Raw genomic sequence first — 72,089 nt, forward strand, 5'->3', positions numbered from 1 at the left:
GGCACTGGCAGGGGAGCACAGGTTGTGTTGTCAGGGAAAGGGAAGGAGCTTCATCATCTGCACAACAATTTCAGCATAATCGTGCCAAGAGTATTCCTGCTGCGAAACAGAAAATGTAAAGCTGTCACCTGACAGACTCGCCTTCAAATCCATATTGACGTATCAGTCATTGAGGATAGCTGTTTGCTAAAGGGATTACTGACAGGAATAAAATAATGATTGCTGATCGCTATGAATGTGCTATAGGTCTTGGATATTTTCCTGGCAGACTTTAATCTTTCACTGAATTAGACAGCAGCAGCCCTGAATTCGGAGGACTTGTGCTCAGAAAATCAGTAGGACGTTTTTGAGGTGGCATGGGGGAGGAAGGGGGACATTTTTACATAAGTAAATAGTAGTTTTCCTTGTCTGACCAGACAGCATCCTTCCACAAACCGGGAACTCCACAGCAGTTTGTTATTTTGTGGTGTTCTGCGTAAGAAAGGGGAAGATGAGACAATTTCCTGGAGAAAACCCAGAATGTTAATTAATGAAATGGCATTTTGATATTCATTCTTGGCTGGATGGAGTTCACAGCCATCCTGATAATTCATGTCTTGTCCCCATGTTAAGAGCTTTCCAAGATGATTTTCTCCGCTAACACTTATTTCTGCCACTAGTGGTCCTGCAAATAACAGGGATAGGCACAACACACCCCAAGTGTTTGACACTGGAGTGTTCTCACAAAGTGGCTGTAGGGCAGCACTGGGCAGACGGAGGAGCAGCACCTGGCTTGTGGGGCATAGGATCAACGTAGCTTCCAGTGGGTGGTTTTCATGCCTTCCTGCCACATCCCAGAGGAGGGGAGGAGGGCTCTTCTCACCTCTCAGCAGGGCACTGACAATTTGTCACACTTCTCATGTGCATGACATAACACCCCGTGCAGGGAGGGCTGAGCTTGGAGGCAGGCTTTGAGGCTGCCCAAATCTTCCTGAGGCTGAAACAGCTCTGGGGACTTGGTTCTGGGTCCTTACTCCTCAGCCTCCTGCTATGTCCTTTCCCCTCCAGAACTTGCTGTTGCAGACTGAGACAATGAGAATCACTCCAGGTGCCAGGGAGAACAAAGAAAAGAACAAATAGCCTGAACACATGAAAACGTAGAGAAAAGCTTTCCCTGCCAGGTGCTGCAGCAGGAGCCAGCATTTGCAACATAAACCTAAGGTTGCTCTTATTGTTGAGGCCGTGTTGGGCGCTTTTACCATCCTCTGGTGTTGTAAAATCAATGGATGGATGTACTTGGAAGCTGAAATTGAATTCAGCTTTTCTCATTTTCAACTTCCCTCAGTTATTTCTCCCTCTTATAAAATGAATATTGATTTTCCTCTTTCTGCTGAGCCTGCAGTCTTTGCTGGCACGTAATTGTTACTAACAATTTCACTCGAGCTGGCTAAGAAAACTCAAGCAAACCAAGTTTTATCAAGATTTGCCTGCTTGTTGAAAGTAAAACATCCCAAAGACAAATGCTCTTCCTTGTGGTGGACCAAGGAGGAGACAGAGCCTGGCAGCAGGCCGTAAGCAGTGCGACCATCTCTCATTGCACCTCCAGTGAGAATCCCAGTTCTGCTCCAGGTTGCAAAGGAACTGGTTCTTATTCCATACTTAAACCTTGGAATCAGTGCAAAAGGAACTACCATTCTGTGCCAAGCCACACCACCATGTTACAGTGTCTAATGTTGAATGAAGATGTTGAAAATGTTTTTCAGAAAAGATGCTATTTTCTCATAATTAACAAGTTATGCTCTCGTTGTACACGTTTTGCTTATCAAGTTATTTTTCAGGTTCAAGACCTATTGTCTTTCACCCTTCCCTCTCATCACCAATTTAAGAGTTGTTCTTGGCACTGGGAACCTTGAGAGTACAGTTCTGGCCGCACACACAAGGCAGTTCCAAGAGCAGGACCTGGCGCTCCAACAGCCCACTGTCTACAGAAAACTCAGAAGTTATTTCTGTAGCATCAGCACCAGCCTCTGTTCTTGGGGCTGCGTGTGTGCCTATCTACGTAGGCATTACTGGCTGATCAAGGCTCGTTCCACTAAGAAACCAGCATTTCCTTTGCTTCTGCAGGGAAGGGCATCAGTGGGAAACTGCCCCGAAGAAGGAACTTTTGCCACAGTGTGTGTGCTTGCTGTGGCAGCCTGTGATGAGCGGAGCTCTGTCGGCTCCATAAGCACAAGCTGTCATTGCTCAGTCAGATAAGTGATCTTTCAGATTCTGTTGACTGATTTGTAAATCAAAGGAGCTCTTGGCTCCCCAGATGAGAAGTTTTCCATGGGTATGACACACATGCAAATGAGAGAAGGAGACAAAAAGCCTATGTAAGAGATGGGCAACTTAGTCGATGAGGATTTTTCTGTAAGCCTTATTTTTAATCGACATGATGCATCTGCCCACTTGAAATACTCTGATTATGAAACTGGCTCTTTGTTTGCTGCTAGACTTTTGATTTCTAAGCATTTCCATGCAGTGTAGGCTAATAAAAAGGACAGAAAAAAGAGGAAGGCGTTAACACAGTGTATTGTGTTAAACATTTTGATTTATCTACAGCTTTTGGTTTGTTCAGTAATCCCAAACCATGTGTACAAAGGGTGATTGACAAGACAGATTGTGCTTGAAGCAGCTTCCCAGTGGTTTGTACTCAGGTTTTTATATCTGATGTTCACAATCATTAGAAATAAACTGATGCATCAAAATACTGTTTGATTTTCTTTCATATCTGCATTTACATTTTTCACGTCAGTGTCAAATTAAAATGATGAAAAAGAGACTGCTAAAAACGGTTTAAACTTTAATAGGATATTAAGTTAAGAAGTTGAGAAAAAAATGCTGTGAAAATCATAAAACCAAAGGGTGTAATCCATTAAAACTCATTTGTGCCTATAACAACATAAAGGACATTATTAGATTAATTCTTATCGGTCTGTAAGGCTGAGAAAGTCCTACATAAATGGCAAAGAATGGAGATTTATGCTGGCAATCTTCTGAAGAATTATACAAAACAGATTACCTTATTTTTATGCAATACATATTTTATTTTCATTGTCTGAAATTGTAACACAAGCTTACCTTGAAGTGAAGTGAAAATATACATCATGGCGGTATTCTCAAAGGTCATGGACTTCAACTAAGTTTTTAATGCAGCTCCTTAGAAACTGAGTGATGCATTCAGCCTTTAGGTTGATCTGTGCATCAATTAGGTACAAGACAAAAAAAAAAAAGAAAACTTTGCTAACAATCCCAACACCTGTATCTGTTCTCTGTCATCAGAATTCTGCTGTGGCTTGTGCATAATAATCTACAAGTGAGCTGCTGTTTTACAGAAGCCTCCATTTGTAGCTAGAAAGATAGCAAAAATACTGTGCCTCTTATCACACAGCCAGGTTGTTTCAGCAGTACTCCATTCCAAAGCACCTGGTGACAATGCAACAGAGAGCTGTGGATGATGTGCCAGGGACTGTACTTTCCAGAGATTCTACTCTCCTGTAGCTCCTGTTCTAAATCTTCCACTGAAATTGATGGAAATGATTGCAAAGGACTGTAAAATCAGCCCCCCTCTAAGATGTTGGTGAATTTCTTTAAGATCATGAAGTGGTGGTTAACTGAAAGCATTGCCACTGGGGGCTTTCAGCAGATTTATCTGCAGAGCGGCCATTCTGCTGCACTAGGAAGAAGAGGTATTTGTCAATCGTATTGTAATGAAGAGGAACAGAAATAAAACATTTCACTGTGCGCTGGTATACTTTTGTGAGGGCAGAAATAGTGCCGTTTGCATAGGTTAAAAATGTAAGCTGAGAAGTTGTCAGTATTTGCAGACACTCCTTTTTGACTTGTTTGTAAGACTCTCCAGTATGGCATAATCTGAATCAAACTGCTGGAGATAAAGTGAGATTCGAGGTGCAAGGGCAGAAACTGAGAGCTCTCACTCACTTCACTGCCCAGATGTCATGGAAAGAAATCTGGGCTGCTGCTGTTGTTGTCTTGATTGCCTCAACATAGCCCCATTCTGTCCTGGAGAAATCTAGTCACGAAGGACCTGGAGCGCATGGACTGAGAGATGCCCTGATCATTTCTGTACTAAAAGATTTGGCATAAAGGCTGCTCTGGTCATCCCCTTGTTCAAACTTGAGATTAATGTATGGATTATGTATGGATATGCTGCCGTTCCATTTCTCTTTGCTAGTGCTGATACCTCACCTACCAGAACGAACCCAGACTCCTGCAGGTACTGTCTGCATCACTGGGTCTAGGTTTTAAAGTAAGTGAAGTTAATACTTCACGCCTTTATATTCTGTTTCCAATTAGCTGGAAGAGGAGTAAACCAGGCTACTTAGTAAGCATCGTCAGACGGAAGGGAACCTGTTCTTTAATCTGACCTTTTAACTCATCTTCATGGGTGGGCTTGGCTCAAAGCATTCATTATTCCTGGGTTGTCAAATTCAAAGAAGAGGTGGGGTTAGAAAATAAGGTGTTTGTTCCTGTTACACTGGAATTCCTCTGCTCTTGCCTGAGGCTCTACTTCAGAAGTCTTCACAGTTAGCGCTTCTATGCCATTTTGCCTGAAATATTTTGTTACTGCATTTCTCTCCTGTCAGTGGGAATTAAGAGGAGCCAGAAGTGCTGTCCCTGTCGAAATACGGAGCTAAAAGTAATTCCATGTTTTGTGATGCTTGAAGCATTGCTTTCTGTTTATGTTGTATGAAAAATGTGCAGGCGTGAGGAAAATAAACTGGCACCCTGAACAGAGACCTTTCATTGAGCCCTCTGTGTAACCTACTTGAGGAGAAGGGTCTAGTTCATAGATGTGACAACAGGGGCAAAGTAAATGACCACCATGGGAAAATGGTGTTGGTACAACCAGCCAACCAATCTAAAAAGTATGCAGGAAGGAAACTAGGCAAAACAGGAGATGGATGTTTCCCCTCTGCTTTGTTTTGTTGGTTTGTGTGTGTGTGTGTCATGACAGATTATGTTAGAGGGAAGTGTACTCCTTGATACGGCCCGCAATACCCCCTCCCTTTGATGTCCCTGTACAGAGACCTCCTGGACCAATCCATTGCAGCTCCTTTCTGTCCTGTGCTCTGAAGTGCAGTCCCCTTGGAAACCAAACATACACGTGCTAAGTTACTAAATGCAACAAGTATAGTCGTAATTATTCTTCAAATTATTCTGAACAATATATTTTAATTTTATTGTTGGAAGAGATTTTATGTTACATGTTTTTCTATGGTACACATATCTACAGCAAACCTTATTTTCTAGGCTTTTATAATTCTGTTAAAAGCAGTACTAGGTGAGGATCTCCACAGCCTTTAAGTTTTATTCCAAACTTTTCCTCCCTAAACAAAAATATTTCCATTCTTCAGGATGATAAATCCCACTTGTGATCAATTATCATGTTTGTATAAACATTTTTGGAACATGAAGCGAAACGCTGAAGGAATGACATTCCCAGTGCAGAGTCCAAAATAGAATAAATAATACATACTTAAAAAATCTGTCATAATTATATAAAAAAAAAGTAATCACATTTCATTAAAACAGCATTTCACTCAACTGTTGTGTGACTTTAGATTTCTTTTCTCACCCTAGACCTGGCAGTGATCGTACATCACTTGTTCTGGAAGCGGTTACCATCCTTTCAGTTAAAAACTGAAGCGTCTTCAGGAGTGTCACAGGGAATTTTAAACAACATAGCAGCAAATGGCATTGGATTCTGATGCTATTAAAGAAAGAGTAAGCAGTAGTTAGAGTGGTTGGAGTGGTGCCTCAACAGGATGTGAAAACTGCAGCACTCAAACCAAGCAGGGACCTCAGTGGGGAAGTTTTTGGACAACATAACACAGAATGCTGTTCATGTCTTCTGTTGTAGCCAATTTCATATGCTTGAAACAAATATATTACAGTTAACCAAGAGCCTGCATCTGGAATACTCTCAGAGTATTCTATCGCTCCTTCTTTTGTCTGAAGCCCATGCAATATGCTGTACATTTTATAAAAAGGCAATTTTCTTTCTGTCTCTTGAAAAAAATATCAACATCAGATCAGGTTTCATTAACCATGTCCTACCCTCTTAATAAATGTATGTATATATGATTGTTTTATACAATAAATCAGGTGTGGAGCTGACATGGGAAAACTCCCAGATCTTTATTCTTCTGTCCTACAAGGCTCTTGGAAAGTGTCATCATTATTTGTTTTAACTCCAAAATGGCAAGTGCTCTTACAAAATATTGATAGAGGATTGCTTTGCTAGCACGTACTGAGACCATTCTTATTACCTAACATGAACTCTCAGTCACCTCTGTGAGAGACAAGAGGTCAGAGGGGATGCAGACTCTACAGAAGAAGCTTCTTTAGAAGATTACCACATGTTGTTGCCTTCTACAGATCAGCTGGGAGACCCATGACAGCAACAGTCTAAAAGATCTTCGTGGCTAAAACTCAGTGTAGAAGACTATTCAGTACAGTGGGCAGCAAGCAAGTAGAAGCAGACATCAGTATTTTCTTCCTAGACTGCTAGTGTTGAAACCTGTCAGTTCTCTTCTTTTGTTCTTTCCAACCAGCATTTTGTCATTGGAATAATGATGAGCTCACCCAAAGCTTTCTAGGAACAAATGAACGCTCAATTTCAAAATAGCAGGGGAGCTGCTAGTCTGCTCTTAAATCTGCTTCAGTTTTCTTCCATATTCCACAGAAGTTTTTCTGAGAGTTGGTCTTAGGTTTCATGAAAATTGAAACAAAAAAGCTGTTAATAATTCAGTCTCATTATCCCATCTAAATTACACTCTGGATGAAGGATATACGGAAGGGTGTGCCAAACTCTGTGGACTGTTGGTATTCCAAAACAATTAAAGCATTTAGTGCCTAATTAAGTACTAATTTATGAATTGTGCTGTCTCACGGATGATAGAAATTTGGCTCAGGCTCGAAAACAAGATTTTAGTTGTTACACATGAAAGCACCTACTACTTTTATACATATAAAACCTACTTTGTTTTATATGAGTCGAGTGTACTGTACAATTAGGTTAAACTCTCCTCCTGATTTGACTGACGTCCTCTTGCAGTTTCAAGTGTTTCCCTAACATTCATTTTCCCATATCCTCAGAAGTCACAGAACAGGCTGGAAGACGAGCTGTCTGGCAGCCAGTTTTCTGCATTTCCTGGTAAACTGGACTGTCTTCTGCAGTAGCAGAGTTGAGAACCTACTGATGCTCACAGTATCTTTAGCCCCTCCTTCACAGAATAAAGGAAATTTTAGCTAGAGCTGAAAAAACAGGAACCAGCAGCAACTGTTTGAGCCAAGCTTTTGAAGGAGAGACTTTCCTATCTGCCTTGTATACCACAGCAAACACAAACATCTTTCTTTTCCTTGTAGGAAATGTGTGTATCTTCAATCCCAAAGAGAAGTAACGCTAAATTTTGGAGACATGATCTCCCCACACACTTGCCAATCATCTCTGATGTAGCCCTTGGGAACGTTCGAATTGCCACAGCTGATGTGTGTTCTTGTTACATACAGACAAAAACAAGTCCTTCTCATCTTCACTCTTCATTGCTTCTATGCATTTGCCAGAAAGGACATGGACAATCATTCCATTCTACAATATGAGAGAAGAGGGGGAAGAAAGAACAATAAAAAAATAGAGATTTCCAGTAAAAACTAGGCCACCACATTTCTGACTTTCTGATGTATAATAGCTCATCAGTAATGACTGGTTGTTCGAGAATATGTTAGTATTGCTCTAAATATGATCACTAGGTCCAGTTCACATAGCTCCTTTGGAAGCTGACAGGATTTATGTGCAGAAAACTCTAGATGTCTTTCCCACCACTGTGTTGTTGTTTTTGTTTCTATAGGTAAATGTTGTCATCAGCATCAACTACAGTATTAGAGACCACAAAATTTGAAAAGGACCAGTGCTTCTCTTAGGAATCAAAAGAAATTACAGCAGGTATTGTACTTGAGGATTGCAGCATCCCTACAACTGCAGTAACTGCTGTTTTCTCAGCCTGTCCTAGAACATGGCATTTTTCAGTCCTGCAGAGGAGTCCTTACTCTGGCGGATGAAGCCCACTGAGCAATACTGAGCTGTTATTATAACAAGTTTGTCCTTCTCCTACAATGCAGGAGGCGTTTTAAAGATTTCCCTACTTCCATGGGGCTCTTCTTTGGAAGAACTCAGGATTCACAGTGCCTACCTCTATCCAAAAGAAGTGGTCAAGGATTTATCCTGCTCTGATTTTCACAACCTCTTACTTTTACAACCTCGCCTCTGATTGTATTCCTATAAAGTCAGTAAGTTAAAGTAAGGCTGTGTGAATGTAGGTCGGATTTCTGTAATTTGTGTTTTTAAACCAAATGTATTTGGCAGTGCAAACAGATAAACAGCCTCCTAAATTTCCTGGGTGAAAACGGTGCAGAAAGGAAAATTGCCCTTCGGCTGTATCATCCCTTCCCTGCACACGAATCTTGTCGGTTACTCAGTGATCACACATTTGCAACCAGCAGTCATCCCCTTGTGGCAGTCAGTACTGACCTCCTGGACGTCCCAGTGCTGCTCACTGTTGTCTGTCTCCTTTGTGCAGTTTTGAGGGATAACCTTCCCATGTCTGACATCAAGGCAAAACAGTGGAGCAGACCCGAGACGGATTTCCTTCATTCTGTTATATTCAAAGTGCTGAAAAGGGAGAGTTTGTTTGAACAATGAGGAAGGGCATCCCAATTCATTGTAAATGTTTATTCCAGCAATAATTTTCCCACTCCTGTTTTTCCACCCAAACTTGAATGAAGGAGAATCAACAGAGCAATCTCCCCAGCTGATTTTGGCATAGCTACTTGCCTGAGAGTATTTTTAAGAGGAAAGACTTTGTGGACTGTAATTACATATAAAGTAAACCCATTCTACAAGAATTTTTTCTCCTTTAATAAATATTTGAACAGAAGGGTGTTTCTAACGTGTCTGTACACACTGCAGTTAAAAATGTGCCTGCAGCTCACCCTGAACCAACTGTGAGCAGTGAAAGTTGCTTGGGACTTAGATTAAGTATCTGCAGTCAGTCTGTACTGGTTTGGCTTCTCTCAGTGCAAGAACTTGCAAGTCTAATGCCACCTTGCCAGTCTACACGAATTTCCCTCCTGCCTTTTAGGCAGTGTTTTGGGCAGCAGAATATGAGAAAACCCACCTCTTTTATTCCATAGTTGATATTCGGCACATTTTTTATGCCTAGACAATCTTTTCTCTCGATTCTACAGAATAAACTAGCAAATAACCACGTAATTATGTGTGTTGGAATGCAGTTTGGGGATCTGGTCTCAGGCACGGAACATTGCCATTTTTCAAATGATGCTCAGCTAGAGAAAGATGTGGAACATTGCCTTAGCACACACCTAATTTTGAACACATTATTTCCATTGATGTCAACCCAAATGTTTACGTGGATATCTTCTGAACGATTCCCTAAGTCTGATGCAGTGCTTATATATTTAAAATGTACAGTACCTGAGTGAGGCTGTTACTGCAAGGAGAGAGTTTGATAGAGCCATCTGCCATGGCCCTTCCAGGTCTGTAGTCTGCACAGAAGCCAGCACCAGTATTGTAAAGCTGTAAATAAATGTTTATACTGAAAAAAAAGCACAGATATCAAGAAAATATATACATCCCCTTATCATACATGATTTTGCATGTAATTCAGGCAGTAGTTTTTTTCTTTCAGACTAGATCTTGTATGTTAATCTTTCAAAGTGATCTGATAACAAGAAAGTGTCTCACCAAAGGTCAGTGTTACCCAATGAGCTTAAAGTTAGAGATACTTACTTCTGGTTTTAACTGTTATGATGGTTAAAAGTAATCTGTCAGAATTACTTTTTTTGCTAATGGAAAATAGCTCTTCAACGTGACATAGTTATTGGCAAAAATACAGATATCCCAGAGGGAAAAAAAACATTTCCTGTGATCCACAGTTGGTTATGCTTTTCTCAAGCAAGCCTTGATAATAAGGAACAGACAAAACCGTAAAAGGATGCAGTAAAATCTGTCTACAGATATCAGTGTGTGACTTAGTAGACCTGTTGCCTTGTCGGGGGGGAAATCCTGTCCTGTGGAGTTTCCTGGAATAAATCCATATTTTAATGATTTAAAAAAGATTAGCATCACTTCCTGTACACAATCTGCAAAGGAGCTGCTAGCGCTATCACCTCTGTCTTTGGAGGATGTGCAGGACTGGGGAAATGCTTCTTTTTCTTCATATGGTTGGACTTGATGGTCTTGAAGATCTGAGCAATTCTATGGTTCTATGATTCTTTGATCCACGTGGATCAGCGTAGAGATATCCCAGAATCTGTTACAGTTGCCATCTGAATGGAGCAACACTGTTCTTTTCCATTTTTTAATGACACCTAAAGAATCTAAGTTAGGGATCCTCTGACCTGAGACACCAAACTGTAAAATCTGAGCTCATCTCTTGGCTGGAGTTGAAGGTCTATGTGAGAATTTAGACTGACTGTTCTCTTCAGTCCTTTTGGTGCTTCTTCCATTCTTTTTATGTAGCCTCTTTGGACAAAAAGATTTTCAAAGTGGGAACAGCCTCTCACTGTACAGTTATTATAGTACTACCTAGTACATGTAAGTGATACTGGGGTCTTCAGTGGAAAAACACAGATCCTTTTTTCTGTACATTTTCTCTTACCTTGCCAGAGAATCTTGGCGTGTCTTCAGTCTGGGAGAGCTCAGGGTACACATTTGTTATAAACCACTGGAAACTTCTACAGCCCAGTCTTTTCTGTAGCTGAAGACGCTCACTGCAGTCTGGTTTCTCTGCCTTCATGGAGAAAGCACAGGGCAAAGAAGGTTGCTACTCTGTGGTAGAGATGCTAGAAATGAAAATGACTGCATAGGAGTTATTTCCACCACTTCTTCTATCCTGCTTGTTATACATGATACGTGTATCTCACAATTAGGCAAAAGAGGAGGACCAGCTGTACTCTTTCTCCAGCTTTGTGTTTCAGAAGTAGCACGTGCTGTGAAAATAGGTATTTTCTTTAAAATTGTTACTCTGCAAGGTACATTGGACTGTCATATTTTTTATTTTAAAGGTCTGGGCCAAATTTGATACTTTTTGCACAGAAATCAGTGGGATTCAGATGGTCATTCAGTACAGAATTTACAAAAATAATAAAAAAATCAATTAAAATGTTATTTTCTGGCCTTTCCCAGTCCAGATGACCTTGTAATTGTCAGGCCACTGTTATCAGAAAATTTAATAATACAATTTGGCCTAACATGAAGCTTATCAAATAATTATCTGGCAGTTACTAAGTGAAGTTGGTAAATGTGTTTTGAGGCTGTAAAGGCATAAAAACTTCCCAGATTTATGCCTTAACACACAATCCTAGTAGCGACTCGGTTCTGAAAATAGACAGCTGCTATCATTCCTTGCTGCAGCTATGGGTAGCTGACACTGTGAGGGACTAGGGGTCTGGGATCTGAGCACATGAAGATGACCAAGGATTCTGAAAACCTTCTAAGCAGATAAGTGTCTAAACCTTAGATATAAAAGCACATAAAACCCTTTTTAAAATCTCTCAGTACCCAAATACTACAGGAAGTCCCACCACCTTTAAGAGTCTCTCTCCTCTTTCTTGGCAGTAGATTTCCCCCTTCACATTTTTACATTTAACAAATGTAATTTCAAGTTTCAGGACAGTGGAATGGATTTCTATGTCAGAAACTAGAACTGGGAACATAAGGAAACTACTTGTAAATGGCTTTCCTTAGCTCAGCCATTTCTCATCATCCTTAAGGAAGTAAAATGGCCTTTGCCAGTGCTGGAAAATCAGTGACAAAGGGCTTTGGAGGTGAAGAGGGAAGTATCGGTTAAAGGTGCCAGCCCATGTGAGCTGCTCTGCCAAATCTCAACAGTTGCAATATGCTAAAGAGAACCTCATCATTTAATGTCAGCCCTAGATGCAGCAAGCGTAACAACAAAGTTCAGCAGTTCAGCACCTCACATACCTGGCCCCAAAAGGTTTCCTTGTAACAGGGAAATACAGGAGTAAAGTACTTCCCTTAAAAAGAGATGTTTCTCCAGGGGCTTCCTTGGCTGAAGAAGGTGATGGCAGTTAATCTCATTTTGTTGTACTAGCTGCAGTGTGCATTTGATGCTGAATAAGTGATGTAAATAATCTAAAGAAACTCATTAGCCATATAAACCAATCTGAAAGGGAACTTTGCTCAGAAATAAAACAAATGAAGCAAACAAACAAACACATCAACCAACAAAAAAGAGACAGTGGCTGAAACTGTGGAGAGCTGCAAAGAGCCTTTTTCATCTGTATTAATGCTCACGCCACAGGCATCCTGTGCAAGATGTAATTTCGATCATAAAATGGGAAGACTTATAAAGCAGTCTAAATGGGACTCATTTTTCATTTCCAGTGTTGGGCAATGCTATTTCGAGGCTCGTAGTGGCCCATAGGTGGCTCTGCTCAGCCTTGTCGTGCAGTCAATCCCACAGGCTTTCTGCAGCCCTGGCAGCAGAGCAGCAATAATATCGCTGCTTGCTTGTGTCTCGAACAGCATCTTGCTGTGCTGACAGGCTGTCTGTACTGGCTATGAAGGAAGGGAATGGAGAAAAAGGCCTTTTATTGCTATGGTATTCTGAACACTGAGATTGTACAATTGGTCATTTGAAGGAGCGTCACACTTAGGAGTGCTCAAAGTACCCTGGCTAGAATAAACTCTCAGGCAAAAGGTCATAGTGACACTTTTTTATATACATATATTATTATTCAAAACTGCTCACAAGTTGTCTATTGCCTTGTAGAAGAGGATACCAGAGCAAGAAAAAGGTACAGGAGCCAGAGAATTCTGGAAAATTGCAGCAACATTAAAAGCTTTACTGCCATAGCTCCTAATACAGCATCCAGCAGTTTGTAATATATGGCATATGCAGTCCCTCGATTGACTGTGATGTGCAGTGGATTACACAGTGGCTTAAAAACAAGCATGGCCTTTCTGTAGTTGTTGGGTGGTATGTAGCTGGTATATGGTTCAAGTGTGGCTGCATGCCAGCACTCAAATGTGCTGTCATTGGTGGAAAGCCAAACCACAACTTGTTGGGCAACCTGAAGGAGTCATTGGGAGAAGGAGTCATATAAGATATTTGACGACTGCAGCAAACAACTTTTAGGCACAGGTTTCTCTTTTTTCCTGATGTAACAGCTCTTCCACCAGCAGGTATTAGAAGAAGAAATAAACTCTACCTGGTACCATGCCTACTGAATGTTTGACGGTACACACGTACCTGCTGTACCATCCCACCACCTTCACCTACCGCAACACACACTCCTTCCCTCAGAAACAGACCACTGCAGATGTCTTTACCTTGCTGATTAGGAAAGCCACTGTGTCATTCTTGTAGAAGTTCTCTTTGAAAGAACCCAGCCAAGTTTCTGCTATTCGGATTTTGTTCCTCACAATGGCCTCTTCATAGGAGAAAGCGTGGGGAATGTGGTTTCGATAGACATGCCCAACACGGGAGCATGGAATGACTTCCACAGAACCACCACAGAGCCAGGTCTGAAACACAGGTGAAGGTGCAAAAAGATTATCTTCCATGTAGCTAGTAAAGCACAACTGGTTTTACAGACCAGTATACCAAGAGTGTGAAGACAGATTAGAGTCACTCATTGAGTTTAATCCTACTCTGGGCCGTGGCTGAAGGTTAATTGTCAAAATTTCAAACGCATCTGAAAAGAAGGAGCTCCTTTACTATAGGCTTCCCTCAGGACATCCTAATCTGTGTATTCCTGGAAACAGAAAGAACATCATTATGTGCTTCTTCAAATACTGCTCCCCACAGACATGGAGACACAGAGAAGACACTGTGCAAGACAGAGCTTTGATTTGTGCAGTATTACCATTTCTGTGCTTTTGTGTTTTCCTGCACACAGGCAGTGTGGTGTAGTGAAGAGACTTGGGGGCACACCTGCTTTTGCTTTGGACATTAAAGACTCTATGCTTGCTTCTTAATATCAACTACTCTTTATATTCAGCAAAAACTAATGCACACAATATAACATAAAGAATTTGAGATTGAAAGTAGATGACAAAGAAATAAAAGTAATTCTTCATTTGGTGCATGCCAGAATAGAAGAGGCAGCTTTCAGAAGGTACTCAAACCAGTGACTCTGACCTCAGGCAGTGATAGTGAAACTTCCTTCCCCTGACATAATGCTCTGAACTCACAGCATCTGCATATTCTTGTGTAGTCCTGACAGATCACAGAGCATGGGGTAGAATTCTGAAAGTACATTTTGCCATACCTCAGGAGGTTCTACACTTAATTGCTTTTGTGAATCGCTTCTTGCCTTTTCATTCAAGTCCCTTCAAAACCCAATAGTTAACCAACACTTGACATTTTCATTAAGGTTCTTACCCTTATAGATAGCTCTAGATTTTCTGCTCCCCACATGGTCATGTCAGAATCGTAAGCTCCAATGTTTTGGAAGTAATGTCGATCCATGGCAACTACTGCACCAGCTACTGCAGGACTCCTGTGTAGAAAGTAGTTTGGAAGTGAACAACTGTTTTGAACATAGAATTATATGAAGGATGAAAACCCCACCATTTCTGTGTTGGAGATAATATAAAAAATTATTGAATACTACTCCTTACGATCTCATTAACTGGTTATCAAAGAACAACTGGAATTGAATTCTGGGATTTACCTGGGGAAGAGAGCCAAGCTCTGAACTTCTGAATCAGGTTCAGAACAGTAAGAAGTGTAACATACGTGTACATTCAAAAATACAGATACACATAATGATTAAGATTTTTAACTTTACATGGTCTATCTTCTTTTATCTGCTTTCCCTACAAACCTCAATACCTTGTCTGGTCAAGCTGTAGACTAGTTGCTTCCAGTTATGCAGAAGACAATTGTCATGTTGAAAGTACAACTGCATTCTACTTAGAATGAGTGTTAAAGGCCAAGCAATCTTAATCTAAGCCAAAAAGCCATCCCCTCCAAAAAGCACGAACCAAGTGAATGCAAATAACCACGTTGCTCTTTTATTAGCTGGAAGACTGCCCAAATTGTTCTGTTGAGGTGAGTGGAGGCATATAGCCTAATGAACCATGAATACCTGATAGGGCTGGTGGGAGACAGTCGTGCCTTCTCTTCATGCTCTGGCACTGGTTCCCAGTGAAAATCTAGTTTCCAATCAAAAACACCTCGGTGTAGGCTCAAAGAGTGATAGTACTGAAAAGTCTTCCAGTCTATGACATCTATGATAGGGGAGACGACACCGTTTCTGAAAAAGACAATATAGTTTCTTTTCAAAGCCAAAGAATAATTTCACTACTGTGTTAGTGAGCAGTAGATCTCCTTTATGACACTGTAAAGCACAAACACTCCTGTAGATGCTGAGTGCCCTTGTTTTCCTTCCTAATAGAGCTCAGATGAGCATGGGAATACTGAGTGTTCAGTAATGATTCTGAAGATCAATATTTTATTGATGACATATACGTTGCACCTGCCTTTAAAACTATTCAGGATTTTGCTATGGATTTTGCTAACCATCAGAATCCTTATAAAGCTATTTCACACAGAAGCTTCAACCTTTGAGGTTATGGATGCAAAATTTACAGTGAAAGATGATTTTGCTCTCATACACTTTACAGCCCTTTCATTTTCCTCTAAGTGCTCCACACACTTCATGACTTTGTCACTTTAGACCAGTGAAGTGCACTTTCCCTTACTGTATTCTGCTTGGGTTTTTTTGTGATCAAACTTCTATCACTGGTTTTGTAAAACATTTTCTGTTTGTATAGTCTTCTACTACATCCCTAATGTGCTTTTACGAATGTACTGTCTCTGTGAGAAATTGACTTTTAAGAGCCGTTGTGCTGTGAGCAGCAATCCTTCAATTGATTTCTACCTCAGGTTAAATTTGGGTTAGTCAGAGATGAGGTATTAGACATGTCCCCACAGTAGACTTGTCATGACATTTCACAGTGTGCATTATCCTGGAATGTACTGACAGTCTGGAAAAGCCATCAGTATTCCTTGTTTCCAGGTCAGTGATGTATCCCATTAGGAAATTTTCAAGGTATAAATGGAGTGGTGTTGGGGAGTTCAGGAAAAAAATACACTGTAGAACAACAGTATCCATTTCTGCTCCTTTATACGGAAAGTATAGCCCCTGGTCTTAGTGAAAACTTTCAAAAAGAAAGATAAAGAGAAGATATTCTATAGACAAAGTAATTAACATTTACTAGGGATTAAGGTGAAAAAAAAAAACGCTGATTTTTTACATAGGAAATTATTCTAGAGTAGCTCGTTTCTTAGAAATCATATTGCTGTTAAAACATGGAGAAACAAAATTTCTGTTTTGGGGCAGAAAGTAGGTTTATCTCCTCTTTAAAGATTTATATGTTGTATTAGATTTTTATGTTAGTTGGAGATTAGTCCTGAGAGAAACATGTTTAAAACATACTGTAGTCAACGGAGGAAAGTCACCTCGCACATCTTCAGTGCAGTGAACCATTTGTTCTTTTCAGTGGCAGAGACCAGAACCAGCTGAGGAAGCTGGAAGCTCTGGGTGATGGTCATGTATCCTGATCTATCTGCTCTGCCCTTACAATTTCTACTGTAGTGTTTTTTCAGTGACAGGATTGGAGAAGCTCAGTGTTCTGTTTTATCACAGTTGCCACTTATAGGCAATTTTAGAACCCCACAGAGAAAAAGAGATTACTGATCTTCAGTGAATTGTATGAAAATATACTATACAGTCGATAACATCAAAATGATTCAGTTATTCCTTTGTTTCCTAATAAGAGCAAACTGCCCTATGATGAGCTAAAGGCAGAAAGTTCTAAAACAGAGAAGTGATTATATCTCTCCATTCAGGTATAAAACCAGCCTTTGCAATGTATTATAATATGTGCTCTTGGAAACAAGCATTGCATTTATAAATAAAGCAATTTTATGGTCACCTTTTGGCAGCATTTGCAGGCAGTGATTTGCTGCCATTCTAATGGTTAGGAGAACAGGCAATTACCCAAACTGCATACAAATTAGGACACAGAAAATTACAGTTTTTAAGACAGCTGAAAGAAAACCTCACTGGATGAGCCATACTCTAACCTGGCTAAATTAAAAATGAAACAGAACAAAATAAAATCGAATATCCTTTGCCACAAAACTATGCAGTATAAATTGATCACTGTGTTTTAAAGCTATTACTTAAGTAGTTTTTTCAGCATCCCATCATGAAGTGTTCTCAAGAATGTATTTGTAAATGTAGTGCTAGATCCTTACCCAGTATAAACTGGTGTAACTCTGCTGAAACCAGTAAAGCCACACCTTCTTAATACTTTAAACATTGAGGGTGTCTTTGTGATCTGAAATGGAGGAATCCACTAACTTTACCTTTTGTGAAAACTGGCCAATGTTCAATTTAATCTTAATCAAGCAGTGATTTACATACCATTTGGTAGCAACACTTCTTTTTTATATCTGTTTTCTGCATATTTTGATATGGCTCAATCTTTGTGTGGATCTAAACGCAAATTTGCATCAGAACGTAATTGAAAGTTGGAAGATGTTCTTAGCTATTCTTCTTGTTTTTAACTGAATAACTGGCAGACAGACAACAGCTTTTCAGCCCTTTGAAAAGAAACACATACTGGCAAACTACAGCTAATTTCACTCTGTGGAATTCAAGGAAAGGGGAAAAAAAAAACAAAAAACCAGGAAACTCAAATATAAATGGTAGGAGGGCTTTGAACCATTTGACTGTGGTGATACTCATTTGAGAATATTTCAAATACTTGGAACACACGGGATCTACAAAAGGTCACAGTTCCATCAAAAGAGCAACCCAAGCAAGAACTATTTCCTACTTTGGGATTTCTCAGCCAAATACAATTGTGAATGAAATATCTTCTCATGACCCTTGCAGTCAGCATGGACATTATGTTCTTTTCTATTTTTAGAATAAGCAACATGCGAAGAGTTAATTAACATGTTTGTTTTGAAGTTTTAGATGTGATATTTTGATATTTTGAAAGTGCTCTTTAGTAATTTTTCATTTTTTCCCCTAGGAAAAGGACAGATTTTGATCTCATTAAATCCTCCCTTAAATAAGGAAGAAGAGCAAAAGCAAACAGGAACCAGACCCACTCCTGTCTGATTTAAGGCACATTAACTAATGCTCAACTCACACACTGAACACTAAATACATACTTAAAATCTCTGCTAGGTATACTCCTAAGATAATGCTTTAAAATATATATATCTTTTGAATATTCCTTTTCTCTTTGAATATTCCTTTTCTCTTTAAATATTCAAATTTGTATGAGCAATACCAAAATCTGTAGGAGCCTCTGTTGCCTATTTACACTGGACAGTCACTGCACTGTACCGTGAATCACACCTGAATTTCTTCAACTTTGGGCAAAATTGATTGCTTTTGGCTTTCGATTCTCTTCAAGTTTCTTGAGCTCATATTCTTTAAAATAGGTCACCTGCTGATACTGATCAGCACTGTGAAAGATTGTAAAGAGATAACTTACCTTCAGATAACATGCCATGCAAGTGTGAAGTTAGTGTTACTGACAAATGGAGGCTACATAAAGATGAAGCCAAAAGCGAATTGATGGTTGGACAGGATAATCTTGGAGGTCTTTTCCAGCCTTGGTGACTATGATTCTATCAATTCCCAGGAAGCAGACTGCTGTATGTGATTCTTATGAAAGGTTTTCAAAACCAAGAAAAATAACATGGAAATGTATGCTGAAATGCATGATAGGGTTGTGTGTCCTCTGGAGGGACTAATTTATACTTCTCCAAGCCTGTGAGATGGTTGAAAACAGATGACTTATGCCTTTGATAGCTTAAAAAGCTGAGAGATGGGCCACAGAAAAAATGGAGATCTGGATGAAAAAAGATGAAGAAACTGTTCGTTGCAAAATATTTCCCATCTCCCTCATGTACTGCCATAAAACTAGCACCAATCACTAATTTTTTTAACAGCTCAACTCTGTATCTATTCCTGTATCTACAAACAGAGGCTTTGCTTGAGTCCGGAGCTAATGAGGTATCTTTCCATTGCCACGTTCATTTCTTATTCTGTTTAACATAATTTCATTAAAAATTAGTGACCTAGAATCAAGAAGCTAAGTAGAGGCACTCTGAATTTTAGAAACCAGAGAGGCTTCTTTTAATATTACAGGCTTCAGTTTCCTAGTAATATTTGAGCTGTGCTATAGTCAGTGCACCATCACAGAGGGAAGTAGCCATTGCAATGAGGAGCAGGGGAAAGGTCCTGAGGGCAAGCTACTCCTCTGCAAGCCAATACTGCAATGCTGGCAGGTTGGATATAAGGAAGAACTTTACAGAAAAGGTTGTTGTTAAGCACTGGATCAGGTTCCCCAGGGAGGTGGTTGAGTCATCATCCCTGAATGTGTTTAAAGACCTTCTTGATGTGGTGCTCAGGGACATGATTTAGTGGTGTTGTTAGAGTTAGGGTACTAAGGTTAGGTTGCAGTTGGACTTTGATGATCTTTGATTCTATGATTGTCAGGAACCACAATTTGCACTTTTTATTAAAAAAAGAAATCACCCTTCTACAAGAAAGGAGCCGTACACTTCAGCACAATGGTCACTGTTCTTAGGTTAAAGCAACCACCTTTTCAAGGCTTCAGGCACAGATGAGTATATGCTCCCTCTGCCTTTCAGTGCCTCTGGACTAAATACAATATAGCAGTTGTATCCTACAGTCTTCTGGAAATGGCAAAGCCCACAGAAGATGATCATATTAATTGCATAGCTGCATTACTATGCACCATGCTACTCACCTGGAATTAGGCTGGAACATAAACAGTTGTCAAATGAAATGATTCGTGGGGCGTCTCATCTAGTTTTTTAATGCTTTTCAGGTGACTGTGGTATTCATCCTTGAATAATCAAATGTCAAGGAATGCTTTACAAATCACTGAACCATTCTCTACGTGGTGCACTAAGCTGATGCACAGCATCCCAGTCAATTTGTTTGGTATGGTTCAAAGAACTGGTCCCACTCAAGTAAATGCACATGTAATAACTTTGGAAAGGCTTAATGCTTTTGGGGTTAATGAATAAAACCACCATGCTGCAAAATGAAATGCAGTCACACAGAGCAGTCAAATATTTGAGAGATCTGACTGTTCCTGTAAAATTGGGTAATAATTCTCATGTTTGCCTTGTCTGTCATTACCGTAGGCCACTCAGAACTGGAGATACCTCCCTTTCCATGAGTATGTTCAACTCTGAGTGAGGTCTCTGTTTGTGCAAAGATCTCTGCATTGCTAAGGTCATGGTGACAGTCGTATATATGCTGAGGAGTGTAGAAAATTGGGCTTGATCAATTTTAAAGGTTAAAATATCTCTCTCAGCTCCTTTAAACTCCTGCAGAGGACTGATATTTGGAAAGGCTGCATTTTTCCTTGCCAGCTGAAAATTCACTTGCTCTGTGTGATTGTTTTCCCATCCTGTCCCTCCAGCAAAAGTGCATGCATAGCAGCTTGACTGGTACAGTCAGAGGAGAAATGATGGGTATTTCACCAGTTGATCTAAGCTTTTTTGTCACTGTGTTTTCCTCATTTGGGCTATCGTAGGAAGTGGATATGATTGAGCTTAACAGTTCCTCAGCTGCTAAATAAAGCCAAGTTGACTAGTGATCTCCATGCAAGCATTACAAGCAATTTAGGAAAAATAATGAATTGACTTCCTTATCTGGTCAGTGTTATTATCACCATCTTTCAGCTGGGGAAACAGGGATGTGGAGGAAAACCAGCTGCAAGATACTTTAAAATATGCTCGTGCACTGGAGGATCGGACGTTCCACTGGCTCATAGTATTTTTCATCTTCTCATCTGCATGATGAAATCATTTTTAAAAGCTCAAATTAATTCCCTCATGAGGGAATTATGAGGGAATTAATTTTGCTTATGAGCAAACACAATCAGCTATATAAGCACCTTGGTCCAGTGCCTGAGAACCGCCTTCAAAGGTTGTTATTACTACTATTTAGTGGACTGGTACAAGTTTAAAATATGTATTTTTCTCTTTTACTCCCTCAAGCAATTATTCATTTCTTCTCGTGTAGCTTGTGGGTAAGTGATAGACAAATTAATATAGAAAAGTTTCTTTCAGAAAAGATTTTTTAAAAGATTATTTACTTCCATGTGACTCTTGAAATATTTTCATTGATTTAATCTCATTCAGGAACTCAGAAACTGCAAAAATGAGCTCATCTGTACATTACATTTGCCCAAACACCAACCTAAACCCGTAACACTCTGAAAATATAAATGCTTATCTTCCTGTGTGTTTGGTATCAGTGAAAATATCTGAGATCAAACTAGAACTGTCTAAGCTGCATGGAAAATCTGTTTTTCTGTAGAACAGAGGTGGTATAGGTGACATTGGTTTGTAACCCAGCAGGCTCAGAAAGCCAAAGTAGTTAAGATAATCATCTCATTTTATCCTCAGCTTCATGACTGGGACAATTAAAATGTAAAAATAATGGATGTCAACCTTTTTAATTCAGGCCACTAGGAAGCCTTGTCATAGCTCTAACAAGGGCTGGATAGAAAATGCCAGTTTAGTGATACTGGGTATGAAGCGAGGTCTTTAAGGCTCCCTTCCAACCCAAAGCATTCTATGATTCTGTGGTTCTGTATTTACCTGTTGCTGGACAGCCTGGCCAGGAGTGGTTCCAGCCAGCCCTTCTGACACTCGCAGTGTGAATCCATGAAGACGAGCACATCTCCAGTTGCCCGTGCAGCTCCTAGCATCCGACCTCGGATGACCCCAAGCCTCTTGTTGCTCCGAATCAGCTTCACGCCGTCCAGCTTCGAGATGTATTCACTCAGGGCTGACTTCAGGGGCCCTGTCATAAACAGAACGGTCATTTTACCTTTGATTCAAGCTCTTACCAGAAAGCAACAGGTAGTAGGAGATGTTTGCCAGTAAAATGTTCTGGGAGCATTTCTTTTACATGGCCGTGCAGGCTGTGTTCCAAATATTCCCACAGCAGTGTAACGTCAAAGAGAAGTACAGACTAATGGAAACTGAGATTCACTAGGTGTGAAGCTGTTCCTATGAGAAACTTAATATCCCCCTCTCCTGTTTTCACCAAAAGGTAGATGCTCTCATCATCTCATAAAAGACACGGAGCAGCGTGAGATACAGGTGTTTGGCTTTCCCAAGCATTTGGGATTACTTTTGTGAGGAGTTTTCCACTCCTCACTTCAGCCAAAGTCCACGTCTGGAAATTATTATACCAGATCTGGTCCAGTGGGAAGATTTGCATACTGTGATCTTATTTTAAAGCAGGAAAGCTCAGAGTGATTGAAAGTGATTGGGGAAAAAAAGAAACATATTTCAAAGTTGAAAGGCTAAGTAAGAATTCTAGAGATGGAAGATTGAATCCTGGCAGCCAGCTCAGGGCCCTCTCCCTGAGGGTCTCATTTGCCTTTTACTCTCTTCACACACTTCCTGGAGGTGGACAGTTCCCTCCCTTCAGCTTTGGAAAGCAGAGATCATTCAGAGAAATGGGGGTTACCTTGCTGGCTCAGGTCATCCACTAGGATGATATCTTTGAGGGAGGCCTTCGGGGCTGTGTCTATTATGCTGTGCACTGTTCTCAGCAGAGTAGACCAGGCTTCATCATGGAAACAGATGATGATGCTAGCAGTAGGCAGGCTGGAGTCATATTCTTGCTGTAGGCACCTGTATGGGATCAGATGAGGGAGACACTAGAAACACAGTACAACTGACTACTTTTCTCTCCAACCAGAGTTGCACTGAAATTTCAGGGATGGAAAGCAGTTTAAGATCTCAGTTGAGGAAGCAAGGAAAGTGCTTGGGCCCAGGTGTCCAAGACTGGAACATGAAGTGAAAATATGAGAACATTACAGAAATTAAAATAAAAAATTTGAATGTTTTGCTGTATTCTGTTGTGGTTTTTTCTTTCTTTCCTCTTTCTTTCTTATTTTCCTTTCTTTTTCTTTTCTTCTTTTTTTTTTTCCTTCCTTCTGTTCTGGATGCAACAGAAACAAAGAGCTCAAATAATCCAGAAGACAAAGAAAGAGAAACTGAAGGCAATTAAAGCAAAGCAGAAAGGGTGATAAAGGAGATCCATCAGCCAATCTCCACCCCTTTCATATTTTCGCAAGTAACAGACAAAAGAGCAAATTGAAATGCTGTACATTTATGACTATCAAGAAAAATAACTCATCTATGCAACACATCAGTGTAACTGTGGACTGCCTGATCAGAATTGCAGAGAATGAAGCCAGCATCCCTGTGCAGCACAGAAACAGACCCTGATGTAGGTAATGAAAACTAATACAGGTGCATTTAAGAAAGTTAATGCATTTTCCCTTTAAAGTCTGCACAGTTTGCTTTTTCTGATGAAAATGCATCACTGATGAAAGAGGCTCCCGGGTAGCTAGATTATCCCCATGACTATTTCAGCTTGTCTCCTTTACAACTCCAAGCACTGCTACTATCTACTGCAAGAAACCTGACCGTGAGGACATGCCATTCTGGAGAGACTACTGAGTGCCAGTGGGGGCCCATGGCTCCACAGATTGCCATGGTGCCAAGATCTCTCCCATGACATCAAGACAACAAGCACCAAAATCTCAAAGAACAGGGTGGTTCTTTGACAATTCAAACATGGACGCCTACCTGTGCAACCTGGTCTAGGGAGCTGCTTTGGCAGGGGGTTGGACTCCATGATCTCTAGAGGTCCTTTCAAACCCCTCAAATTGATTCTGTGATTCTGTGATTTAAAAATCAAAGTCATTTCCTGTTCATCCTCACTGAAACTATGCATATAAGAAACCCTATAGACCCTTATCGAACAATGCCTATTTCATAAATGTAAGTAAAGGAACTAAGAACGTGCTCTCAAATGCCAGTATATCTGTTTTACTTATGTCAGAAATACGCTTAATGGGTTTTAAATACCTGAGTAGCACTCATCCAATTTTCCTATTTGTTTAGCAGCAAGAACTTCTCAAAGGAATGACAAAATTATGTAAAAATATTTACACCTAACTTTGTATGTCACTTTGGTTCCAAGGCCGCTTAGTGGTCTGTCTCTGTATCGGGTGTCAATTCATGAAAAGGCAGTGATTAGGTTTTTATCTGCTCCACTGCTATTTCAGTGTTTTCATACTGCCAAGCAAATCATCGAACAGATTTTACAGTGGTTATTAAACAATTAGTTGCTCAGCTGGTTCAACTGCAGCAGAAGCTCGTGTCAGGGATATCATTCGAATATTGCTGTTTATTACCATTTTACTAAATGCTTCAGTTCATGAACTGGACCTCATCGTGTTAGATGATACCAGACACAGACCTGCTTATCATTCAATGGAATCCACAGTCTGAATGATTTAACAACAAATAAAAATACATGAATGCTGCTGGGAATATAAATCTAAAAGGAGCACAATAGTCTCTTCTTGCAACTTATGATATTATGCATTAAATCTTTTGTACAGAGATAAACATTTTCCTGATATTTTCTACATTGTAACTAATGTATTTTGTCCTTGCTTTACTTATCTTCTGTAATCAACTGTGTTGTTGTTTCAAAATTACAGATGGAAGACTATTTGCTCTTCTTCAGCAGGATGAAGAAAAGGATACTCTCATGACTCGACAGTCTGATTTTTTAGGCAGAATAATCTCTAGATAGTGAAGAAAAGTGAAGATCTGATGCAGACCTTTTACTACCAGGCAGCTTCTAACCAGGAGTACACAGTACAGTTATACCCACCTATACTTTACACCGTAACACTACAAGGCTTTGTTGCTAGCATTGTGATTATAGTGAAAAGATAAAATAAGACTGTTGTGGAATCTTAATTGAAAGAGAATTTAAAATGACTGTACTTGAATATGTGGCCTAGGTGGAGAGTATTTAGTTGCCATGGAGATTGGAAAAGGCTTGCAATATAGATATCTAGTCTTCAGAAAAATGAGAAAGGTTGCTGGTACGTGGAACTGCCTTCCCTGCTATTTGGAGCAGTTTCAGACTATCATAAATCAACATTTCAAAAAGTCGAGGCTGTGACTGATAGAAGGCACTGTGATTTAATCCAATTTGTGAAAAATAAGGAATTTTCACATGCAGCTAGGAAGTGGGAAGCAATTCTGAGAGGGCAAAAGCTCTGCCAACAGTGACTCCTACTCACCTGCAGGGAAACATCTCATTGAGATTCAGCTCCCAGCAGCACTCAAATGGAAGCTCTGCTTTCATAATGAAACTTAAATTTCATTTAGATACTTGTGTGTCTGCATTTGCCTGGATGCCTACAGTTTGATGCTCAAGCTCAGGAGAGGAAAACAGGCATTTTTCACACAGAATATGATTTCTCAAAGTAAACTGGGAAAACAAGGCATCTGATTTATCCATTGGATAATTTTATCCATTAGATAATCAGTAGGATTGCTGGAAAAGATACAGTTTTATGCATCTACTTTCTGAAAAGTAGCATAAGATATTCACCTGGAAAGGCATGCAGAGATGAGGGGTATGTTGGAAACTGGGGTCTGGGCAGAGAGGTCTGATGTATCACATTCCTGGTTAGGAAGTGGATTCAGGGCTATCAAGGCAAAGCAAATTCAGCAGACTCTGCTTTACTTCCACTGGAGCTCTGTAACCTTCATATATTAAAAAAAATGTAGTTCTGCAGCTCAGCGCTCCAGTGCAAAGCACAACAGGAACAGCAGCTATGTGTATCTTTCAGCATTTACCTTACACTCCGTTTTAAGTGTAAAAAGGAAGTATGTAAATGTGAAGTCTGGTCAGCCTTATTGTACAGTACCTGCAGCGCTTTACAATTGGTAGGCATAGCTTTAAGTCCACAGAATTTGTCATTTAAAGTGAAATAAGAGAGACTGAGTCCATGCAGCTGACTTACTGAAATTCCTCTAACTGGTTGGTTTCTCTCTGATAAATAATAATAGATATTATTACCAGCAACAGGATTCAACAGAACAACATAATAGACATTTTGATTCATTACTACTTCACTCTTTTGTTATGTCAGTATAAAATGTGACTGACACAGCTGTGAGCCAGGCCCACAGAGCAAATTGTGATTAAAAAATATCATTTTGGCTGCATGTTGTTCCACAAAGGACAGGACTGGCTTAGAGGTAGAACCCCACTGCACGTTTATGATCTGGATTTAGACCTGAACTACCCAGGAGCCTCAGATGTTCAGATCTGTGGTTTCAATCTGGGTTTCTACGAGCTGTGGTGTTGATAGGTCCTTAGGCTGTCACTAGTCAGACAGGAAAACCCATCCAAGAACTCTGAGACCGTGGCTGAAATCTCACTTGAGATTCAGTATTAGCGAAAACTGCCTCTTGTTGGATGGCCCTTCGGCTGCCAAATAAAAACTGTTTTTTGGCTCACATCACAGGCAATAAGAGAGGGTCATCATTCCTCCTTTGAACACTACACAGTTCAAAGAACTGCCAGTGAAGTATGGCAAAAAAATAAGTAATATTAGTGTATCATTATTCAATGGAAATACCCACATTAACATTGAATCTAGTCAGCAAATGTAGAAAACACATCTTTCTTTAAGATTGTTCCCTGAAACTGGAGCCACCAGTTGCCTTTAGACATGGGAAAGTGACCACTAGAAGAAAAAGAAATATATATATCTAAATTCAGTGTTTTAAAATGTTTTCTGGCACATCTTTCTACTGTGTCCTAGGGGAAAACTGCAATAGCTTTTATTACAGGAGGCAAGAAATGAAGATAGCCACCTGCACCCTATTCCTTCTCCAGTGGGCTGGAGAGAGTAGATGCTTCTCAGTCTGTTTTAAGAAAGTGGGATGAACTGTTCCTTATGGGCTGTAGGACAGCTGGCTTGCACATCTCTAGGTTTCAACCACAACACGTGGGGCTTCAAATGCAACGTATGTAGCTTCAAATGCAATGTGTGGAATTTCAAATGCAGCAGTTAGGGCTCAACATGTAATATGTCTTTGGTGTGGCTCCGAGCCTGGTCAGACACACTGACCTCCAGCTCTCCTTCTCCTTGGAGCTGCCTTTCTCAGTCACAGAATCACGCATGGCTGAGCTTAGGAACCACCTCTGGGTACATCTCTCCAACCCCCACTCCAGCAGAGCCCACGTCCCGGTGGCTGTTGGAGACCTCCAAAGAGGAGACCCCACAGCCCCTGGGCAGCTTGTGCTTAGTCACCCACACAGCAAGCTGATATCCAGACAGCACTTCTGTGTTTCAGTTTGTGTCCTTTGCCTCAACTTATCAGCAAGCAACACTGAGAAGAGCTCAGTCGTGCCCTCTTTGCACCCTCCCTTCAGGCATTTATCCACGTGGATAACATCCCCGTGAGCCTTCTCTCAGTCCCAGCGCTCTCTGCCTCCCTTCATAGGAGAGCTGCGTCTGCCACCTTACTGACCGCTCGTGGGGCTCTTTCCACAGCCCTCTTGCGCTGGGGGGAGCAGAGCTGGGGACAGCCCGCCCCGCTGCAGCAGCAGCAGTCCCCGCGGCCGCCAGCAGGTGGCGCTGCAGCCCCGCATCGCCGCCTCCTCCGCGGGGACCGCGGGGCTCGGGGCCGCGGGGCGCGGAGCGGCGCGGATGGGCGCGGCTGTGCCGGCGCTGCAGCGGGAAGGTTGGGATCGCGGCTGGCTCTGAGGACAAAGGGGTTGCGTTTCCAGATGGGAAACCAACGCGGAGAAAAGCGTTACCCCACACCGAAGGGGACGGTTTGATTAGGGGGAGGAGGGGTTCGGGACAGCGATAGGGAAGGAGCGATGTTTTTTCTCCCGGAGGTGAAATAGGCTGTGTTACTTACAACGGGTGCCGTACCTCGGGCAGCTCCCTGCGCAGAGGGATCCGCTCGCTGAGTGCTTCGTTAAAGCCGTGGGTTTCCAAGCCGAGCGGCCGCTCCCCCGTTGCAGCCCCTCTGCCGTCCCCCAGAGGTTGGGACAGGAGCTGGGACTCGGGGTCCCCGTCCTTCGCCTCGGGCCGCCTGCTTTGCTGCTTCACCACTCGGTAGCCTTTCCTGGCCTTGCTGTGGTTCCTTCGACCCGTGGGGGACACGACGGCCGCGATCAACTCATCCTCCCGCAGGGGGATGAACGGTGACAGCCCGTCCAAGGGGTAGTACTGCTGGCTCTCCTCCTGGGTCTCCAGCATCTCTTGGGGCTCCGCAAAGCCCACCTGGTGCCCTTCCCGGGGGCCGAACTCCACAGGCTGGAAGGTGCCGTCCTTGCTCCGGTTGCTGGCTGGCGGATTCAGCGTCGTAACCATGAGCAGCAAAAAGCCCAGCATCAGCAGCAGCAAGAGAAACTGCAGCTTGCGTGATCCATATCTGCACTTCTTCCTCAAGAACATACTGTTGGTGACAAAATGATACAGATTGTCATGTTAAATATCACTTGGATCTCGCTCAGACTGCAGTCCTCGGGTTGCAGCAACGCTCTGGTTTTCGCTATCTGCCAAGAGGATTTCTTGTTCCCCTCACATTTCACTGATGCCGTTTCATGCTTTCCTCTCTATTTACAGACAAAATAGAAAACGCCTATTAATATTGCACTTACTGTAGTAAAAGGCAGCATGGATCCAGTGAGATGAAGTAGATCCGTTGTTACAGAGTCCCAGCTCAGTCAGGAAAGAGCATGTTTAGCAAATGAAAAGAGTAGCTTAAGTTTTAGGATTTTTTTTTCCTCTTTACATTCTAGGTAGAAAGAAATCCCATTTCTTATAGTTTCCTTCCAGAGTATTTCCTGCTTCTTCAAAGTTTCCAGTCGCTGCCTGGTTTCATGTGCCTTATCTCTGGCAGCAGAGCTGACAGCTTTCCCCAGTCTGAGGCTTCAAGTTCACTGCGATCAACAGATGAGAACTAGTCGGTCCCTGACTTTGCTTCACACATAACTACAGCACTCAGTCAGGAAGCACATTGCCAGACATAATACAGAGCAACGTGTGCGTCTTTCTCCTGGTCCTAATGCCCTCACTGTTCCTGTCCTATCAAATCAAAACTTTGCAGAAGCTGGCAGAGGTGAAATAAGAAGCAAAACGCTGTGTTATAAAACAAGTCAAGGCGTACCACGAATCACTCTGCTTCTGAATAACCTTATTAAGTTAAGAATGCTCAGAGTGAGAAGCAGGAATTTTATAAACTGAATAAAAGATGGAGTGCACATGATTTATTTAGTGTTAGATTTATTCATATGGTAATAGTGCTAGCTGGAGCATATGAGTATATTTCATCTGCAGTAAATATTTACAGCTGCTAGGATTTTAACACTGACACAAGGATGCCAAATTATCACCTGGCAGACTGAAGTTTCCTCATCCATAAATTTGGTGTTGCACAGGGAGCAGCACTTCAAGTTTTCAATAGTCCAGGAATAACATGTAGAAAGCTTGGGCTGGAGCAGCTACTGACACCGAAAGAGAACAACTTCTGTGATTAAATGGGGAGCTCAGCCTCTGAAGTCTGTTTGCTAATATTGCTGGCAAGTGAGTTAGTGGGCACTGCCTGTGGTGTTTTTTGCTGCAGGATGGGTGACTGTCCAATGGGAAAAGGGGTGAGACAGTCCTCATGCTTCAACATCACGTGCCTCTTGGTATGGCAGAGACCAAATATGGAAGTAACTCAGGTGTTACCAGCCCTTTTGACACTGGAGATGTGGGATGTGGTTTGTTGGGTTTTTTTACCTGTCTTGTAATGCTTGTTTATCAAAAAGCTCCAGCTCTGGGAGGCATGTGACTATTAAGGAATTTTCACATTCACCTTTTGTTAAAAAGTAAATTTCCAGATATGACAGGTAACAGAGGAACTTGAAGACATGAATGCAGTGTACTCTAAAGGGAGCCAAGAATTAGTTCTTTTTATCCTTCTTCTGCATTACCTCCCCATACAACCTCCTTGCTTCTATAAGTTCAATCTATGATTCCTGGTAGATGGCTTTCAAAAAACTGAATAGGAGAGGACACCAACTTTTGAGCCAAAACAACTCATTGCCTTCATAAGGAGGGATTTAAGAGAAAATTGCTGGAGGCATGTAGTGTCTGGCACTTGTGTACTCCCTTAACTGTCTTGTACTAGAACGCCTTGTGCAAGTCAGACCAGTCTACTGTGCCTTGGCACCTTCCCTGCCTCAGCTGTTCTTAAAAAGAGATACTACTGCTTTGATAATATCCCAGTAGAAGGAAGATTTAGCCAGTATTTTGATACTTAACCATTGTGTGTGCCTTCCCTTTCTAGCTAAATTCACAGAAAAAATAACATTCCAACCACCTTCTGTCTTGAGAATATTGCTCCTTATCCATCTTTTCATTGGGAAAAAAAAAAAAAAAGAAAGTGTTGATGTTTTCAATTCAACAGGGAAGCAGCTCGTATTTGCATAATAAAAAATCTGAGCTCCAAAGCATTCATTGAAATAACAATGTGTGTCAGCCATAGGAAAGGAAATGAAAAAGCAAAGGGAAATAGAAATGAAGAGACCTCTCCCAGGCACCCTGCAAAACGATCAGTGTCAGGGACTCCCATCATCAGGAGATCTCCCATCATGGGAGAAAAGAAAAGGAAAAATAGAAAGAAGAGTGTATGTGAAATAAATGGGAGAGAGTATGGGTTTTCTTTTTCTATTCCGATCTACTTGAGTATTTTTATTTCATTCGGTTGTAGTTTTGCCCTGGATAAAATATTGAAATAATTCTGAAACAACTGATCAAGATAATTCTACCCTCCAGTGGTGACTGCTGTATAAACTCTGTCCTGGCACGTTCTGTGTTGCTGAACAAATCCACCTGGATCTCTCATGCAACTGTGTTTCAGCTGTAGATGGAAAGAGAACCAATTAACATTTACATAAATCTTTGCTACTTTTGAGACAAAGATGATAGGTAGTTTTATCACTGAACTATGTGCATATATAATGTGACTTTTGAATATATCCTGACCATTTTAATGAAGAATTGAACAGAGTGAAGGTGTGTGAAGATTAGTAAATTAAATGTATAAAAGTATAAAATAGCACACAACACCATTCTAACCAGCATGGACCTCTCTTTTGAAGCTTGTCTTATTTCTGAAATTTACTTGAAGAGCAGCATTACATTCTTATTTGCTTCCTGTCTAACAGTAAAGAAGGCCATGTCAAGAAAGCGGAGTCTCAAAGCATGGCTAGAGCAATCTTTTTCCCCACTTCTACTCTCTAAGTAAGGCATGTCCAACCTGAAACCAGTGGGCTGCATGTGGCCTTGGGCAGCCAGTTGTGTGGCCCCATCAGATCATAAACTTTTAGCATTATTATGTGATCTTTATTCTTATATCTTCTGTATCTTCTGTATATTCTTATATCTTCTGTATTTTTTTGTGTTGTTTGCATGTAGCTGGAATGCAGACTGCATTCTGTGCATCCAGAACACTGGAGGGGAGGGCACAGTGCAGTGCTGACCCTGCCTCTTGTGCCCACCACACACAGTTGCACAAAACCCACGTGTGTTATGTTACCTACACTTGTGCCACTCCACTTTGTGGAGGCTGTTCCAGTGCTTAATCACCCCCTGGTAAAGAACCTTTTGCTAATACCTAACCTGACCATCCCATGATGCATCTCCGTGAATCCCCTCATCAGTTTGCTCTTTTCTGGGCTGAACAACCTGAGTGGCCTCAGCCCCTCCTTGTACGTCTTGCCCTTTAGACCCTTTGCTATCCCTGTTGCCCTCCTTTGGACTAGCTCTGTTAGCTTTATGTCCTTCCACTGCAGCACCTAGTTCTACACATAGTACTCATGGTGAGGCCGCACCAGTGCAGCATGGAGCAAGACCAGCCCATTCCCTCAGCCAGCTGACAGTGCTGGGCCTGATGCACACCAGGGTGTAGTTGTCCCTTTTGGCTTTTTTTTGTGCCTCTGGATGATAAGGAAGAAAATGTATGACATCCTAGGACACAGAATCGAATGTTGGCCTTGTTATTCATTTCAAAAGTATTAGGAGTCTCCAGAGTAATAAACCTTTCAGTCACTGTGGTGTACCTGTTTGTACTTATCCTTTTCTCCTCACCTCATTTCTGGCTTGTATTTTAGTCCAAATCATCTCCCAGCACATACTTCTTAAATGTAACGTGGTGTGTTATGTCGCCCATACTTAAAGAAACAACTTGTAGTTTCAACGTGCCTGTATTTAACTGCCAGGAAAATAACAAAATCAAGGCTGGATGTAACAAAGAGCAAGTGGACATGTTGTTACTTACTCTTTAACATACAGCTTGGATCGATTTACGCTCCTATGCCTAAAGCAGATATGCCACCTTCCATTTAAAGACTCAAAACCTAACAACACCCACGGTTTCATAGCTGCATGTGTTATATGCCATAGGTCTTCATGCTTCTGAGCAATGACTTGATTTGCACAGATGTGAAGAAAGTCAGTGCATAAAATGCATCTTATTACTTGGTGCACAGGATTTGTCGGGGTTTTAAAATCAAATTTCTTTCCCCATTCTTCCCAGAGTAAAATAATAAATATGTATTTCTAGACTACAAAAGATATTATTTGTTTGTAGGTGTTGCACGTGCTCTGAGTCCCGGACATTGTAACAAATATTGCTAGTTAAATAACACTTTCCAATAGCAGGCTAATAATAAACTCAAGCATGATATAGTGAAACTTGGTATTGAAGGTTATCAAAGCTTGATAAAATCTTTTGAACAGAGGCTCTAGATTTTGGCACTAGCGCTGTGATTTATAGGATATTTGTGAACCTGTCAGTGAACGAAAAGCAGCTGAAATTCCATTTTTACAAGATTTCTGCTTATAAATCATGTGGCCAATGTAAAAGGGAACATGGAAGCCATTGACCCCTGCACTGCTCTGCAAAAACAGTTCTGGGGACACGCAGGTTAGCAGCCTGTGGTAGAAAGTTGAGAGAACATATCACAGGAATGACAGCTTCTGGATTTACTACGCCATGGCCTCTGATTAACTCAGAAATGGTAGCTCTCAGGCCTTTGAAGGTCGGTTGGATGAGTTCTCTGTCTGAAGTCTCCACCCTAATGCAGAGATGACTAGCTTTCTGCAAGGAGTGAGACTGTTGACCAATATTTACCCACCGAGAAATGATACACCCCAAGTGTTGTCAGCAACACCATCACAACCTCCTGCCTGTTGCATTCAACTGCTGTTTATATCCCCAAGCTGGAGACGGTTCCACATACCTCCAACCTCCAATAACCTAGAATTTAGCAGAGAGTACCACAGTTATAAAAACCTGGAGGAAAAAAAACCCAATATTAATAGCAAATGCTTTCGCTGTTTCTGGGGTGAATTAAAAGCTGAGTAAAGGCCAAGTTAAATCACTGCAGGTGTGTGGCTTAATGAGCTGCAGTTGGGCAGCATGTAGACATTCACTATGAGCACAGGTGTGCATTACTGAGCGCTGCTAGGAAGGAAGAAATGGAGGAAGAATGAGATGGAGGCTTGAGGTAAGGCTGCAGTTAAAGCTGTTTTTTCTGTGCTTTAATCCCTAATATAGAGGAAATAGAGGTGAAATGAAAGTAAACTATGTTGCTGTCAGTGGTATGTGAGCTGGATCTGTGGTTTTTCTCCCTGTCTTCTTGTTAAGACTGATGTTCTTCAAATATTTGGTATGCAGAATGTGGAAAATGTTTATTTGTTTGCTCATAGGCACTATGTTTCTAACAATTCATTACTAAAGTTGTGATGCATTCAGCTCTGTGTATGTAGAAGTTAACTTTCAGGGATAAAGGCCTCCTTTTATTTTCTTTGTTCTAATGCTCTACCTGTCCTGTGGTGAAATGCACTTGTATGATCTGTAAAACATGATGCATCACTTATATAGTGATGTAGATTTCGAAATATTTGTTCAAAAATCCAGAACAAGCCCTGTACTTTCTTTTATATTTCTTTGTCCTCATCATTGTTCATGCAGAGTGGGTAGGCTTTACATTTAAAGTGTTAATTGAAAAGGAAAATCTGGGCTGCGTGCCTCAGGTATTCTAGATAAACTGTGTTTGTCTCAAAGATACACATGTGTACTGCTACTTCTGTCTGTGAGAGCTGTGTGTGTGGCCTCTGCCTAAGAGCAGGATGAAATTTAAGGGAAAAGGCAGGAGGAAAACACGCATGTGTATATAGAACTCCAGCCTGTGTGCATGGATATGTAATAATTAAGATGACTGTGTTTATGGACGTAAAAAATATGGAAAAAGAAAACTTCACTCTGAGGGCGCTTGCGTGTGGGAAGAGGTTGCCCAGAGGGACTTAGCTGTCTCTGTCCTTGGAGGGTTTCAAGACTTGGCTGAGCAAAGCACACAGCCAACCTGGTCTGCTCTCACAGCTCACTGTGCTTGGAGCAGGGAGTTGGGCTGGAGCTGTCCTGTGTTGTTTCCCATCTGCGTTCTTTTACTAACCTGCTGTGCTCAGTTCAGCAGGTGGCAAGGCCAAGAGAAAAGAAAGCAGTAAAGCAGCTACTGCTGGTGTTTCCTTTCTTGTCGTTTTCTTTTTTCAACTGGAAGAGAAAAATTCTTTATTGTCATCCCTCTAACAGGCAGTTACAGCTGAACTTAGTATAGGGTTTAATATGTAGATGTTTCTAGAATTTGCTATCTATATATGTTTTTGGTAAGAAGTTAACACACTTGGGGAAGTTGCTCAGCAATGACTGAAACTTGGAGAACAATTCAGAGCAAATTCTCTGGCAGAAGCAGACCTACTTCCATGCTGTGGCAGTCACTATAAATCCTAGTTTGTTTCAGATTAGTTATTTTTCTCCTGTCTTAAAATAGGATCCAGCAACCTTGTTTTTGGAAAACTATCTGCTGAGGGACATGAGATCCCTTTGTTTACTGTGTCATGAAAATATCTTCAGGTTGGCAAGCCATTAAAGAGAGTAGCAGGAAGTGGCATGACAACTAGCATGTGTGTTAATTTACCATATTTCCTATACAAGTCTTTTTCCAAAGGAACCCCTCTGGGTGAAGGGAAAAGTGCATCCTTTCCAAGCATAGCTTTTGAAGGAAGTGATTCCTGGAGCTACAAGGGACTCTTGCTATGGGTCCCATGCCTTTTCCTGACTATGGTTCTGAGGAGTGTTTTTTTTTTTTTCTTCTCATTGTCCTTGACTAAAAATTTTAGGCTGACTTGAGGAATTGGGAAATTAATTTATAAGAAATAGATATTTTGGAGATATAACCTGTTGTGGTGATAATTCTGACTTCTTAGCAGCTTAGATCAAGCATAGTGAGAGGTGAAGGATGTGATCAGTTCTCATTGCCAGACAAGAAACAGAAGGAATAGATCTGAACGTATATGTTGCTGTGATCACAAGTGAGACAGTTCATTAATAGACACTGGACAACATTTTATATATATGCTTACAAATATCACTCGGGTTGCAAGAATATTTGAGGTGGGAAATTTGACTGTCAAATGCCAAGAAAAAAATATTCTTAATCACTCTGTGTTATTGTGCAGTTCAAGGCACTTTTAAACTCAGGTATATGGCAGAGTATTCCAGTTCATTTTCTGTGTTTACAGGTGAAGTAAAAGTTGGTTTCTCTTATATAGATGATCTTTGAAACAACTAAACATTTTTCACTGACTCCTTTCCTTTTCATGTTAAGTCTTGACTTTTTTATATACATAATGTGTATGTGAGAGCTGCTCCAAAAGTCATGCCTCTTATTATGTTGGCCCACGATATCAGAGGTGGGTGTTGGTTTTATGGCAGTAGAGGTTGAACCTTTCCATCAATATTCTGTTATGTGTTGTTGTCATACAACAGATGGCAGCAGAGGGGTGGTCTGACAGAATGGTATCTTACATGGGGGTGAATGTGAAGCAAAGGTGTGGCATTGAATTCCTCCATGAGGGGAAAAAATGGAACCCATTGATGTTCACTGATACTTGCTGAACATTTAATGGAGATCAAACAGTGGATGTCAGCACAGTGAGTATGGTGGAGCATTTCAGCTGTGGTGACCATGATGTGAAAGTTAAGCCACATTCCTGTCAACTGTGCAGATTTTTATGAGCGTAGCATTTAGACTGTTGCTCATTGCTGGCAAAAATGTGTAGCTGATGGTGGTGACTATGCTGAAAAACAGTGTTTTGTAGCTGAGAGTTTTCTCTACCAAACAGTGTTATTTTGCCCTACCTGTTTATCTTCCATGGAAATAAATAGAGGAGGGATTACTCTCAGAGTAATCTAGGTATGTTTTCTATTTAGGAAAAAAGGCTTTCCAGGTACAAATAGGATACTTGGTTTGTGAAGATGATCAACAGCTGTAGTTGTAGAAGCCAGTTGGCTGGTTAATGCTAACAGAAATAAAATGATAGAGCTGCTGAGTGGGCTGGGGGGAGAAAGTTTGGAGACAGGCTTGCAGTCAATAATCTGAACAAAGCCTGTTGTTGTGGTTAAGCACTGCTCAGGAATCACTCTTAAAATAATAGAATTTCCAAGATTGGAAAAGGCCTCCAAGACCGTCCAGTTCAACTGTCCACCTATCACCAATATTTCCTACCAAACCACATCCCTCAGTACAGCATCTAAATGTTTCTTGAGCAGTGATGTTGACTCCACCACCTCCCTGGGCAGCCTCTTCTAGCACCCAATCACTCTTTTGGAGAAGTTTTTCCTAATGTCCAACCTGAATCTCCTCTGGCACAATGTGAGGCCACTCCTTCTATTCCTATTGCTAGTTACAGGGGAGAAGAATCCCAGTACCCACTGCACCACAACTTTCCTTCAGATGGTAGTACAGAGCAATAAGGTCTCCCCTGAGCCTCCTCTTCTCCAGACTGAACAATCCCATTTCCCTCAGCCACACTTCGTAAGCATTGTGCTCCAGACCACTCACAGCTTTGTAGCCCTTCTCTGAACATACTCTAGGACCTCAGTGTTGTTCATGTAGTGAGGGGCCCAAAACTGAACGCAATACTCAAGGTGTGGCCTCACCAGTCCTCTTTGGCAAAATGGAGCTTTAAAATGCTAAGCAGACTACTTTGGTAGGAGGACTACTGCTTTTAAAGGTGCTTTGCTGGATAAGGCATCCTTTTTTGTAGGGATTGGTGACTGTAGCCTTATATTGTACTATGCCTGTGACTAGGTACTGGGAACTGGGGCTACTTTTTTGCTAGCACTTGCACTTCTGTGTGGAACCAAGCCAATCAGCCTACTGTCTGGACATAATCACAATAAACATCTGACTCTGGATTTGGTCTCCTGAATCATCTCCAACTATTAAAATACTTTATAATTTCTAAGTTTCAGTAAAGGTGTGGTTCATCACAACTGTCTAGGTTATAGAGAGGTCGATCTATCGCCCCAAAGCATGCAAGAAGCCATACATCAAGAGCTGGAGAAACGTTCTACAGTTTTAAGAGGAATTCTCTAAGTGACTACGTGGAGTGAGTGTGCATGTTTGAGTGATGCTGGTAGACTTCTGGAAAACATCACTCAGCAGGTATATGAGCAAAAAATAACAAGTCTTGATAGCAGTTTTAATAAAGTGTGCATTATAGCACCTTTCATCTTCAAAGAATAAACCAAATTTATTGTTGGCATAAACCCATTGGGACCAGTGAAGTTAAAGAGAGGGGTGCAGCTACCCCAATACTAATCAGGGTAATGATTTCACAGGACAATTTTTTTTATACCTTGTCAGTAACTGTTATGAAATCTGGGAGGCTGCATTGCAAGTTTAGCAGCAAAAGGCAAACTAAATCTTGTGACTTCAGGCTTAATGGCCATCATTAAGTATAATATATATGCATAGCTGGAGTATACTTTTGCCAAGTTTCTGGAAAGATCAGTTAAGCAACTGACTGCAGGGGTGTAAAATTCATACTTCATTTCTCTAATGACGATTCTTGTTCCTACTGCATGCAGCGTGGAAATCTGTAGATCATGCGAAGTACAAAACTGCATCTCTTTTTCTCCCTCTTGAACAGCATCACTTTCTATATATTTCTTGACAATATGGAAGCTATCAAATGTTCAAATTATGAGAGGCAAAACAGGGGACATCGTGCAGGCACCCAAAAGGAAGCATTGTGTTAATACCTTGGGATGTGAGGATACAAGCAAGCTGGCCTGTACAACGAGGCAGGGTACAGAGAATGTTTCTTCCATGTTTCCTCAGTCATTTTATAGTGTGGAAAGGGCACAGAGCCAATAAGTGAGTCTAGCTTTCTGTTTGCTTTCCTCTCTTCCCAATGTACTGTGTGAGTGGAAACTAAAGCATTTTGCTTGGCTCTTGTGAAGGAGTTCCCTTCGCAGGGGAGCTCTTTATCTAAGCAAGCTTTGGCAAACTCTATCTGTCTGTGTTTTGCTTTCATAGTCAGGGCTTTACATGGAACTCCATTCGGATTGCTAATGACTGGCAAGCTAATGTGCTGGGTTTTCTCAGTTGTGGCCAATCTAGTACACCTCTGATGTTTGTTGTACCACCAGCAACAAGGGAAAGGAATGAATTTGTTATATTCTTGAAAGTGATACACAGAACAAAAACCGCTCAGGTTAGATGTGACGTCCCATTACTTCATTTGCAGATAAATTCTTTATGAAAAGTATTAGTTTGTTTCATATGGTCGGCATGAATTCTTGGTGTTACAACTGTTGCCTGTTAAAGTAGTTGGTTGGTGTGGGGCTTCTTGCAAATGCTTTGCAGTTCCACCTTAACGACAGAAGCACGCAGTAAGGACAGATTCCAGTTTTATCTTTCAAATTCTCTTTTAGAGAGTCTAACTTACCAAAATATGGGTGGTCGCTTTCCATTATGGAAAAGAGATATTTCTAAAAAATAAATATCAGCTTGTGTATATCTCTCAAAAGCTTTGATTTAACCTACTCTGTAAGCATAGTGTGCCAAATTTTTTCTCTATGCTGTAGTTTGTCCCTGCACTTGGGCTCTTTGGTTTCTATGAAATGATCATCTGTTCTTGGCATGTAAACACTGCAAAGAGAAGTAACCAGGAAACTCGTATCAGTGTTATGATAACCACAGAGTAAGCAACCAGGAATTCCTTTGGAAGTTGTACAGGCTATGCTGTAGAACTGTAAATAGCACAAAAGCATATGCCTTGTGGTTCTGTCTGTGCACTGAGGAATGAGAGAGAGTTAGCAAACTCCTTGAAAGTTGCCTCAAAAGATGTATCTAATGGTGACCATGCCCTGGAAACTGCATGAAGTGGGATGGGAGGAGGGGTGCTTTATACCTAGTTTTGCTTTGCTGGCAAATCACTTACCTTTGTTTATTTCCAGTGTTTGCTTAAATTACTACCTTCTCCAAATGGGAGCTGTGCTATATCAGCTGTTCATATAGCATTTCTGCAATGTCAGCCTAGCCTTAATATAAGCCTTGAAATTAGTATGGACAGCAAGTTGAGGAAATGCTTAAGTTCAGTGGAAGCTGGTCTTAGCTTGGATCAGGATATCATACCTGAATCCTCAGTCACAATAGTATAGTAGTGGCTATCCTCATGTGTAGTGTCATGTGGATGTCATGTAGGACTGAAAAAGGTAATATCCTAATAGCCAGAAGTAACTGGAACTGAATGGTGTAAGTACTTGTAGCTCAGAGAGACAGACCCCTTATATGAGAAAACTTACCAGTGAAGTGGGATTGCAGTCCGAACATCTCTTCTGCAAAGGAGCTCAAAATGTCTAGAACAACTCCATACAATAGGGTAAAATATTTGTCTGTGCTGGTTCACCATTGTTTTTCAGAATGTGAGTGCATTAAGTAGGGCTTTCATAATGCTGCAGATAAAACTCACAATGTGCTGTTATCTACAGCTCAATACCACGGTTAACATCTACAGGAAATGATTTGTCCTCTTGCATTATTTATCTACGTGCTGTCATTTATTTTTTTTTAAGTTTTTTTATTGATGAAAGTGATATTCACAAGGAATCTGTTTCCCTCGGACTCTGTAACAGACTTGATTCTTTTACAATAGGGTGGTCAATGCTGTTGCTGAAAAATATTCTTCCAACAATACAATTCTAGGTAACGTGAAGTGAAATCCCATTATTTAAACAGGGCTTCTGAAAAGAACTCTTGGTTTTCTCTATACCTTCACAGGTATTATTCCTGCAAGTGATCAGAAGACTGCACAGTTTTCTCCTCTCTTCTATAGACAGCAGTCACCACTGCAGCACTATCCCGTTTCCTAGCAGGTTTGTCTGTCAGTTTGCTAAAATACTGTCCCACACTATCTTGTCTCACTGATCTCAAAACAAATCTGCAGGTTTCCAGGCTGCCTCAGCTGCTCCACACTTCTGGCATGGTGCGAAGGTATGAGACCTGTGGTATGTTTCCCAGTATTAAATGTTTGGCATAGGAAAAAATGTCTGACATGATGAAGATGCCAGTTTTCAAGCCAGGAGATCAGTTTGAGTGCTGGTAATAAATCAGAGTGGATATTTTGCAGTTCTTGATGCCTGGGCTTCCCGCTGGTTAGTGAGACATCTATTCATAGACTGAGGAATTGCTGCCCATGGTTGTGGGGGTGTGCACCCATCGTGCATTTATCTCTTTGACTTGTGCTCTGTGTTGAACCTGTGATAGTGGAAATATGAGATGCATGCACTATTGCTCAATTATAGCTCAGTGCCAAGGGAGGACTGAGGCAGAAGAATGAGTCAGAAAGAGAGAAATAAACAGCAGTAAATTTAGTTGTCTGGACATGGACCTGACATGAGGGGTGCGGCCGGTGGCAGTGTGCCAGGCCAAGCTTCTGAGACCTATGTTTGTGATGTGGCAAATAGAAAAAGTAGTCTATGTTTATGGTGACAACTGTAGGCTTAGTGTTGGGTGAGGACAGTGTTGAAAATGAGGGGCATACTTTGAATCCTGGTGAGTGTTGTTGCTGCTGGTGCCCTATCAGTTCCCACAGCTCACTGCAATTAGGTTGCTGGAGAGATGCAGGATAACCCATCCTTGGAGACATTCAGTCTGGACCAGGCTCTGAGCAACCTGCTGTATCGATAGGTGTCTCTGTTCATTGCAGGGGAGTTGGAAGGCACATTTAGTCCAAGTCAAATGATTCTATTAAATGCTCTGCACCCAAACTGCCTTGTGCTCTTATATGCCCTCACTATTCCCTGCCGTCATACATGTTCTCTGTTTTTCTTGGCTTGTCTCAAGTCAACAGTCTTCAACTCTTCACGTGGCTGTACAATTGGCTTGATACCTGTAATTGCCCTGTCCTTGCATGGCAGCAGTGAGGCAGTAGCTGGCGTGCATCAGCTGCCTATGCATAGCAGTTGTGTTGGCTTATCAGTCGGGAAACTGTTGAGGCAGTTCCTGCCTGGCTAAACATGGGACCTGTCTGGACACAGCAGGAGTCTGAGGGCTGAAGAGTTAAGTGCTACCTGGACAGCTGAACTCTACAAGCCTTGCAGGGCTGGTCTTTTCATAGCTTGGTGAATATGGCAAGGGGATGGGGAGCTGTCAGAGAAGCCTCTGCTAGTGTGGTCAGCAGTAGCAATGGCTTGACTGGATGGAATTAGCGTTGTTTTTTTTGTTTCCCTCTGCCCTAGCAGTGCCCTACATTCGTGTGTTCAATGCAAGTATGTGTGTTAGTTGTAGCAGCAGGGGAAGAGGGCGGCTTGTAAGGAAAGGAATGAGTTTTCCAAAACCTGGATGGGGCTGCATTACTGTCAACTGTGGGCTTCCCTGAATACTGATAAACCATAGCTGGTAAGCTGGTACTTTGCTGAGTGCTTGTGTCTGGCAGATGTTATGATGAAGGGTTTCTGTTGCAGTTACAGCGCTGAGATCATGGGGGCCTAACATGTGTCCATGTGTCTCTACACAGATGTTCAGTGCATCAGGGTTGATAGAGAGCCATGAGTTGAGTGCTTTTTATCTTTTTTTAACAAGTAACAGCCTTTCATGATTCTTCCCAGAAAGACCATGTTGCTTCTTGCATAATGATATTGTTGAAGGAATTTATTTCTTGCAGATTGCTAGCACTTTCATCTCACGTCAATATGTTTCATGTTTGTCATAGTCAAACATACTGTGGAGCTTTCTTGCTTGATAAGGAGTTTTTACACACTGTGCTGCATTCTTCTTTAGCTTGACTTCCAGCTTCCTCTTCCCAGAAGGTATTATTTACAGAGGTACAGTCGTGTTGCACTGAACCCTTATCTGGGCAGCGTAGATATGATAACTGTTCAGTTTCTCTTCAAACTTCTTCTGGGGCCTGCATTATTTAATTGACAACTTAGTAATGGAAGAAAAATTTTGGAGTGTTTATGCTATTTTGAAGTATAAAACAGCTTTTCTAGGAGCTGCCACTGCCTCTTTGTAGAGAACGCCAAAGGTTCTAGTAGACATGACTAAACTGTATTTCATCCACAAATTTGCAGTCAAGAGTCATTGAAATAAATGCTTTTTTGAGCTGATACTTATGGCCTTAGGGTTGTTGTAGTGGAAAAGCTGTCACAGCTTGAAACAGTGATCAAGCACCTGGTAAGAAGGCAGGGCCAACCCAAGGGAGTTCAGGTGCAAGCAGTGCCACCTGGATGACCAGAAGGACTGGGGCCAGGATCCATCCCTTCCCAGACCTCATTTAATGACTGGCAGTGAAGGTCACTGTATATTCCTGGAGATCCATGCCTAGCTGAGGTCTTCTAAAGGTAAGCAGATTTTCTTCTTGTGCTTTTGTGTCCGTGGCTGTTGCAGCAGGGCTTGTTTTCATTTGCTGTTGCCTAGGATTGTGCCACCCTGCTATTATTACTGTACTTTCTTTCACACTGTAGCATTACACTTAAATTATTTGTAATTAGTTTTAAAAAAGGAAAAGAATTGGAGCTTTCTCTCATCTAACACTGATTAACTTGCTAGAGGAACTTGCTAGATGTATTAAAGTGCTTGTACTGTTCATTTAATGGCAAATTAAGTCAAAATATAATTATAATGGTAAATGAAGATGTTTTATTGTGATAGAAAATCTTCCTTTGAGGGAGTTTTCCCTGAAAATTCTTGCTCCAAATGAATATCAAACACACTGAAAACAATTCCCCTGATGCTGCTTCTGTTCCCCACTTGTGTTGGCTAAGAATTCAATCCAAATTTCACCTAGAATCTCTGCAAGTATTTCCACTGATTCAAGTAGATGTGAGATCTGGTTTCTACCTGGGAGCTCTGAGGTTTCACCCAAATCATGCATGCTCTTATGCCAGGCAAAATATACCTTTGTCTTCTGCTTGTATCTAGGTCATCTCAGACTTTTGGTATTGAGATTTGGTCCCAGATAAGGAATGTTGTCTAATAATGCCAGCTGCATTATTGCCCCTCTTGAAGAGTGGATAATCGATTACCTTGTGCCATTTTTGGAACAAAATGACAATGTCTTAATTCTTCCAAGTTCATGGCAAGTTTGCTTGCAGCAATGAGTTGTATGATTACTGTGTTACATCTTTGGGGGAGGGGGGTAAGAGGCAACTTTGTGGGTTGTGCCATGGGTGCGTGCAGAATCATTCCCATTGTGCTGAGAGGTCTTGGGGTTCCTAATCACACCCAAGACTTCATTTGTATATTCATACCTCTCCAAATTAATAAACAAAATAATAAAAACCTTTAATGTGAGTTGGTAGCTGTGCAGATAGTGTTTTCAACTTTCTAGCAAGCTGAGTGCAATTGGGCAATAATCCATTTTCTACTCATGTCTTCTAATACTCTTAAAATATGGATCACGTCCTGTCTCTATAGCTTTTATAGTTGGCATCTTTACCCTGAGTTTTCTACCAACCTCTAATTGGGGATAATGGAAATTTCATGTTAAATTTCTGGATTCGGGTTTTATGGGAAATAATTTAATCTCACAAGATGTAGCCTACTGTGAGACATAGTCTCAGCTGGGCCATGTCTATTGAAAATGGCTTTCACACTCTGATGTAGTTTGCTGTACTTTGAATGCAAGAACTTATCTTTGGCCATTATATTGTCTATTCCCTAAAGTGAAGAAGCTCTTTCACTTAACAAAACCTCTGACGTAGGAATGCAAACAGTCCTGAGATGTAGAGCTCATGACAGTGTTTTTATGCAGGGCTAGTAGCCTATTTTGCATATTAATGTTCAGTCTTGGTTGGTTTATTTTTTCTGTTGGATTTTTAAATCTTGGCAAGAATTTCTTGCATTTCAACGCCTTAGAGAATGTGGCAATGATGCCTATCTTGATTTAGATATCTTAAAATAGATGAGTTTAACCTAGGAGATGCAATTTGTGAAAATTATCCTGCAGTGGATCTTTAGATCTTAGTGGGTTTTTTTTGTTGTTGTTGTTGTTGTTTATTTCCTTTGTTTTTGTTTTAAGGCAGCAAAGGAAAATGTTTCTCTTGTCTAGGGGTTCCCTATTACATCACAGGGGTTACAGATTGTCTGGAAGAGAGAAGGTGTTGAAATGCTGGGCCATAACCTGCTCAATTCTGTTTATATAAAACATCATCATTAGCTGCATCTAATCTCTGCTGCTGCTGGTCTAAATGGCTCAGTGCTTCATCCTACTGCAAGAGTCTGCTTTTCCTCAAAGATGGTATGCCAACATCTTCGTTGTTTCAGGCTGTACCTCAGCCTGTTTGGATATATTCCATGTCTTAAAATCATTCCAAGTTCAGAGTCTCAGTAACACTGTGAGGTCATGGGACCCCACATCTATCCTTTTGTATGTAATTGCTGTAGCTGAAAGGGCTAGATTTAACTTTTGTGTGGCTTTAAATAATGATTTTTGTTTGTTCCATTTTAACGTAGTCTCTCTTCCACTTATCAGATCTGACTCCTGTGCATACAGCCATACCAGCTTTTGCTACTTAGCTGTATTAACAATTTCTTTCTGGATGAATGGATGGCTTGGAGACATTCAACTGAGATGCTTGATTTTTCAGGTGCTGAAGTTGTGTAAATTAACTGTAGTTTGCACAGCTTTCAGAAGGCATGCTATGAAATGACAGACTATAGAACTGCAGTGAGAGTGTAATTTGATGTGATACTTAAAGAGGTACAAGCTATAAGTTTATTTTTGTATTTCAAAGGATGTTTATAAGAATTAATAAAAGAAAACTTAAAGTAGAATGTTTGGCATGGAAATATCAAAAGCAAAGGAGCTTTGCTGTGCCATAGCAACAGAATTGGCAATCACATTTTGTATGGAATGGCCTATTTTGGATTTTGATCTGCTGTATAAATCAAGAGTAGAAAAATAATACTTTTACTGATGATAGAGCAAGGCCTGCCAGCTGGGCCAGTGCTGCTTTAGTCCTTAAACTGACGGTCTGTGTTTGTTGTTAGCATTCAGAGTAGCTACTTATGGAAATCTTAAAAGATATATGGTATCTCTATTTGACAACTGAGAGATACTTGGCATATCTGATGGCGTTTGTTCATCTGTGCTTTCTTAATATGTATTGATATTTTTATTCTATTTAAGACAAGATCATTTAATCCAAATCCATTATAAATTGATAGTATCATTGTAGTCACAGTTCATCTAGGATATGAGAATGAAGCTTCACCTCCTCCTGTGAATTGGAGCTTTCTTACACATCTGTAAAATGTCTCACTTTGCTTCCATCAAACTCTATTATTTTGACAGCTGAAATAATTTGAGATTGTACTTTTCAGAATAATATCTCTGATTATTTTAAGAGGATGTTTTCTTGCACATAAATAAAATCACATCACAGCAGCTGTAGTTCCAATTAAAATACCAGATACATAGCAGCTTGTTCAATGTCTAATTAGCCTTGCCATGTTATTAACATCCATTCAGCAATACTTGACTGTTTAAATGTAGGATAACTAATGCATACATAGACTCATTTATGTATGTAAGTAGTTATAAGTTTGAGATATGTAGGCTAAATACCCAAATAATCATCCTTGATTATCTGCTTTACCAGACCATGGAATCAAGCCTCCTTTGCAGGCAGTCTAAATCATGAGAAGGTACCCTTTAGTACTGAAGGGGCAGAGGTCTGGATTTGCTGAGCTTTAAGCTGAATGACAAGGTGAGCTCTTTGGTTGCTGTTGTAGTGATCTTCTAGCTGACAGCAATATTAAACTGCTTGGTTTATGAAACCTGGGGGCAGCAAGCCCTAACAGAGTGATTTATGCTTTGCTGACCATCTGTCTTCTTAGTTCATGGCTGATAAGTGTACCTGATGAAGGACAGCTAGAAGTCAGCAGAGTGAAGAGTAGTAAACTCTAGTGACTGTGAAAGTGAGCAAAACTGGGAGCAGTAGTGTGGGAAGTCTTCTGTCATTAGCGTGCTGCGTGGTGTGTTGGTGTCAGGCATCATGTGCATTGTTTTGGGTTTAATTCTGTCCTCTGGACCTCCAGAGGAGGTGGTGTTCTGATTAAAAAAAAAAAAAAAAAAAAAAAACAAAAAACACCCAAAAACTGAAACCATTAACAACAAACAATACTGAAGCATCCTCTTGAGGTAGAAGGACTTGAGGCTTCTCCTCCTTAAAGGACCGACCATTTGCAATGTGTGACCTCTGACTCATGTGAGAACAGATATGACCTCTGACTTCATATCAGAAACTGTGGTTCATAAGTAGATGTAAATCTGTCGACTTGTGGCTCTGACTTTTTCACCCTGGTTTATTTCTGGAATCTGTGAACCAGTTTAAAGTGGATCACAGAAAGCAACTAAAAAAAAACCCAAACAAACAAAAAAAACCAGTTAAACCAACAGGCAAAACATTTGTTGTTCAGGTTATTATAGAAGATCTATATGTCCCTGGATATTTCTAGCAATCTGGGGTGGGGGAACATCCTCCTCTTAGAACAAGCTTTTCAATTGCCACCAGCATCATTTTGAAGCCACCATGAAACAGATGTTTCATTGCTCTTCTGAGGATACTGCATAAATCACTAATATGCTCTGTTCTTTGGGAAAAGTTCTTGGATTTTATGTATTTTGAGGGATTGCTGTCCCAAGGTGTTAGTCTGTATTAGTAAACCTCCTGCACCTGCCTCTGTGGAGGAGAAGATATGGTCCAGCTTACAGTGAAATGGCTAGACACCCTCCACGTCCAGAAAGTAATTTCTTATGAAGATTCTACCCTGCAAAATTCGTGTTCAGCTGCAGTTTGCTAAAGCTCTTGTCCATCAGTGAAAAGCTGCTGTTTGTGGTGAACCTTTCTCATTCACTTTCCTTGGGTCAAGTGAAGAATGGCGAATGCTGGTGGGGAGTGAATTACACGAGTAGTATTTGTATGTTGCTGTAAATGGACACTTCTGAAGAATCAGCTGGGGATAAACTTCCTCTGTTCATAGATGCTTTCCTGTAAGAAGATAAAATGTTAATGTTTGGTCATTACCTTTTACTCAGCTGCTGTGGCTCATGAGGCATGTTTGTATTTGTTGAGGGACTGTATCACTTAACGTATGAGGTGCATTCAAAGAACCTATTCTGTGCAGAATGGAAGAGTTTTGTGAGCAAGTTGCAAAACTGATTGGTGTCCACTCAGAAACAAGAACAATAAATACTATTAAGATGTGAGTTTATTAGTGTAACCTTGGAATGTCTCTGAAGGAAGCAAATAACATAAGGGCATCACTGTGAAGGCAAAATGCTTCAAATGTTCCCACAGTACTGTTTGACAAGAAATGGACGTGGCACCCACAAGGAAAAGATACAAACTGTTATCCTTGAAGGCTCAAGTTGTACTAAAGACAAGGCTTGCTGCCATCTCATGGATATATTAAATGCCAAGCAGTTGAGAAGAAGAAACTGTTACTCCATCCATCTTTGTGACTGAATGCCCTTGCTTTCCTTATATCTTGTTTATACATGAGTATTTGGAGACATTCCTCAGCGTGGGCTCAGCAGGAGCAATTTTGTTTCCCTAGAGTTTGCCTCCTGTCCACTTAGTTGCCTTCGTGTTTAAGACAGTGCTGTTTTTCACTTTGTTTATAGAAGTCTATTTTAGAAGAAGTGCAGAAACTATAAAGAGGAGGAGAACAAGTGCAAAGAGAAAAGCATTGAAAAAACCCTCAGTTGAAATTTGTTCAAAGAATGGGGAAGTGAAAGAAAGGGACACGCTGCTCTGAAGGAGCAAGAGGGCGGCCAAACCCAAGCTTCTAAAATAGGAAACTTGAGACTGAAAAAATGTGAATTCCTTTCTTAGTGTGTAACCTGTTTGTTGGGTGGTTTCATTTTTGGGTGGTGAGACGTGACTGGTTAGAGAGAATGAAGGGGGGAATGGACTGTAACGGCTAGAGTTAAGGAGTAAAGGAGTTTGGCTCCCTTTCTGTTTAGACCCTGTGATAATGTTGAGAGCTCTCTGGCTTTTCCAGACTTTCACATCCCTCAGTATAATCAGTGGCCTCAGTTGCTCATGCACAGAGAAGGCAAATAAGCTTTGTTTCAATGTAAGCAGTTGCTACTCCCTCTAGAATTATTAGCAGACCTTGTAGTCCATTAGATTAGCTATTTATTCATTCTTTCATCTGAGATTCATTTAATTCTTATTTTCAGCTTTTTTAGAAAACTTCAATACCTTAAAGAGATAAGAGTCAAAATACCACCCACGACTTCCAGTGTAGTTAGTGGAGGCCCAAGGGCTTAGTACTGGAAAAATGATAAGACCAAGAGTGTCAGGCAGACAAGGAATTAAAATAGCCTGATTGATTCCAACTCCAAGTTATTTGTCTCCAAAGCTTAAAATCAGCTTATAAGTATGCAGAGGTATTTGGCCCTGGTATCTGATGCGAGAGAGCGAAATAAGTTGGTCTCCTGGCTATAGTGAAGAACAGCAATTGTCTTGCTTTCTCTGGTGCTCTGTAAGCATGTGGTAGGTACATAGAGAATGTTAGGTTAAAGAACATGGAATAAGAGGTGCCCACTAGAACACAGAGCAGTTTGTGCCGATTATCCACCTCAGCACACTGAGCTGAGGCATGTAGCTATGCTGCAGCAAGGAAGCTGCACTCCTGGAAGAACAAAAGTGTTAGCCCTGGACCTGGGGACAAGCTTGCCCTGCTCAATCATGAGCAATGTAAAAGGCAGTGATATGCATTTCAGAAGCAACATCAGCCTATGCTCAGCGGGGCAAGGGAAGACTTGGATACCTGTAGCATCATCTGCTCCTCACTGCACCATGCACACATCTGCAGCTTTGAAACATTTTGGGCAAGAGGTGGAAATGCAAGTGGCAGGTGACTTTTCCTGCAATCTGTGGAAACGGAGAGAAAACTCTTGGGTATTGTGAGCGTGGAGGCTCTATGTTCATGTTGCTCTATACAAACTGGCATCCTCTGTGATGCAGGTGTGGGCAGAGCCATTTCCAGTAGGACATGATCCTTTGGTGTCTTTTGTTGTTACCATTTTTCACACTGGCTCGTGAGACAGGGTAGCAGGATTCCCCATGTAGGGCCAAGACATGGAGCTGAGCTTTACAGGCTAGGCCTTGCCCTGTGTTGTGTTGGCACTTGAGCAGAGAGGTGCAGGCCTGGATCAGCTAGGCCTGTGTGTGCTACTTTGAACAGCGAGCTGCTGCCTGGAATGGATGTGGAGGAGGGATGTAGTACAACTGAGCTGTCAGCCTCTTTCTTTGCAAAGATGTTCCAGGCTGCGTTCTTGTGGAGTGCCCAGCAACATGCTGGGTCTGGCCGTCAGCCCTGTACATCAAACACTTGCACGTGCCATGTCACGTTAAAGCAGCATCAAGTGGAAAGTCTCTATCTACTTATGGATCCTCTGTCACTGCATCTATCATGTTATTATGTTACAATAATGCTGTCCTTGGCAGGTGAATGCTGTCCTGGCCTATTTGCTCCTTTCTTGAATTAACTGTCTGGGCTGGATTCTGAGCATGGTTACATGTAGCTGCTTAGGATTTAAGTGGTAGATATGACCAGCTGAAAGGCAGGATTAATATTAAAGATTAACTGAAAAGTGAAAGCTTTAGTGTACCCATTAAGAAGCCACAACTTGTCATCTCCGGAGCCCTGATGAATTAGGCTGATTAGTGCAGGGAAAATGGTGTTTTGTTTTCATATTTTTATTAATAAAATATTTTGCCACAAAAATAGCAAGCACTGTTGTTCTGGTGCAGACAAAGGTGATGCCAAATCAACATCGAGCAGAAAAATAATGAAATGCATTTTGGGAAAACAGTTGAATAGAAATGAAAGTTTTGCAACCAATAAAAAGTGTGAATCATCTGTACTTCTTCCACTGCAGACTGATGTTCCAAAAATCTTTCCCAGAATTAGTATGTGGAGAGTGTTTAAAAGTTGAACTTTGTTTATAAATATGAAAATTAAGAGCAGACTGCTAGTGCATAAAGGGGTTTGTTATTACATCCCACTAGATGCGTTATCCCCAGAGAGGATGAACGCTCAGATCAAATGGTCTATAGCAGGTCCTTGAGGATTTTTGTCATGCGATCTGACTGAGATCATTCTCTTTCCAGATGATATAGGATTTTCTAGTGTGCATAGAAAGTGATGGTGACGGCAGCACAGCGTATTTGCAGGCTGATAGCACCCTACAGCTCTACGTACTACCAGAACAAACCACACAGCCTGCCAGGCAGGAGAAGATTGAGCTGCAACTTGTTTATCAGCAACTTATTCTGCTTTCTAGTGATGTTTGTGGAGTCGATGCATTTGTGATCAAGAGCAGCCATCAGTAGCAGATATTGATAATTTGAAGCTGGTCTTTGCCTCTTAAGACAAACTAGTGTGAGACTAATTCCCCACTTTCTCATAAATTACAGGTCACTCACCAACAGCTTTCTCATGATCTATTCCAGAAATAGTTAATGCTTTACTTTTACTTAATTACATAGTGATGTTAAATAATATTAATTTGTTAGTCATTGAATACTATGTTTTTTTAATAGTGAAGCCTCCAAGTATTGTAGTGTGAAAGAAAATGATTCCACTCTTAGTACTCTGCTTCCAGGAAGCTTGTTATTCTAATGTGAAATTTCATGTAAGTGTTTTGTTTGGTGGAAAATGTGGAATATCAGAGGCTAAAATGTTCATTTCACTGATCTGGAAAATAGCTAGAAGGTACTAATATTGTTGGTCCAAACAGATCAGTTCATCAGGAAGTAGCAGTAAGCCCTTGGTTCATGCAAGTTCTTCATTCTAATACAATCTGGAGAAACCAAATAATCACTTTCTTATGAGTAAAATTGTTTTCAGTTGATGAAGCTTCTAGCTTTTCATACTCCAGAAGGAGACAAAGCAATGCATCAGCTTAACTGAATGATAACTGTGCAGTTATTCCCCTTTGGGAATAACTGATGCACAGAGATGAAACTTGGGTTTGGCAAAGCTCATTCATTGTGTTCATGTCAATGTATCAGGGTATCCTTATATATGCATTCTGTGATATACTGTTTGTTTAGTTTTGCATTTTTAAAAAGAGAAGACATTTTTAAATTTGGAGTGCTTTTTAACTGCAAATCTGTGGGGTTTTCTTGTTTGTTTTTTAAGTACAAACAAGATAGACTCTTCTTTACCTTGATACGTGTTTATTACTGTGTGTGTAATCCTCTCTGAAACCATTACCAAAATGGAGTGTGCATACTCGTGACATCTAACTCTGGCCAGATCAGCTATTCTGATCTACGAGTATCTAGAGGTGTAAAATCATTAAAAGTGAAAGCTTTGAAGAGACGTGTTTCTTAATTCTTTAGTTAGCAGATTTTGTGGCTTTAAAGAGTTGGAAAGATTGGGAAACTTAATGGAAACGGCCAAAATAAATACAGAATCCAACAGAGGTAAAACTTGGTGGGTAATGTATCCACACAGCAGGTGTATTTTAATCTAAACCACATCCAGTTTTATATGATCCTTTGTAGTATTGCTGTGTACTCTCAAAAATAAGAAAAAAAACCCAACAACCCACCAAGTAACGAATCATTTATATAAAGTAAATAATACAGAATGGAAAGGATCTGGCTTAGTTTCACAAGCAGAAAACAACAGGCCAACTACTGATTTATTGAAGTGATGTTTCTGCTAGTGGAGAATTTTTCTTTTCCCATAAGATTCATCTAGTACTCAGCAAGGAGCAAAACGATGGAGCTAGGATGGGTTCAAATGGGAGTCAAAGTGCAGCTGAGGGAGCTCCACTGAGTGTTGTCTTTAAAGATCTGGAGAAATGTTTTTAAACATGTAATGGAACTACAGTCTCAGCACCAGGTCTCTCGGCACACAGCTTTCTTTCCACCTTCACAAGGAGATCTGAGTGGAGGTGGTATGTGTAGTATTTGGGGAATAACATGATGTGGTGATTCAACACATACAATTATTATTTTTCTACTACGTTTTCTATATCCTGATACTCCAGCTATACCTTGCCCCAAAATAGTTTGATAAAGTAGAACAGACTGGTCCATCCCAGAAAATTAGTGCTGTGAAGAACACTCCTTAAGTCTACGCATCCTGAAGTGGTATCTTTGATATATTTTCAGTGGTATCTGAAAAGATCTTGAACTGTGATATAATGCTAATGCTGTGTAAAGCAGTGCAAGTGCGTTTGGGACACCAAAACAGTGAGGATTCCTGTAAAGGTTAGAAACTGGAATAGATACCTGAAAATTTTAAGAACATTTTAACAGACCTCCTTGCTTTTCACTGTGGAAGCTAACTCACAGAGACGATATATATGCCATTCTGAGAGCCATTTTTTATATAATATATATATATATATTTTTGTGAGGATCTCCACTTGGAATATCAAAGTTGACTAAGGCAGAAGGCTGGGGGGGAGTCATAATCCTAATCTTTATGCTTAGGATTCTTCAAAAGCCAGGCTGCCTGTGCTGAGAAAAGAGCAATAGTGTACCTGAGGTGTGACTGGGTTAAAGATTATCAGTTTTTCTTCTCTCCTTAGGAAAGGAGATAAGACTGAACCTTTAAAATAGAATTTTTCTCTGGCTATGCATCCCTGTGCTCCTTGTCTGTTCATCCTTCCCACAGTAGGAACAGCTTAACCTCTAGTTCAATCTCTTTATTCCAGGAGTTGAAATGCAATTTTGCCTACCTTTCTGAGAAGTCTTGATTGTTGTGTTGGTAGGCAGGGTTTGCTTGGTACCAGAGAGACAGAGAATGTCTTATGGTCTTTGCTGTGGATTCCTCATTTTTCCAATACATATTTTACAGGAAAAATGTCATTGTTTCCTCTCATCAGAAGGGAAATCTGAAGCTTTTCCCTGAATGTTTTTACAGAGGTGGCTGATCATATCTCAATGTTTTTCCATGTAGGGGTTTGTTTGGAGTTATTTCTTAGCTATAAACTGAGTTTTCAGAAGATGTTGCATTTGGAATCAGGCTCTATGAAGTCTGCTTCTTTTCCCTTCAGACCTGAAAATAGCAGAATTTTTAGACTTTAAGTCAATTTGAAATATCACCCTTGGGAAGAAAAAGAAGTAAACATGGTTACACAAGTAGGGATAGGAATATAAGCAGCGACCACACTGTTAGAGCCTGGACTTGTTTTAAACTTGCTGCTTTTTTTATTGAGACAGTGTTATTTCAACTCTTTAGTGCTGCCTGTTCCGGGAAGTGAAACCCAATAGCATCTGGTCCTTTGCTTTGTACGGTTTGTGATCATTTTATACAATAATTTCCTTGAGCAAATATCCAACTGTAGACCACAGATTACTTAAATCAAAATAATGGAGGCCTTTCAGATAACTACACATTCATCATAACTGCCTTTGTTTAGCTTGTCATAACAGAGCATCTGTTGCTTATGAGTTGTGGTCTCATTTCATCTTCCTGAGAAATTTTCCTCTTGATAAAAGGAGAGGAGAAATAATCACAGCTTCCTGGGAAAGTGAGCTGCTCCTTAGGGAATCAAACAGAAACACTGAAGCTGTGGTATGATCTGGGGATTGCAATGAAGATCTTTTCTTTGTCTGTTTCTTCTCATGCCTAACTGTGATAGTGTCTTACCTGAAGCAGGGCACTTGGCTTTCACTCATAGGTAGTGCTATCACTAAAGTGCTTTGACCATCTTCTCCTTTTTTACTTTCTTCCCTTTCTGTGTTGTTCATTTGAATTGGAGCTTGTTTGATGCAAGTATTGTTTATGTGAGATCTAGAGAGCAAGTCTCAATAGGAGACTTTAGAAGGTTTGCTTAATAGTAATTCTTATTTTCTATGTTCATTCACTTTCCTATAGAATTTTTCTTACTCTCATTTACTTCTTCAGAGAAATAAAACTAGAAAGCTGGACCATAACCTTCTCCTGGTGCAATTTGCTTTGTCTGAATCTGTTCTGGCTCTGCTCCTATGAAGGCTTATAGTGGGGCATTGACCCCTTTGATAACCCTTAACCAATTAAAATACATAACACAAAAGAGTAGATCTTCAGAGGTACAGAAAAAACATGCTCTGCAGACACCTATCTGAGGACACTGGCATTAGTTATGTTGCTCTGGCAGCACATTCCCCTGGGGGGAGACTGAGTGTGAGGTCTGAGGACTGTGTGTGTACATTGGCATGGCTCCACGCTCTAGGAGAACTCTCTGTCCATAGTCCATCCACTATGCGTTTCCCAGATCACATCAACATTGCCACCCTTTGTTATAGCTTTGAAAGCAATACTTTGTGCCAACTTTCATTGTTGTCAGGCCCATGGAAGAAGTAACCACATTAATTCTCCTTTAGGTTGTGCCCATCTTTCCAAGCAGTTCTGATGGGGACTCAGCAATTGTAGCAGAACTAAAATTGGAGATGACACCTTGCTTTCATACATTACTTAAAACAGACCTCTTAAATGTTGTCTGTGAGCCTCTGGAGTCCACTAACTTGAAAGCAACTGATGCTATAAGACACAGTTATGGAAGCTATAGAAAATACATTATAATGCATTCAGATATTGTCCATATGCCTGTTAAGACGCTTTCTCTAGTTAAGATCATACCCTTATTAATGTAAGAAGTTTTTAGAATGTGATGTTATTAGTGTATTCAGTGGTGGTGTATGTTTTGCTTCTGTCACTTGTCAGCTTTGTTTGGATTGATTTGGAAACAGTGGCTTATGAGCTGGGGACCTATTTTCTGCTGAGTTAAATATATTAAATTAAAAAAAGTTAAAAATCTTCGATCTTTGCTGTTGTAAACTCTAAAAAAAGAGGTTGAGTTTTGAACTCCAACTGGAATGCTCAGTAATATTCCACATTAAATTCTCATCCAGAAAAACATTAATAGAAGCTCCAACAAGCATAAATTTCAATGCAGGTTAGTTATAAATCTTTGGATTTGAAGTGAATTGGAGTTTCAGTTCAGATTGAAGTTCTTCCTTTGCCACCCATAAAGAATATTTTGTGGTGAGCTGGAAACATGAGCAAGCAACAAAGGCTTCAGCATGGACAAAAAGCTAGGAAATGTTGAGTAGGAAAAGGTGGTGCCATTGAAAAAGTGACTAATATGTTTAATGTCTATGTGCTGTTGGCTGATGGGAGTTTGGAAGGGAAAGAAATAAGAAAGTCACTGACTTTCTTGTGTCTGTTTTCATGGAGACTGCAGCCACACTCAACCGAAGCAGCACTCAATTGTACTGGGGCATTTTACAGTATCTGAAGCAGCAACAGAATAACTGTAAAATGCATATTGTTGGGTAAAAAAGGGTGAAAAGGCTCTAGTCTGCTCCTCTTTTAAAGTGAAATGAAACATTACTTAGCACAAGAACATGCTGAACATTACACCCTCTGTCTTATGCAATGAAAGCATCCTTTCCTTTCAAGGGCTTTCTCTGGACTTGGAGATCTACTTCACCTTATGAGATAATATTTTGCTTTGTTGATGAAAATAAGCAAATTATTTTAGATAAGTAAAAATAGTAAGAAGTGAGGTTATTACAAGCAGAACTAGAGCTGATGCTCCTTACAGCAAAAGATCAGGAGCAACCTGATCACCTCATAGAGAAGAAAGCTTTCTGAGTCCAAGAGTATCTCATTCTTTTACTGACCATTTGTCTACAAAGTGAAGTCACAGAACAGTTGATATCTCTTGAACTGGGCGTTTTGCTGACCACAGAGTCAGTTATTATACAGATGTTATAGGAAAAGAAGAGACCACAGAGTGCTGGAGTTAAGGACATCTAATTCTGCATATCTACATAGTAACAAAAAGACAGTTAATATAAGTCTGACTTGAGAAAATACATTTAATGTGTTTTCACTGAAAGCCTTTCAAAAAGGAAAGTGACATGAACATAAAAAGGATTCTTCTGTCAAACCACAGTTCAGTGTCATCTAATGTGATTTTGTTCTAGTTGTCCTATCTTACCTCCTGTAGAAGGATGTAATCACAGAACTGTAGGGGTTGGAAAGGACCTCTAGAGATCATTTAATCTATCTCCCTGCTAAAGCAACTCCCTAGCCCAGGTTGAACAGGTAGATGTCTGGGTGGGTCTTGAAGGTCTCCAGGGAAGGAGACTCCACCACCTCTCTGTGCAGCCTGTGCCAGTGCTCTGTCACGTGCACTGGGAAGTTCCCACTTAGAAAATGCCAGCATAAACATCTAGATTTCTCTTTCAGCAGCTTGGAAAGCTCTTTCTATAAATTGACAAAATTACATATAGCTTTGTTTGCCTTCAATCTTCAATCTGCACATCTGTGTGGAATTTCCTATGCTCCTGGCCTTATTGAAGTCAGTGATGTTCTTGTGCATTTCAGAAGAGCCAGAATTTCAGTTTAGTTACATTAATGCAGATTATACTGTGATGTTACTCTACTAGTATATTTTTTTGTTCCTTTGATCAGCCATACATTTTTTTTTTGATCTATGGATCATCACCAGTTCAGAATATGGTATGCATAACAAAAACAGGCAAATGTGTTAATTCTAAAAAAGACATCTAAAAGGTCTCCTATATGGCAATTATTCATGAAGGCTGTCCTTTATTTATGGCTGTAATTAATATTAGTGTCTATTTCCTTTTCCAAACTACTTTCACCATCAGTATTCATGGAGTAACTTCCTTTTAGTAGCTACCCCAGTGCCCAGGAGTCTACTTGATGTGCCAGTCAACAGTATCATGATTATAAAGCTCTATTTTGAGTTTTCCAAGATGAAATAGTCTTTACAGATTGGAACATCTTATTCTTCTATGTAACATGATGTTGCGATTCTCCACAAAAACGTAGATTAGTGCTAAAGATGACAGTTTAAAGGGCACCAATGAAAAGAGTTGTGAGTTCTAGAAAAGTATGTGCCTACAAGCATTGGTTTTGTTTACTAAACATGGCTGCAGGCTTTGGTTTCTATTATGAACAGTTCTAGATCATACTGTGGCATGTTGTTGAGAGAGTAGTTGGGTAGAGATAGTGATAGGAGGATGGTTGGACTAGATGATCTTATAGGTCCTTTCCAACCTTATGAACTTATGAACTTATGAACTTATGAGTAATTTCATCCAGTAGGGCTTGTACTTGCTAAAACTGCATGGTATTGTGCAAAAAAAGGAAAGGAAATGTTCCTTCTTCAAAGTCAAAACATCTCACCTCCATGTTTGTTTAGAGTGAGGCAATTTTGTCCTCTATTCTGTATTTCTTCTTCACAGATTGTTGATTTGATAAGATTGTTGATTTGATGTGGATAAGCTTTGCAACTATCTCTTATAGATTTTTTTTTCTTTACCTAGTAATCAGTACTTGCAGAATAGTGACAAAATGTGTGACAGGCAAGAGTTACCTCAAAGTCAAAGCCTGCAACTCCGTTGTCCAAGATGTGATACACAATGGCTTAGCTATTGCTTACCTTCTATCATCTTTCCTTTTTGGGTTAAAAAAGCATAGCTGTTACACAAAAGACGTGTATTTATCATTTCGCTGTATGGTGATTGCAGTTTGTTTTAATTCAGAGCACAATTCATTTGATGCTTGATGAGGCTTTGGTGCGTGACTTTTGTGTATTCAGCCTCATTGAGTTATGACCCTGCAGGAATGTTGTCTATTATTAGCTCTGTGTAGTAGCACAGCCTCTCTGGAAGGCTGCTGTACCAAAGAGCCTTATCATAGAAAGGTCATGTACTATTTCTATTAACTCTATTGATGTAATTGAGAAAAGACTATAACCTAATAAACTGAGGATGAGAGTGGAGCTGAGACTTAATCTTATCCCTGAGGGTAATTCCTCCAGTAGCCTTGCAAAGATTTATAAGGCCAGATCCTGTAAAATGTGTTCGTGCTTAAAACACCCACCAGGCTTGGACTAAATTAAACCAAGAAGCATTTGGGTACCTGAATACTTTTATGTATCTGATCTTCAAAGCCTATTCAATGGCATATTGAGAGGAATATTGTTAGGATCAACCTACAAATATAGTTTGGTAGGGTTGGTTGGCTTGTTTCTTTTTAAGATACATTAAAGACAAAGTCACTTTCAGTGCCAGATATTGATGCTGAAATTAATTCTCCCCTCACGTTTATTGAAATTTCCTAAAAGTCTAAATTTGAGTTCAATTATCTGATCTGTGTGGAGATAACGCAGTGCAAGCATAAGTCATCCAGAAATACACAGGAAAAAATGTGGGCCTCTAGGCTCCAGAGTGATTTCTCTGACTTGGGCTAACATATTCCAAGTTTACTTTAGATCTTTTGCTTGAATATGTATTTACATCTCTAGTTACATGGAGCTCTGTGTGTTGGTTTCGAAAATCTGCAATTGAAATGTTACAGAATACACATCGCTTTCACAGCAGTTTGTGGCAAGAATCCCTTGAGAAATGATTGAGAGAGCAGAAGTTTGTTGCCAAATAATAATGTTTAGTGACTCAAACTCTGTTATATAGAATCTTAACTCAAGCTGTGCATTTTAAACAGGCCCTGAAACATCTGCAGTCCTCCTCTTCATATTTGGGTTAAAGCATCTGCATAGGTGGAATCTCCCATTCTGTTTTCAACCCTTCCTTACCCCAGACATACTTTCTTTTCACAATTGTCTTTTTAAGTATTATAACATACTGGCAACCATATCCACACTCACAACTATCTCTGATTCCATGCTCTTAAACTAATGCCATATTCCAACTGCTTCCACATTTCTATGGTGTTTCAAGGTGAAGAATGATTATTTTAGTCTTAAAAATCTGATGGATAATGAGTGTGTCATCTCTGTGGATTATACCTGAAATACCATATGCTTCTTAGCTCTCTTCTTTGGAGTCATGCTCCGAAGTCTTCCCACTCTTTGTAGTCAATACTAGGTCTGTTCTTCATTAGCTGTCTTACCCTCCCTACCGTTTGCCACTTTAGAGTTACATCTATGCTGCACAATTTCAGCATCTGAGAAACTCTTCAAAGCCTTATTTTGCTCCTTCACAGCCCACACAGTATTGGGTAGTGCTGCCTCTCTTCCACTGTGCTGCACTGGTGTGAAGTATCTGCATATTCAGTGCACGAGGACCTTCCCTCCCATGGGTCAGCATGGCTTGATTTTCAGCTTGATTTTCCTTCTGTTGGGAAGAGTGGAAGAGGTAGGCAGGAGGCAAAGGCCAGCACCTGAAAATAGTATTAGACCTGATGGAAACCTGTGCATGAATGGATACATATGCTAATGTGTAAATGCTCATAAATATGTTAGCAGCCATTCATAAACATTGAAGGAAGTGATAGTTATGTCACTTTGGTGTTTGGGATTATTTTGATATACTGAAAATACAAATCTTAAGGGATGAAGATAGCTCCAAATCATAGGTCAGCCATGTGGAATGCCTTTCAGTTTGTTTACTCTGTAGTTTTTCCAGTCAGTGTGAAGGCATTGTAGTCCAGGAAAATGTCCTAATGCATTTATGTGAAGTGATACTGGCTAAGGATGAGAATAATCTACAGCAATACGTTGGTTTTAGACATAAATTGACCATGTCTGAATATAACCATGTCTTACTTAGATTAGTGACTATGAATATATCTTCTCTCTGTTCTCTCCTTCAGAAGATTTTTCATTTGATGCTACGGAGAAATAATAAACCTGGAAAGGAATAAATCCATCTGGAGATGGATTCCCTTGTGGACAAAATTAACTATTTTTTTTTAGAACAGCTTTACATGACAGTATGCTCAGACACGTTTCACTTTCATTTGTGACTATTCAGTAATGCAACAGATATTTTTTTTCGGTCAAACAATTCTTCATATTTTGAAATCCCAGGAAGATTTCAATTTGTAAAGATGATGGTGATTAGTCGTGAATTAAAAATAACCTGAGAAATACCTCTGTACTGCCAGTGAAAATCCAGATATAGGATCCATATCTCACTGCTTTTTTGCCTACTTGCTGCCGGCACATATTCAATGTGAGCACAGTGGTAGGCAAGTTCAAGCAACTGGGGCAATTTCATTTGGAAAATGTAAGTAAGGGGAAAGAAAGGTGCAGGAATACCGAAACTGGAAGCAGGACTGTGGGGCTGTGGAGGGCTGGGGGCAGTTGTGGTAAAGCATGAAGCCATGCTCCCAGCTAACACTTTAAAATTTTACTGGCACAGAAATGTCAGAGAGGAGGTAGAGCCTTTTGCTGATGTGGCAATAGCAGTATAGCCCCAGTGCAAATGCTGGCCAAGAAATCCATTTGCTACCGTAGCATGTTTTGCTTAAGGACTAGATACAAACCACATGGAGAGAGACTTTTTTTGGCCAATTGTGTTTACTGTAGGAGGAGTTGCTTTTATGGGTATAGCTTCTAAACACAGAAAGGCCATAGATCAAGGCTCAGATATGCAACTACTTTCATTTACACCAAGGACTGATAAAGGTGTGTGGATTACAGATTAGTTCACAGATTTATGCTGCTGAGCCAGCTCTTGGGTTAGTCTTTGCATTAGCAAAGTGTGGCAAAGTAGAACTGTTTGTCGGTAATATATCACTTAAAACTGCCTTGGTAATGGAATGATTAAAAAGTGATAAATGTGATTTCACTATATAAAACAAATTTTTGGGAGGTTCTGAGAATTAGTGACCAATACTTCTTGGGAAAAATACAGAAAGTATAATAAAAAGCAGACATAAGAGATGTGAAGAAGGTATAATAGGAAAGATTTGTCATTGCTTTTATAGGAGGATATCACCTCTTACAAATCTATTAAAGGTTTTTCTAGAGGATTTACTAGCATGTGTGAAAAGTTGATAGTCTGTCTGGATTTCCAAAATAGCTTTTGCTAAACACTTGAAAGGGAACAAAGCAACAGAGCAGTATGATTGTTCTTATGAGTCTGTAAGTTGTTAAGAAACAGGAAACAAAGGGTTGGATTCAGTTGTCTAAAAATAGGCATTTTGTCCCAGCTGGGATTCTCAGTGGTATCCAAGACATCTGCACAAAGCTGACAGCTGTGACCTGGGATTTAAGGCAAGCATGTGGTCATCTGCACCATACAGGCTATGCCATGAATGAAAATACATGAGATGCATTTCTTTATGTTCTACATCTCACTCACAGGGTAGGAGACCATTGAAATATCCTGGAGATTGCTGCTAGAGCCAGTGCAGCCCAAATTATTCAAGAGCGAGGTTGAAAAGGTGGTAGAGAAAGGTGGAAGTTTCCCTGGAAAAACAGCTTACTTCCAAATGGTGAAGAAAGACCTAGTTTATAACTAGCTAATAGAGTGCCATCTGTCTCTTCTGATAAAGGCAACTAGTAAGCTTTGGGGAACAACCATAATTTCTCATAGAGAGAGAGAGGCTGTGAAATAACTATTAGTAATCACAAAAGATCTTGAAGCATTTTTGGACAGTTCTGTAAAAACATCAGCTTGAATGAGGGTCAGAGAGACAGACCAATGTTTGGTGTTCTTAGAAAAAGAGAAGAGATGAAAAAACAGGAAACATTTGTGCCTCTATAAGAGCTGATGGTGCACCCACATCTTTGATCCTCCATTCTCAGAAAGGGTGAGTAACTGAGAAATATGCAAAGAAGGCCTGTGATGATGCAGAATACCTCATTTTCAAGCCGTGACTAAATGGATTGCAGCTCTTAAGCATGGAAAAGACTTGGAGGGAGCAATATGAGGTGTGTGTGTATGTCACTCTTTTATCTACTTCTTCTATGTGATGTACAGTGAAACAAAAGGTTTGGAAGTTCAGAACAGGCAGAGGAGTTTTGCTCCGTTATCTGATTCATAGTTAATCTCTGGCAGCCGTTGCCATGTAGAATGCTGTGAGGACCAAAACTCTCCACAGGTTCAAGAAAGCGACCACAAAAGTTCATAGAAGAAAATTTCATTAGCTGTCAACAAATATGCATGTGCTTCTGGTGTGAGATGTCACGAAGCCACTGATTGCCAGGAGTGTGTTCTGGCAGAGCAACACAGCAAACTTAGCTTGTTCCTATGGCCTAACTGTGACATTTTTCACTAGTCACTGTTAAAGAAGGAGTACTGAGCTGCATGATATGTTGCTCTGACACAGTATAGCTATTCTTACCTCCCTAACACATTGATTTCTTCCATCTGAAAGAAGTGTTTATTTGGTCCTTTGGCTCCCCTGATACATAGGTGATGGAAACAATAGCTTGATGCATTTGAACGTGTATTAAATTGAAATCAGCAGTATCCCAGTTTTCCATTAGGCAAAGTTCATCATGTTGCAAAATGCTGTGAGACTGCCACCGAGTAATACAAGCAGTATTAACCTCAAGTGAAAGAAAATTAATAATATCTTTTAGTGGAAAGTGAAGCAGACTTTCTTTGAACCTCTGCTAGCCTATCTGAGAAAAATACTCCCTTACTATATGCCAAAAAAAAAAAAAAAAAGGAAAAGAAAAAATAGTGGAGGGAATCTTGTTTACTTTTTTTTCCAATGTGAGTTTTATAGTACAGTTAATTTTATGGTGATTATCAGCTACAAACTTCTTATGTTATCTAACTTGCTGAAAAACAAGCTGGTAATTATTAGTCCACTTCAGAATGAGGTTCTGGCTTGTGTAGGTTTGTATAATTACCGTGGTTTCAATTTCTGTTTTTCAAGCTGGGAGCTAATTGTGGAGTTTAAATGTTGAAGGAAGGTGTAACTACAAAGATATAGATAAGAAATCATCAAGAATCAAATGGGTTCTTCATGCCAGCATGGCTTGGACTAGCTGGCTGTTCTCTTTGGACATTGTTAACAAAATTCTCACTGTTATGGTTGGGTTCCTTCTCCCTACTGTAAGAAGGTGATGTGAAAAAGAAATATTTAGAGAGGCCTTATCTCCACGATGTTTCCTCAGACAAAAATTACTTCACTCTGTCTTTCTGAATTTTATTTTTTTATGTGCATGGGTAACTTCTGAGTCTAACATTTCTTATTAGAGGTAGTTAAAATTCAGGTTAAAGCAGGCGTCATGAGGGCCACAAATTTGTGCAAAACCAAGTTAAAATACTTCGATTTATTTATTTTTTTCCCCCACAGTTGTGGTAGAGTGGGCTCAGTGATTCTCACTTCTCTGAACTGAGAACCTCATAGAAGTGAATATAGATGCTTCTGTTCCCTGGGGCTGTTTGGGGCTCAAAGCTTGTTAAAGTGACTTTGTATTATCCATATATTTTGGGGGAAGATTCTGCCTTTCTCCTGTTCCTATTAATGGACTTAAAGTCGAGGAGAGGGGAAATTTTGCAGGTTTGACTTCTTTCAACAATTTTCTTGTACTTTAAGCATATTGAGTATTCTTAGGGGAAAAAAACAACTTCAAAACTATGAATTGAGCTGGAAGAAAAGAAACTGTGAGTAGGAATAGTTGCTTTTAGGTTGATCATCTTAAGATTAACAACTGAGGATTTGGAGGCAGAATTGCATTATTAGTATCACAAACTCCTAGATCTCACAGTAAATAAAATTGTTCATTTAATGCTTCCCCCCTTCACTTTCCAGGGGTTATGAGCAAGTTTCTCAAGAATCTAGATTACTAGGCTTTGAAATATGGTGACCTCAGGAAAGGCATAGGGCAGCTGTCCTTTTGTACCTCTCTCATGGATGGGAGAGGAGTGGTTGGAAAATCTAATGGAAAGTGTCTGCTCTATGAAGAATGTGTTGTGGTTTAACCTGTAGGCAGCTCAGTAGCACACAGCCTTTCACAGCCAGGAGGATGGGAGAAAACAAGTAGAACTCATAGGTTGAGATAAAAACTATTTACTAGGACAGAAAAGAGAAATAATGGTAATGATTATATATACATGCTTGGAAAACAAGCAATGTAGAACTTGATTGCTCACTGACCAACCAATGCTCAGCCAGTCTCCAAGCAGTACCTGCTCCCCTGACCCCCACCAATTCCTCTCAGCTTTATCGTTTTCTTACACAATATCATGTGGTATGGAACATCTCTTTGTCCAGTTCAGTCAGCAGTCGTGGTTCTGCCCCTTCCTAGCTTCTCATGTCCCAGGCCCCCTCACTGGCAGGATGGTAACAAGAAGCTAAAAAACTGAATTATTCTTGGCTCTGTACAGCCCTGCTCAGCAACAACTAAAACATCAGTGTGTTATCAGTGTTATTTTTTGTTTGTTTGCTTGCTTTCAAAAGCCAAAACCTCGCATTGTACCAGTCACTATGAAGAATAACAACTCTGTCCCATTTGAAACCAGGACAGGATGGAAAGTGTAAGCGTGGACAATCAAGGTGCTATTTTCTACTCACTGCTGTGGTTATATTGGGACTGTTCACTAGGGAAGACATATATATTGGATGGTTTTACATTGATAAGAGGGCTAATTATCTGGGAAGTGTCTTGGAGCAAAGCAAAATGCTGCAAGCATCTTTGCCGTGCCATGACCCCCACTACTGAGAAAACCAAAATCTTCCCTGATTCTTGGTGTCATTTCCTCTTTTAATTAAAAGTTGCTTCAATTTTTCAAGCATGAGTAGAAAGACAAAGAAGCAGTCAGTGTAGTTTAGTAGTAACCCCTGTGGTCACCACTAGCTGTTGTGGCCTGATGCTCAAAGCAAGGCCTAGGGCTGTCAGGGCCCTGGTGGCACTAGCAGGGTCTTACTGGCTATGACCCACCACTATACCAGCTATTCATCCAAGCCCAGCTGTCTTTTTCTTTGTCTTGCCTTCTCTTCAGGCAGGTAAACATCAGTTCAAGTGGTCTCATTAAGGCCATGTTTCAAGTTAAATTCTGCGTGCTTTAGAAGTGTCAGGCAATGCGTCTTCCCTGAGTTTTGCTTCAGCATTGACAAGTTAAAAATCTCACAGAAGTGAACTTGAGCAGCAAGTCCCCAAGTTCATCCCTGGTATCTCCATGACACATCTAATAAGGTCATGGAATGTTGAGATTTACTGTATTTCGGCCTGAACATGGATAAAATGTCCTTGACAGAGGAAGTCCAAGTATTTGTTGTTGTGGAGAGTTGAAAAACTAATAGGTTGTACTGTGCCAGCACAGACCATCAGTAAATCTTTATATTGAGTCTTGTTATAACAGTTTTTCATTAACTTAATTATTTCCCAGAAACTTAGAACAGAAAGGCTCAAATCAATTTTTTTTTGGTCACAAAATCTCCTAATTGCTTACCCCATGTTCTTCTATTTATATTTTCACCCCTTCCCAGCTTTTACAGTGAACGTTACTGGTTTACAGCACCATTATAGCACAGTGCTATTTTTGTGAATCTATAGCAACTAAAATCCTTGTGGAGAATGTAGGAAACTTCTGTCTTTTTCTTTTTCTTTTTCTTTTTTTTTTTTTTTTTGACAGATATCTGTCACTTGGTTTGCCTACTCTTTATTTTGTTACTGCCTACAGAGCCTTCAGTTCTGCCCTGGAATGAAATGAAAGGCTGACTGAGCCAGAAAAAAAACCTGTTCATTAGCATTGACATTCAGAAACTGAGGGTGTATTACGTGATTTGTCAGCTTTGGAAGGAGCAGCTTATGACAATTCTGCTTGTTCCTGTCCATACACAGTGCTTTGTCATTGCTCTTCAGTTTTAACAGTAAATGTTTAAAATAAAATGTTTTTCCTTCATACTTCCCTTCTGAAATGGATGGTAGATAAAGAGCTTATATTTGTGCTCTGGTGCCAAACAGTAAGAGTGCCAGGCCAAACAAGCTTAAGTGCATGGACCCAATGGCGCAACATGAGATAAACGGCTTTATCTGCTCAGAGCTGCGCAACTGAGGGCTCTTTGTGCCAAGCTCTGTCCGTACACACACATCCCTGATGAGCCTTCACCATAATGCATGCAATAACTGCACATAACCAGAAACAACACACTACAAAGTGAGAAGGTGATAGGTGAAATGGCTGGTTGGACAGTTCCTGCACTGCATACTGACTGCTTACAGGTAATACAGTATGTTTGAATAATAATGCTGGCTGTGTTGTCCCACTGGTAGGCACCAACTGAAGCCAGAAATGATATTAGTGACATTTGTAGGATGCAACAGGGGAGCAGCATATGGTGAGGATGATATGTCACTGTGGGTGCAGGTATGTGTGTTACTCTGTATCCATGCTCACAGGCTGAGGAAATTATTGGTAACTGTATGGCACCAGTGACTGAGATGCTTATTTTCACCTACATGTGACTAACTCAGATGAAGACTTCTCTCTGGTAACATAAGATGTGAATATTTGACACAGTGTGGAGCTTTGGGGCAGATAAACCTAAAATCTGCTTATCAACAAAGCTACAGTAGAGAGCATTGGTCTGCTTGTCTAGCCTTACATGCCTTTCACGTCTGTGAGGCCATCTCCTTGTGTGCCTGCAGGCAAGGTTGTGTGGGTTGCTTTTGGGAAACCTAATTTACTTTCTGGTGGGTGTCAAGGCAGCCATGGGCTGTGACTGCTGCATCAGCAGCTCTCTGCTTTGCCTGTGTTCCCTGACCCAGATCCAGGGGTCTCTCTACGTGTTTTTTCTCCATTGCAAGAGGCTGAGTAGCTTTTTCTCAATTTTCCACTTAATTGTGTGACATGCTTACTTGTTAACCTGTGTCAAGTTATGCCGACTGCACAGAGGAGGATGAATATGGCCATGGCAGAGTGCAGTATTGCTGCAGGGCTGCCTTTGGGTTGCCTTGAAAATAGAATTCATGGAGATGACCTGAGCAATTACTGCTACTAGTTCATGCCACAGACCTTTTTTCCAAAGACCTTTATCGCTGCTGGAGGTACAGCCAAGCAGAAATAAATGTGACCATGAGCTGCAGCTTGCAAGAAGTACATAAATTTGAAGGCAGTCGTTTTCATTCATGTTAATGTGTCAGGCCATAAACTGTGGCAGGTAGATACTGTACCCAGCATGCTCATCTGCATATCTGGCAATGTTTGAAACAGGGTAAAAAGGACACTGGAAGGTCAGCCCTATCTACTCCGTGCTATGAGTCAGAAGCTTTTGTTCTGTAGGTAGGCAGATGTGATTCTGTCTTGGGTTTTAAGCTCACAAAACGGGTCCTCTTTTTCTCAACAAGTTGATGCTGAACTTGATGTTATTTTCTGGCAAAATACAGAAAACTAGGGCTTTTGACCTGTCAAACTAATAGCTTCTAGGAATATTTCATGGGAGACAGAGTTCAAGGAAATAGAACTCGCAAGATCAGACTTTGTTGATCTTGTCATGTTTGGTGAGACTGACTTTGAGCAACACATGGTATGTAACTCCAGACTTGGATCAGTTGTGTAGTCTCACTTATATCTTTGCATCTATTGCTATTACAAAAACACCCTGTCCTCTGTGATGGGTTACATCTCTGGAGTGCTCAGATTCTCATATGGGATGGTGCTATCTAAGACTATGAACATCAAAGCAGGATCTGTGTACGTGTATTTGGCACAGCATGATTGGCTATAGGGAGATTATACATTCACATACAAGACTTTTCCAGGCACTTTTGGAAAGGCCTTCACAGAATATTTCCAAACAGATTTTGCAGCAGCTTTTAAAGCAAAGCACTGGCTTTCATGGATTTATTCTGCTTTGAGTCGTCTGCCTGTTTAACTATTACATCCAGAGAAATGATGTAAACAAGTGAGCAAACGGCAACATAGCTATGGTTCCCAGGGGAGAATGATCTGTTAGAAGGGAAAAGTGCTTGTTTGGTCACAGCTGAATTACTAATATTCCTATAAATTGCTTCTTAGGGGTTGTGTAACATGTTTGGGAATGTGGCAATAAGAGATGTTGAAATGGGGAACAGACTTAGAGGAGTAGAAATGGAAGGAAGCCAAGCCAAAATACACAGTGAGCCTTTTCCAGAGACAGGTCAGCAGTGATCCAAGTGTATTCCCACAAAATGGAAGTTCAGAAGGGAGCCATAAGCAGTGGAAAATATTACACACTCAACTTTTGTTATGAACCTCTGTCACTCTGAGTTCACTACAGAGAAAACATTCCTAGAGTTTAAAGACACTTCTTATTCTTTTTTTCCCTCTTTAATTCTTTCTTTCTCCCTTCTATGTTTAAACATCTTAGGTAGGCTAGAAGTAGGAGACAGGATTAACTGTTGTTCTAGCATAAGAAACTTCAACAGTAGAAATATTTCAGCAGTTTTCTTTCACAGTTATTTTTTAGGATAGAACTTCTGCTTAGGAGGAAGGAATATTCAAGGAAAAAAGTTTTGTGGAGCATGCTTCCATTTGGCTTTTATTTTTGCTTTAGATTTATGAACCTCTGCCCAACTTTTCAATTCTGGATAGATGCTGTTCCTCTTTGTATGTAGCTGCCTAGGCAGAGGCAGGTAGCATCTCTGTGTGTGGTAGCAAGGAAACCACCTGGCCTAACTTCCTAGGTCGTTCTCAGCTGAACATATTCACTGGGTCTTACTGCTTGCATGATGCTCCCGTGTATATAGCCATTAGACTTGGGCTGTTCCCAAGAGCACTTGGTCTGGTAGTTGCTTTTTCTCTTTTAGATGTGGAGAAGGACCAGTCAAGCTTGTTGAAGTACACTAGTGCAACAGATGTGCCCACTGGCTCACTAAAAGCTATGACATCCTCAACTCCTCTTATTATGTATTGTTAGGGATTGGGTTTTCGGTTTTTGTTTGTTCCAGTTGTTTCGTTTCATTCTTTGGGATGAGCTATTTCATGTCAGCTAGCCAACTGCCTGGTGCAATGTGACAAGCTTTTAGCTGAAGGAGGAATGGTTTTGTTTGCTGTCTGGGGAGTGTATTTTCAGTATGTTATCTTTAAGTGGTCTAGTGCTTCTGCAGCTATACATGATCCCAGAAAAGACATTATAGAAATGTGATCCATTGTGCATACCTATAAGCTGCTTTCTGTGAGTAGGCCCCCCTGAAGAAGACTATGATGTTTATTGATATTTAGCTTGTCTTTCATTTTAAACTGGTTGTTTTCTGTGTGTGCATCTGGAGCCACAATACTGGTATCTCACCACAAACTAGCTATGAAGCGTGTTTCCTTTTGTTTGGATGGAAGCATGAACTGTTTGGAAAGATAGAGAACAGTCTGCTCTACAACTCTCACACCACAAAGAGAAAAGACAACCTGGTAGTAGTAATAGCACTGAACTTCTGACTCTAATTATGCTCGTATGTCATGAACTAAACTCTTTAATATTGATTATGGGGAGAGACAGGGATGTTTTTGCTGTTGAAAAGGTAATTTATAGCAGGAGTGAAAAATTAGATATTCTGTCTATCAGGCAGTTACATAGATTGAACCTCAAAGACATGCACTAAGTATTGACAGTTGGGACATATGATTGTACATCTGTCTCAGTTTCTTGATTGATAATCAAATAAGTGTGATACAAGATTTTCTTACCCCAGTAATAAATTACTTTATTTCCCTAGCTAGGTCATTGAATATTATAAACTTGTTGTAATGGTTCCAGGCAGGAATCTTCCAAGTTTACTTTATGTTGGAAATAGAGCAAATGAAGGGAAGGAACATCCCCGTAAGGCCTTGAAATTCAACTGATATGAAACTGAAGACACAAAAATTCCATTTTTTTTTTTACAGCTAGTCATATTGAGATAGTCAACTTAATTACTGCTCTGTACTTTGTTCTGCTTCTCTTCCACAATTACTGTACACCCTTTCCCAGAGATCCTTTTCTCAGAGGAATTAGGGCCATGCCACCCATGCTTGAGTGGTTTCTCATCAGTGCTGAGAAGGGAAGAACTGTGACTCCTGGTGGCACTGTCTCTTTCTCAGCTGCTGCCTCAAGGAATTTGTTTTAGCCTCAGTAGAAATGTCCCCTCCTCTCAGCAGCGGGAATGATGCTTTGCTGATGTAACTGGTTTACAGTTACAGTTTTCTGTACCTCTTGGACGTGCATTTGTTCATAATTGCTTAAAATTTGATCTATTCCTAGTTTTAAAGGCTGTATTTCTAGAGTTCTGCCTGTGATGCCTCTGTAGGGATTAGAGGCACGCTCTTCTGAAAGAAACATGCTAAGGAGGGCTCATTACTTGCCTGAATTACGCACTCCAATGTGTCCAGCTGCTCTGGAAAGCAGCCTCAGCTGCACACTGAGTCTGTCATCCTGCTCCCAAGCAGGGAGAGGTGAGCTCCCCTTACTGAAGCCCATGGAGAAGTGGATTCTGTTCTGTTGGAGAACTCAGTTTATTTTGAACTTAAAAATATCTGGTAAGGCTTAGATTTTACTTCACAGGATAGGAAGTGAAGGAAAGCATTAATTCAGATTTGTTTTTATGGTGATGGGTAAAATCTTGGACTAGCATGTTGTGCAGAGCTAGAACACTTTGCTCTGGCTCAGCTCAGAATGAGCTTATGTCCCTTCTCTGCTGCAGTGCCTCACAGAGTTGGTAGGTTGGAAGGTTCAGCTTCAGTTCTGTACGAGCGTTGCTCTCCGGCTGACCCACACTTCTCGTGCAGACTGAAGATCACAGTTGCATGAATCACAGCATTGGTCTAACCACAGAGTAAACTCCCACTGTTTTCTGGGAATTATATATCAGTATAAGTCAATGTACTGAAGTAAAATAGGAATGAATGCCTAAAAATAATGAGAAGACTAGTTTGATTAAAAAAATTCAGCCCATTAGATTTTTCTTTTCCCTGTTAAAACAAGAATTAAAAATATGGAGGAAGGTATTTTTCATATAGTGGCAACGACTTCTGTTGAAAACTGTTGTTAAAACAATATTTTTGTCATCTATACCACTGCTCATCAAGCATATTGTGTCTGAAATGCCTTCAGTTTGCATTTCAGACTTTCTTCGATCTCACAGTTGTGGGTTTTCTTTTTGTTTCCCAGACAATTCAGAGCTTTTCTAAACTTCTCATTATGGAGGGCCTGAAAATGGCTGCTTTGTGGCAAAAGAGTCTGCCAAAAGAAATTGCTGCAGCTGGTTTTTTTTTTTTTTTTTGTTTTTCCAATTTCTGTGTTGGGGAAGAACTTTGAAAACTTACTGCTGCTTGAATTTTCTCTTGAAGACCTTAAAGCAAAAATAATAAAGCAGCTTTTGAGAATGTAAGAGAAGAGGGAGGAAAAAAAATTAAAAAAAAAAAAAAAACAAACCCCACAGGTGTACATGAGTATGTATAATGTGGAAAGAAAAAATTAAGAATGCTCTCCAAGGACATGTTAAAAGCAGAAGTGAATAAGAGCTAGTTAACATATGGGCTCACTTTTCATTTTTTTTCTTTTCTTTTTTTTTTTTTTGTCTGTGGATCCCAGCCCTAGTAACAAGTACAGCTTGGGGAATACAACTTGTATGGACAGGGTGTTCATGTGGAAAACTGTGGAGCCAAAGCATCCTGACAAACCACGTGTCTTGCTGAGTTAAGAGTCCCTCCTGAGGTAAGGAGGGGTTCCAAACTCCCCATGCAAATGTGTGTAAATCTCTCCCTTTTTTCCTGCTGTGAGCCTTTCTGGTGTTTTCATATGCACTGGAATGAAAGGAGAGTCCTGAGATACCTCCAAGGGCTTGATTGACCTCACTATTGTTTGCGAGCTTTCTCCAGTGTGGTTTTCAGTGGAGGGATCCTGAACCCCCTGCCGTTCTTGCCTGCAACCATGGTGTGAAGGGCAAGTGCTGGAGTGTGCCATGTGTTAGTTTACACTGGGACAAAGTCTCA

At 40.5% G+C, this 72,089-nt stretch overlaps 1 protein-coding gene across 2 annotated transcripts; it reads right to left on the reverse strand.

Moving 5' to 3' along the window:
* Positions 1 to 5,933: 5,933 nt before the first annotated feature.
* On the reverse strand, positions 5,934 to 29,449 carry GALNT15 (polypeptide N-acetylgalactosaminyltransferase 15). Of its 2 annotated transcripts, none has more exons than XM_065752960.1 (11): positions 29,425 to 29,449; positions 27,942 to 28,484; positions 22,651 to 22,817; positions 21,771 to 21,975; positions 15,184 to 15,351; positions 14,475 to 14,592; positions 13,421 to 13,615; positions 10,725 to 10,856; positions 9,539 to 9,640; positions 8,576 to 8,716; positions 5,934 to 7,636 (listed from the first exon to the last, which is right to left on the reverse strand). In XM_065752960.1, exons 1-11 carry the CDS (start codon positions 29,445 to 29,447, stop codon positions 7,490 to 7,492), a joined length of 1,941 nt encoding a protein of 646 aa, XP_065609032.1. In that variant the 5' UTR covers positions 29,448 to 29,449; the 3' UTR covers positions 5,934 to 7,489. The 2 variants fall into 2 exon arrangements, with proteins under 2 accessions (XP_065609032.1, XP_065609033.1); XM_065752961.1 differs by lacking the exon at positions 29,425 to 29,449 and adding an exon at positions 28,690 to 29,125.
* Between the last annotated feature and the right edge of the window lie 42,640 nt (positions 29,450 to 72,089).

This window comes from Cyrtonyx montezumae, unplaced genomic scaffold, assembly GCF_038088225.1.
Source record: "Cyrtonyx montezumae isolate F1298 unplaced genomic scaffold, pur_monq_1.0 scaffold_8, whole genome shotgun sequence".
Taxonomy (NCBI): Eukaryota; Metazoa; Chordata; class Aves; order Galliformes; family Odontophoridae; genus Cyrtonyx; species Cyrtonyx montezumae.

What these genes read in the sequence shown, in the direction of transcription:
- GALNT15 (XM_065752960.1), bottom strand. Translation starts at nt 29,447, where the DNA reads ATGAGGAAACTTCAGTCTGCCAG. An exon ending in GGATGACCTGAGCCAGCAAG is followed by an intron (nt 21,976 to 22,650) that starts GTAACCCCCATT and finishes TGTTTATGACAG; the next exon opens with GGCCCCTGAAGTCAGCCCTG. An exon ending in GCAGTAACAGCCTCACTCAG is followed by an intron (nt 8,717 to 9,538) that starts GTACTGTACATT and finishes CTCCCTTTTCAG; the next exon opens with CACTTTGAATATAACAGAAT.